The following is a 51,586-nucleotide window of genomic DNA, read 5'->3' on the forward strand; positions in this document are numbered from 1 at the left end:
CTAGATACTTAAGAACTGCCTAGGAGAAACTGAGGCACCCCCACAATATTCAGAGGAAACATTAAGAACAGTCCAGCGTCGTCACATCGGGTAAGGGGTTCCTCAGAGAAAGCCTCCCATGAGGACTTGCTTTTAGTGCTCCAGCATCAGCCAGCCAGTAGCGCGCAGCCACTGGGCTGAGCAGCGAAGATGCGTGCTGGGTTCTGCCACATCCCCTGGGGCAGAGTTGGTTGGGAAAGTGGGGGAGGCCCTATCTTAGCTCTGCATTTCCTGTGTTTCCAGTTCTTGTGTTGAAGGTGTCCGTTTTCAAGGTTCAGGCAGGACAAGTGGCACCATGAGTAGCCTTCCCCCTTCTTCAAAAAGGGCCTTTGATAGGGCACATGGCTGGGGTTGGGGCATGCATGGGGCATTTCCCCTCCAGGACATAGAGCCTACAATCTGACCACAGAGCTGGGGGACTGGCTCAGTGGGGTGGAGAATGAGAAATGGTTGTCTTGCCTCCAATCCACCCTGTCAGGACACCCTCAGTTACTGCAGTGAGTATGTCAGTTCTCAGCTCCCTGCTGGGTGGGGGATTCATGGCCTCTGATAATAAACAAATAAATGACTAAATAGATTCATAGATTCATAGATACTAAGGTCAGAAGGGACCATTCTGATCATCTAGTCTGACCTCCTGCACAGCGCAGGCCACAGAATCCCTCCCACCCACCCACTCCTATGAAAAACCTCATCCATGTCTGAGCTATTGAAGTCCTTAAATCATGGTTTAAAGACTTCAAGGAGCAGAGAAGCCTCCCTCAAGTCAACCATGCCCCATGCTACAGAGGAAGGCAAAAAACCTCCAGGGCCTCTCCAATCTGCCCTGGAGGAAAATTCCTTCCCGACCCCAAATATGGCGATCAGCTAAACCCTGAGCATATGGGCAAGATTCACCAGACAGATACCCAGGAAAGAATTTTCTATAGTAACTCAGATCCCATCCATCTAATATCCCATCTCAGGGGATTTGGCCTATTTACCCTGAATATTTAAAGATCAATTACTTAACAAAATCCCATTATCCCATCATACCATCTCCTCCATAAACTTATCGAGTAGTATCTTAAAGCCAGATAGATCTTTTGCCCCCACTGCTTCCCTTGGAAGTTTATTCCAAAACTTCACTCCTCTGATGGTTAAAAACCTTCGTCTGATTTCAAGTCTAAACTTCCTGGTGGCCAGTTTATACCCATTTGTTCTTGTGTCCACATTGGTGCTGAGCTGAAATAATTCCTCTCCCTCTCCTGTATTTATCCCTCTGATATATTTATAGAGAGCAATCATATCTCCCCTCAACCTTCTTTTAGTTAGGCTAAACAAGCCAAGCTCTTTAAGTCTCCTTTCATAAGACAAGTTTTCCATTCCTCGGATCATTCTAGTAGCCCTTCTCTGTACCTGCTCCAGTTTGAATTCATCCTTTTTAAACATGGGAGACCAGAACTGCACTCAGTATTCTAGGTGAGGTCTCACCAGTGCCTTGTATAACGGTACTAAAACCTCCTTATCCCTACTGGAAATGCCTCTCCTGATGCATCCCAAAACCGCATTAGCTTTTTTCACAGCCATATCACATTGGCAGCTCATAGTCATCCTATGATCAACCAATACTCCAAGGTCCTTCTCCTCTTCCGTTACTTCTAATTGATGCGTCCCCAACTTATAACTAAAGTTCTTGTTATTAATCCCTAAATGCATAACCTTACACTTCTCACTATTAAATTTCATCCTATTACTATTACTCCAGTTTACAAGGTCATCCAGATCCTCCTGTATAATATCCCGATCCTTCTCTGAATTGGCAATACCTCCCAGCTTTGTATCATCTGCAAACTTTATTAGCACACTCCCACTTTTTATGCCAAGGTCAGTAATAAAAAGATTAAATAAGATTGGTCCCAAAACCGATCCCTGAGGAACTCCACTGGTAACCTCCCTCCTACCTGACAGTTTGCCTTTCAGTAGGACCCGTTGCAGTCTCCCCTTTAACCAATTCCTTATCCACCTTTTGATGTTCATATTGATCCCCATCTTCTCCAATTTAACTAATAATTCCCCATGTGGCACGGTATCGAATGCCTTACTGAAATCTAGGTAAATTAGATCCACTGCATTTCCTTTATCTAAAAAATCTGTTACTTTTTCAAAAAAGGAGATTAGGTTGGTTTGGCATGATCTACCTTTTGTAAAACCATGTTGTATTTTGTCCCATTTACCATTGACTTCAATGTCCTTAACTAATTTCTCCTTCAAAATTTTTTCCAGGACCTTGCATACTACAGATGTCAAACTAACTGGCCTGTAGTTACCCGGATCACTTTTTTTTCCTTTCTTAAAAATAGGAACTATATTAGCAATTCTCCAATCATTAGTCATTACATTAGTCATAATCATTACTATTCCTGAGTTTACAGATTAATTAAAAATTCTTGCTAATGGGCTTGCAATTTCAGGTGCCAATTCCTTTAATATTCTTGGATGAAGATTATCTGGGCCCCCCGATTTAGTCCCATTAAGCTGTTTCAGTTTCGCTTCTACCTCAGATATGGTAATATCTACCTCTATATCCTCCTTCCCATTTGTCATGCTACCATTATCCCCAAGATCCTCTTTAGCCTTATTAAAGACTGAGGCAAAGTATTTGTTTAGATATTGGGCCATGTTTAGATTATCTTTAACCTCCACTCCATCCTCAGTCTTAAGCGGCCCCACTTCTTCCTTCTTAGTTTTCTTCTTATTTATATGGCTATAGAACCTTTTACTATTGGTTTTAATTCCCTTTGCAAGGTCCAACTCTACTCGACTTTTAGCCTGTCTCACTTTATCCCTACATGTTCTGACCTCAATTAGGTAGCTTTCCTTGCTGATCCCTCCCATCTTCCACTCCCTGTATGCTTTCTGCTTCTTCTTAATCACCTCTCTAAGATGCTTGCTCATCCAGCTTGGTCTACAACTCCTTCCTATGAATTTTTTCCCCTTTCTTGGGATACAGGCTTCCGATAGCTTCTGCAGTTTTGATTTAAAGTAATCCCAGGCCTCCTCTACCTTTAGATCCATAAGTTCTTCAGTCCAATCCACTTCCCTAACTAATTTCCTTAATTTTTGAAAGTCAGCCCTTTTGAAATCAAAAACCCTAGTTGCAGATTTATTTTTGTTAATCCTTCCATTTAGTTTGAACTGAATTAGCTCATGATCACTTGAACCAAGATTGTCCCCTACAACCATTTCTTCTATGAGGTCCTCGCTACTCACCAAAATTAAATCTAAAATGGCATCCCCTCTAGTCGGTTCAGCAACTACTTGATGAAGGAATCCAACAGCTATCGCATCTAGGAAAATCTGAGCCCTATTATTATTACTAGCACTGGTCCTCCAGTCTATATCTGGGAAGTTAAAGTCTCCCATGATCACGCAGTTTCCATTAGTATTTACTTGATTAAAGACATTAAAAAGGGCTCTATCCATATGCAAATTAGATCCCGGAGGTCTATAGCACACCCCAAGCACTATCGTAGGCGAGGCTTTACTAGTTTTCTTCCCCAATGTAATTTTTGCCCAGACAGACTCTGTCTTATCCATTGCATCGCTTCTTATTTCTTTACATTCTACCTCATCATTGATATACAATGCTACTCCACCCCCTTTACCTTTGTTTCTGTCTTTCCTAAAGAGCACATACCCTTCAATACCTGTAGTCCAGTCATGACTACTATTCCACCATGTTTCTGTTATCCCTATAATATCTGGTTTCACTTCCTGCACCAGTAGCTCTAGTTCTTCCATTTTGTTACCTAGACTCCTCGCATTGGTGTACAAACATCTTAATTTTTGCTGTTTGGACTCGCTCACATTTTGTACCCTATTAGGCACAGTCATTCTACAGCCAGTATAACCTATTAGACTAGTATCCACACCGCCCTCGCTCCTTATATACATTCTCCTACCCACGGCTGTATCCTTTCTTACTTCATCTTCTTCCCTCTCAATGCTAAAATCTGGCGTGGAGATTTTCTGGACATCTCCCATCCATCTCCCCCCAGTTCCTAGTTTAAAGCTCTCTTTATCAGTTGTGCCAGCCTCGATCCTAGAAGTCTATTTCCTTCCCTACTCAGATGAAGTCCATCCCGAGAGAACTGACCTCTGTCCGTGAATGCCTCCCAGTGCCAATACATCCCAAAGCCCTCCTTATAGCACCACTGCCTAAGCCATTTGTTGACAGTCATAATCTTGTCAGACCTTTGTTGCCCTTCTCTAGGAACAGGAAGGATCCCGCTAAAGATCACCTGAGCCTCAATTTCCTTAAGCGTCTTCCCCAGCCTAGCATAGTCTCCCTTAATACTTTCCAGCGAGAATCTAGCTGTATTATTTGTTCCCACATGAAGGATAATAGGGGATTCTTTCCCGCTCCCTTTAGGATCCTTTTCAACCTCAGGTCTACATCCCGTATCTTAGCACCTGGAAGACAGCACACCCTTCTATTCTCAGGATCAGCTCTAGTTACAGGCCTGTCTATTCTTCTCAATAAAGAGTCCCCGATCACATAGACCTGCCTTTTCCTGGTGACAGTGCTATTCTCCAGTCTCTCCCCTGTTCCCTCTGGCTGCAAGTTCTTTCCATTCCTGTTTTCCCTTACAATCTTCTTCAACCCATCCTGCATCCTCCTGGGGCTCATATTTGGTGTAGTCTCCCTTGACTCTTCCCCTTTTTCTATAGGACTAGCCTCTCTTCTCTTCTTCCTTACCCTTCGACCTTCAGCGACTACCTGCTGAGCCCCTTCTTCATTTTCCAACTCTGCAAACCTGTTCCTAAGCTCTATTTCTCCTTCACTAGCCCGTCTTTTCCTCTGCCTGGTTCTTTGAGTCACATGCTTCCACTGACCACTTTCCTCACCCAGTCTCCCCTCAAAATTCCCCAGCCTTGCTTCCATCTGTGAGTCTGAGCTTTTCCCTTCAGATACCTCATGTCTTTGCTCCATCATCTGCTCAAACCCCTTCCTAAACTCAACCAGACTTTCCACCTGCATCTCCAAACCTCGGATCTTTTCCTCCATCAGCTCTATCAGACGACATTTCATGCAGAAAAAACTCTTACCGGTTCCCCCCTCCAGGATCATGTACATACCACAGCTTCCACATCCAGTCATCCTCAATGTGTCTTAAATGCGGGAACCATCCCCATCACAGACACACAGAGCCCCTTACTGTGCTCAGAAACTACCTCCGCCCCTGCAGCTCCTTGTCCGACGTGAGCTGCTGGGGGCTTCGCTGGGGTTTGGCGAGATATGCTGCTAACTGTGGCTTGATGCTGCTTTTTGCGGAGGCATGATCAGGATGGGGTAGCTGGAGGGAAGGGGCTGGAGAGAACTGATGGCAAAAAGTCGAGTTGGGGGCAGTGGTGAAGGGGACAAGGCAAAGTGAGCGAGCCAGGGGGATTAGCCAGGCGAGGGCGGTGCTGTGGGGCGTGTGCTGCGAGCTGGGGAGGCTGCACGGATCACATGTATCGGCATGGAGCTCAGTGATTATGAGTGTGAGTAATGCGCAGCGATTAATGGTGCTGGGGATTGGGGACGAGCGCGGATTGCCCCAAGTCTCCGACATGGCTGGGCAGAGGGACCCATATTTAGTTGGGCCCGTATGCTAAGTGGGTTGGCTGTGGCCCACCCAGGGCTACCCCACATTGGCCGGAGTGGCCCACATGCTCCCAGTTCCTCCCCCAGCCACACGCCTCTCTGCCCAATTCTCTCTAGTCCTTGTCTCTGCTCAGAGACCCGCCCCTAGAGCCACCAGTCAGGGTAATCCCTGGCTGCAAGATCGGAACCAGACTCTGTCCCAGGGTCAGTGTGTGGGAGAGACCCCCTCGATTTCCTCCAGCCTGGGGTACTGCTGCTCCCACACAGTCCCTAGTGTCGCACAGGGGCAGGGGGCCAGCTCTGACTGCCAGGAGACAGCGGCCACTGCTGAGCCCACTGCATGCACCATCTGCCCCTTAGCGGGTGACTTCTCCATCACAACACCCCACTGGGTTATGTGACGGAGGGAAGGAAGCTCAGAGGTTGCAGCCACGGACATATCCCACATGTCCTGCTGGAAGATGTCATGTGCCATCACTGTATCTGCCATGGAGCATGGGCAGCAGGTCCCTGCACAGTGAGACACACTGGGGAGCAGCCTCTAAGAACCCTGGGAGCACAACAAGGTGAGTGCAGTGGCATTCACAGCGTTTTGCCAGTGGTTATTCTACCGTGTGTCTACTCTGCAGTGCTGATGCTGGGGGTTGCTTTTGCAGCAGGGGGCTGTGTTGTTTTCTACATTTTAGGGTTTGAGCCCTGAGGCAGCAGACAAATGACTCTCCTGTGGCACACCAGCGTGTTCAATCTCTGGGCTGTTAGTGACAATACGACAACACACGCTGGTTTACTTCGGCAAAGTCACTTGTTAGCACCAGGGCTGTGCAGATTGTGGTTTCTCTCCATTTCCTTACGTGGTTTCAGGTTTGCTCTGACAGTTAACACACCAGCCAAGCAGGGAAATACCATTAACCCCATTCCAGAGAGAAGGAAACGGAGCAATGATGTGACCTGCCCAAGGTCACACAGTGAAACAACAAGATAATGATGGTCTGACAATGATATACATATTTAGAGAGAACGGTGACATTCAGCAGACCGTAACCTAGCCATGGATCCCTCACATGGCCTGCTTTATATGTAATATCACAATTATATAGAAATGAGGAATATGGGGATTACAGAACGCTCTCCTAGATATAGAATGTCACCGTTAGCATCCTAGTTTAGTCTGGCATCTCTTTGGAAAGAAAACAATTCCCTAAAGTCATTACAAAAAGTCCACGTTCAGGGACAAGGGTCTGAAATATTGAATGGACAATAGCGGTCCCCCCGCCCGCCCCCCACCGCGTGAAGCCAACCCCCGATCCGTGCCAGCCCCTGCTCTGCCCTCGGTTCTGCCCATCCTGCTTCCTCTCCATGGGTAAGGCTGTCCGGGGCACCAACCTCTTCCTCGCCAGTGGACACAGAGGCTTTGGTGCATCCCCAGCAACTGCTTGGGGACACACCTACAGTCCAGCAGGTTTGACAAGCCAGCAGGGTTTTTTCGACATCCAATCCTAATTCCTGGTCCACGGGGCACCGGACTGGGACATGCCTGCCCCTCAGGCAACTCTGGGAGATGTGACAGGGCAAGGGGCAGCAGCTCCCTTTGTAAGTTGGGGAGCAGGAGGGGCGCTGGAATAATTTGTATAGTGGGGGTGCTGTGAGCTATTCGACCGCATTGCAAAACCTGTATATCAGGGGTGGCCAACCTGTGTCTCCAGAGCCGCATGTGGCTCTTCAAAGATAATATGTGTGTCCTGCTAGGAGCCAACTCTGGGGAAAAAACGATGGGTGCTCAGCACCCCCTGGCAGCCCTATCAGTGCCTCTCTCTCCCCCGTGCCTCCTGCCCACTGCAATCAGCTGTTTTGTGATGTGCAAGAGGCTCAGGTGGGAGAAGAGGTGGGGCAGAAGTAAGGGTGGGGACTTAGGAAAAGGGTTTGAGTGGGGGTCGGGGCCTGGGACAGAGCCGGGGTCCAGCACCCCCTGGCCAGCACCAGTGTCTCCTTGAATAACGCACATGTTGCCTATAAAAATGTGCTGCACTGATGTGATTTCAACCTTGTCATCAGAGAACGAGAATCTACAGAAGAAAATTTCTGGCCTGCAGCTTTCACGCCACACAATAGAACGCAGAATCTCTGACCTGAACAGTGACATCGAATCGCAACTGCACTCACAACTTCAGCAGTGTGAGTATATGAGCATCACTTTGGTTGCATAGGATAAACCTTATTATCTTTATTTGTCCACACTGTGTCTGACAACTGTGTTGTAAGGGAAGAACTCCTTGATATCGTGTCACTAGAGGACAGAACTCGTGGACGAGATCTAAAGGAGGTGTTGATGTTGGTAGTTGCGAAAGCCACTTGCCTTTACACAAGCTCACTGCCATTGCAATGGATGGGTTTCGTCCTTGTGGGGATCTGCAAATGGATTAGTAGGGTTTGTAAGTCTGATGAGAGCTTTCCTGAATTTTGGACATTTTGCTGTATTATTCATCGGGAGCAACTGGTATCTAAAAATCTCAAATTTGATCACGTCTTGACATTGTGAAATTCATTCTCTCAAATGCACTCAATCACAGAGAATTTCAAAATCTAATTGAAGAACTGGATGAAGATGACCCGCTGACGATTTGCCATTTCACTGTGTAATTCGATGGCTCTCAAGAGGTAAAGTTATTTCTCATTTTTTTTGAGCTCCTGGAATCGATAAAATTGTTTATGGAGGAGAAGCACAGGATACACCCCAAGCTTACAGATCCTGGATGGGTTCTAGACTTGGCACTTCTTTCAGACATGCTGCTGCATTTGAATAAACTAAACGTGGACTTACAAGGAAAATTCCAGTTGCTGTCTGATCTAGTGCAAGGCGTATTTGCGTTCATGAACCATCTGCAGTTGTTTCACAGACAAATTCTTGAGGGAGAGCTAACACACTTTCCCTCAAAATCACAACTTCAAGCCAGAACAAAAGAAGATGCAGCAGAACCTCTAAAACAGAGCACAACTAGGTATGTAAGCGTGATTAAAGATCTTAAGGACAGTTTTGAGGAAAGATTCCAAGATTTGCAGCAGAAAAGACCTCAAATCAGATTTCTGATTGACCCTTTTAGTGCTGAAACTGATTGTCTGAAATCTCCTTTAGTCACTGATGAAGCAACATCCCAGATGGAAATAACAGAACTTTTGGAAGATGACAGATTGGAATCTGTTCAGAAGACACAGGGGACCCTTACTTTCTGAAAATCTGTACCAAAGGATAAATACCCCAACATCAGAGGTGCAGCCCTAAAATTAATCTCGATATTTGCCTCAATCTATCTTTGTGAGTCTGTTTTCTAGACACTCAAACATGTGAAATCCAAGCACCAATCCATTTTGACAGACAGCCACCTAAGAGAACTGCTGCATGAGCACAATTGAACACAAAGCAAACTTCAAGGGAATTGTTCAAAGCAAAGATTGCCAGAAATCCCATTAAGTAAAAGATTAATTTGTTATTATCATTAAGTATACATTATAAATGTATAATAAATCTACATTGTCACCTTATATAATGATCGTGTATATATATATATATTGTGACAAAGCTCTGTCCTTGTCTCCATGGGTCCCGCGTTTCCTGGCAGATTTCGCTAGCCTCAGAGGCTCACTGTGACCCTCCACGTAACCCTTCTTTCTCTAGAGACAAGGGTCACAGTCTATTGAGCCATTTTCTTCATAAGCCAGCGAGGGAGGTGAGGAGAAGTTATCCTTCCTTGCACAGTCTCTGTTGTCTCCCAGTCTCAGTGATTAATCAGGGGGCAAAGGTGGGCCCGGGTTCCCCCCCCCCCACTCGTGCTAGGATCTCTGCCTTCAGATGGGTATAGTCAGTGTCATCCGTGGCAGGCAAGTCAAAGTAGGCCTTCTGGGCCTCTCCACACAAAAAAGGGGCGAGAATGCTGGCCCACTGCTCTTGGGGGCCACGCTGAGCAGTCCTTTCGAATGAGAGGAGATATGCCTCTATGTCATCTCCTGATGTCATCTTTGGCAGACAACCAGTGGCCCTCAGGGTTCGCGTCCCGTCGGACCCCTGGGCCTGGGTGGTGAGAATCTTCAGCTGATCCACATCTCTCTCAAGAGGGCAGGATCTTGGGTCACCTGGCTCATCAATAATTGATTGGCTTCCTGCTGTAGCCGCATAGACTCCTGTTGTGCCATTGCCTGTACCCGGGTGGCCTCCAGCTGGGCTGCCGTGGCTTGTACCAAAGCTCTGACCACCTCCTCCATTGTGGTACAAAGCAAACAAACAAAAAATCCAAAACCCCAGTGCACTTTTTTTTTAAAAAAACCTCTTTCTTCCTCCACGCTGTGAACGAAATCCCACTGCTGACACCAGTTGTGATAAAGCTCTGTCCTTGCCTCTGTTTCCTGGCGGATTTCGCTAACCTCAGAGGCTCACTGTGACCCTCCACGTAACCCTTCTTTCTCTAGAGACAAGGGTCACAGTCTATTGAGCCATTTTCATCATAAGCCAGCGAGGGAGGTGAGGAGAAGTTATCCTTCCTTGCACAGTCTCTGTTGTCTCCCAGTCTCAGTGATTAACAGAGGGCAAAGATGGAGGGGGGAGCCTGGGCCCACCCTCTACTCTGGGCTCCAGCCCAGGGACCCTAATAGTATCAGCTATGGTAGCTGCCCTTTTAGTAACATTACATGTACAATTCCCTGGGCTACTTCCTCACAGCAGCTCTCACTTCCTCAAGCTCCACTTCACCCTTACCTCAGGGCCTCCTTCCTTGTGACTGATATGGTGTGTACTACTCAGCCTCTCCAACCGCGCAACTTCTTCGCACAGCTCCTGACATGCCCTCCCACCTGACTAACTTGGAGGCTTTTAACTAGTTTCAGCCAGCCCCGATTGGCTTCAGGTGTCCCAATCAACCTAGCCTTCTTCCTGCCTTCTGGAAAGTTCTTAATTGGCCCCAGGTGTCTTAATTGACCTGGAGCAGCTGCCATTTCACTTATCCTAGTACCAGGGATTTGTTTAGCCTGGAGCTCATATATCTATCTCCCACTACTCTTCCATAGGGGGTGTGGCGTGGAGCTGCCCCCGATCTATCTGTGTGTCCCCCCCAACCCCCACCACTATTACCACCACCGCTGCCCCCTCCACCACCCCCACTGGCTGTATACCATCTGCCTCAGCTCAAAAAAAAACAACTACTCTTCCATAGCCATCTGGCCTTGCCCCGTCACAATACATATATATATAAATATAATCATCACATATTACTGTGGCTTTTTGGCAATGTACATTGGTAAATTCTGGCTCCTTCTCAGGTTCAGGTTGGCCAACCCTGGCATAAAGGGTGCACGGGGAAGTGTGTGGGGGGGGGGGTTGTGTGTCTGTTGAGGGGTGTGGGGTGTTGGTATGTAACAAACAAATCTCATCCGATGAAGTGAGTTGTAGCTCATGAAAGCTTATGCTCAAATAAATTTGTTAGTCTCTAAGGTGTCACAAGTACTCCTTTTCTTTTTATCATAAGGTGGGAATCTTATCATAGCCTCTTAGACTACACAGGTCTGTTCCAGGAGAATAATTTCATGCTCAGCTTTAATAATCCTTGCAGGTCCCTGTTACATGGCTACTCCAACCTGGCCTGCCCTCTGAGATTTGTGGGACTCAACAAAGGTGTTATTCCCTTGGCCCATTCCTAGCCAGGACATTTCTGTGTGGAGTCTGCGATGTGTAATAAGGATTGAGCTTGCACTGAAGCCTCTCCCACATTCAGCTCACTTATAGCATTTCTTTTTGTGTGAGTTTGCTGGTGCTTAATAAGGGTTGATTCCAACTGAAGCTTTTCCCACTATTGGGGCCATTATAGGGTCTCTCTTCTGTCTGGATTCTCTGATGCTGAATAAGGTTGGAGCTTTGATTGAAACTTTTCCTGCACTCATTGCATTTGTAGGGTCTCTCCTCAAGGTGGGTTCTCTGATGATTGCAAAGGGCTGAGCTGCTACAGAAACGTTTCCCACAGTCAAGACACTTATAAGGTTACTCTCCACTGTTCATCCTCTGATGTTTCTTAAGGGATGTGATGAAATTGAAGCTTTTCCCACATTCAGGGCATTTAAACCATTTCCCAGCCATGTGGATTCTCTTGTGAGTAACAAGGGTTGACTTCAGTCTGAAACTTTTCCTGGACTCAGGGCAGTTATAGAGTCTCTCTCCCATGTGAATTCTCTGATGCATATAAAGGTTTGAACTCTGACTAAAGCTTTTCCCACACTCACTGCATTTGTAGAGTTTCTCCCCCATGTGCGTTCTCTGGTGACTAGTGAGATATGTAGTGTGACCGAAGCTTTTCCCGCACTCAGGGCAGATATAGGGTTTCTCTTGTGTGTGCATTCTCTGATGTGATAGAAAGGTCGATCTCAGACTGAAGCTTTTCCCACACTTGGGACACTTATAGGGTTTCTCTCCCGTGTGGATTCTCTGCTGTTGAATAAGGTTGGAGCTCACACTGAAACATTTCCCACACATGGGGCACTCATGGGGTCTCTCTCCTGTGTGGGTTCTTTGATGTAATAGAAACTTTGGGCTCACACTGAAGCTTTTCCCACACTTGTTGCATTTGTAGGGTTTCTCTCTCATGTTGTTTCTCTGATGGTGAATAAGAGTTGAACTCTGACTGAAGCCTTTCCCACAGTCACCGCACAAGTAGGGTCCCTTTCCAGTGGGGATTCTCTGTTCAATAATTTATTTAATTTTCTTGACTCCTCTGCTCCTGTGGGTGGATTTACCCTGTCTCTCCTCTGAGTGGTTTCCCTGCTGCCTCTTTGGCCTGCTCTGGCTCTCACGGGCTTCTCCCTCCTCAGGACTCTGGGAAACGTCCCCTTCACCTCTTCCCAATACCATCCCCTGTGGTTCCACTTGCTCAGGATCTTCCTGCTGAAGATTCTCCTCCTCGTTCCCACTCACCATCCCATCACCTGCTGGGACAGAGAGAGGATCCGGTCAGGAGTCAGTCCCTGTGCTGGGGGATGGGGAATCTCAGAAAGGGAACAGGAAAGAGGGGAACAAACCCAAATAACTGCTGAGAAGATTGAAGTATCAGGAACTGAATCCTATCCTCCCTCACAGGCCCACCCCAGAGGAGAGAGGATAGGACCCATCCTTCCTTCACATCCTTCGAATACAGCTGTAGGCAGGGGCTGAAGAGTCAGACAGGCTGGGTGTAAAATGAATAAATGACATCTGCCAGGAGGATAGAATAACTGGTTTTGGAATCACTTTAATTGATCCCTTACTCATGAGGGTGTCTCTCGGGTTCTTCCTTTCTTCGCAGCCCTGGAGATCAGGGATCCACGGCTCCTTCCCTCGTTCCAGCCTGGAGATCACATCCAGTTTGGAAATTGGGAGACCTGCTTGGGGGGGCAAGGAAACAAGTGTTGATCCTATTCATTAAGGTCAGGACTCTTACTCCTTGCAGACCTAATGTCTGAGTAGCCCATGCAGAGACTCCTTCCTCTCCCCATCCCCAACACTATGGCGACTAGGCTATAAATCATACAAAATCCCTTGACGCACTGGTCTGGAGCAAGGGTTTATCCACCTGGCCTAGGGAAGGCCCCAACTTATTCCCCTGGGGAGCTGAGCAGAGCTGTGACATGCTGGAGGTATCTGGAGTTGTAATCACTGCCAGTCCCACCTCCCCCTTTCACATACCCATATCCCTTCCCAAACAAAGTCAGGACAGGAAGCTGTTACCCAGACTGTGAACAGTTTGGCGTGGGGAATCTCCTAGTACTTGTCCATGCAACACCTGGCTTAACAGGGCTGTGATCCCTGATTCAGCAACCTAGGTGCTTCCCCAATTTGAATAGGAAATAGCCGGGAAATAGGGCCAGGAAATAAAGATCCTGACACCTAGACACCTGCCCCCGTCCAATGCAGAGAGCAAAGAGCCTCCTCTCCTGAGTCATGATAGACTAGGCACTAGGGTCCCCATATGAGGCCATTCAGCCCTTCCCCACCATGCATGAGGCATGCTGTGCCCCCACCAGTGTCTGGTGCCCACACCTCAGGTCTGGTTCTGGCTCTCCTCACACCCTCTGCCTGCTCCATACACCTCAGGACAGCTCTGCAGGTGGAGTCAACATTCTCCTCCTATGTCAGCTCATATCTTGGAATCATAGAAATGGATTGCTGGAAAGAGGTCACCTCTCCCAGACCCCGGCATTGAGTCAGAACCAAATACCCTAGCAACCCTAACCAGTGATTGTCTATCCCGTCCTTAAAAACTTCTAGTGAATGGGATTTCACAACATACCTTGGTGACCTATTCCACTACTGAACTGTCCTTACAGGTAGAAAGTTTTTCCTAACCTACATCTCCCTTGCTGCAGATTAAGCCCATCACTTCATGTCCTACCTTCTGTGGACATAAAGAACAATTGATCACCATCCTCTTTATAACACTTTAACATCTTTAAAGACTGGTATCAGGTCTCCCACTCCGTCTTCTTTTCTCAAGACTAAACATGGACACTTCTTTTTGCCCTTTCTCATAGGATAGTGTTTCTATCACTTTCATTTTCGTTGCTCTCCTCTGGACACTCTTCAATTGTGCACATCTTTCCTAAAGCATGGCACCCAGAAACAGCCACAACTTCCCAACTGAAGTCTCAGCAGTGCTAAGTAGAAAGGACCAATTACTTCCTGTGTCTTACACACAACACTCCTGTTAATACACCCTTGAAATAAAAAAGTATCCAGTTTTGCAACTACATCACATCGTTGGCTCACATTCATTTTGTGATCCACTATAACCCCCAGATCCTTTCCCACAGTACTACTGGTTAGCCAGTCATTCCCCATTGTGGATTTGTGCGTTTAATTTGTCCTTTCTCAGTATAGCACTTTGGACTTGACTTTATTTATTTTTGACAAATCCATGTTGGCTATTACTTATCCTCTAGATGTTTACAAATTGATTATTTAATAATTTGCTTCAGTGTCTACGTCGGTATCAAAGTTAGACTAATTGGCCTATAATTCCCAAGTCATCTTTGCTCCCCCTTTTAACAATAAGTACTAGGTTTGCCCTTTTCCAGTCTCTGGGACCTCAAGTACCCTAGTTCCTTCAGTACCCTAGGGTGAATTTTGTCAGTCCCTGATGACTTAAAGAATATTTAAATAAGTTTGATGTATTCAATCTGTTCTTTCTCTAGTCTGTTTTGTTCCTTCCCCCTTGTTTTTGACATAAGTTGTGTTAAGTATCTGGATAACATTAACTTTTTAAATAAAGACTGACAGAAAAAAGGCCTTTACACACCAACCTTCTTGTCATATGTTAGCTCTCCTTCCCCTCCAAGTAGTGGGCCTACATTGTCCTCTGTCTTTCTCTTGCTCCTTATCTATTTACAGAATCTCTTCTCATTGCCTTTTATGTCCTTTGCTATTTGTAACTCATTTTGCACCTCACGCTTTTTGGTTTTCTTCCCACATGCTTCTGCTGTTCTTTCATCCTCACCCTTCGCAATCTGTCCATGTGCCCCTATTTTGTAGGGTTCTTTTTCAATGTTCATGTCATTCAAGACCTCCTGATGCAGCCATATTGGCCCTTTGCTATTCTTCCTATCTTTCCCTATCATCAGGAGAGTTTGCTGTCGTGTCATAAATACTTTCTGAAAAACCACCAGCTCTCCTGAATGCCTTTTTCCCTTAGATTTTCTTGCCATGGGACCACATGTACTAGTTCTCGGAGACTGTGAAAGTAAGTGCATTGTCCTCTGCCACTTTCCTTTCCTTAAATGAAGGAGATATTCCATACAAACAGATCCCACTGAACACCCCCCCATAATCTCTCAGGCTGCCTTGTGGAGCACATCACTGAAACTCAGTGCTTGAGTCCCATTGACTTTAATGGAGGAAATCATGTGTTTACGTGCTTGATAAATAGGGATGTTTGTTTGTGGCTTGAATCAACGGACAAGGCTAGCCAGATTTTTGACTAATCTGCATAACTGCAAACATACATTCCCAGATGATAAAGTCAGAAGGGAATATTATGGTCCTCTATACTACACAGGCCAGAGAACCTCACCCTTGAGATTCCTTGCATCAAGCCCATATCTTGTGGTTGAGATAGACTACATTTATTAGAAAGAGACATCCAGGTTTCTTTAAAAGACTCCTAATGATGAAGAAGCCACCACATCCCTGGGTAAAATACTCCAGTGGTTCACTCACCTCACTCTTAAACATTTTCACTTTATGACTAGCCAAGTTATCTAACTTCAGCTTCCAGTCACTGGATCTTCTTCTGAATTTGTCTGGTAGATTAAGGAGCTCTCCCCTGTCAGAAATATACTCCCCATGTAGGTACTTAGGACCTCTGTTCAAAATATGGCTTAACCATCTCCTGGATAAACTAACTAGACAAAGCTCCTTTAGTCACTCACTCTAAGGCACATTTTCCAGACCTCAAATCACTCTTGTGGCACTTGGATAGCCCCGTTCCAAAGTGTTCCAGACATTCCTCTTCAAGTGTAGACACCAGACCGGGACACAGTATCCAGTAATAGTCTCCTAATGCCTCAAACACAAGCTAAGCCAGGTTGGCTGGCTCATGGGGGGGGAGGGCAGAGGCTAATCCAAGGTGCTGCTTTCACTCAGGCCGGTAACCAGTTCACGTTGCAGTGAGGATGCAGGTTATATTACTTGAGTGCTAATAATCACTCAAATCCTTCCCCCAATTCCCACCATGTGCCTACAATGACACACAAGTTCTCCCATAATTCATAGAGCGGCTCAGCTGCCTGCAGTGCTAAGATCCCTGGGACGAGCTCCCAGAAGTTACAGGGACACACACAAGGTGATTGCAGCACCAGGGAGGACAGTCACTTGGGCAGGGCTTTGCAGCAGGGCTGCTTACAGCCCGGCTAGACTAACCGCAGTGCTCACCCCCTGATGTCGGTTAAATCTGCAGTGAAAATACATCCAGCGTTTCTCACAAACAACGTCCAGTCTCACACACACAGCCAGCCACCCCCTGGGCTGGAAACAGGTGCCAAACACCAGACCTGCCTCCATCCCCAGCCATGTCGGGCTGCTCCCGACTTCAGACACAAACCAGAATTCTTCCGTTAGCAAGGATTGCTGAGCTCATCCTCTCCAGCTCCCCTGCGCACCACAGACCTAGAGGGGCAGAGGAGCCGCTCTAGTCCCACCTGGGCTCAACCTGCAGGCACAGAGTCCCGCTAATCCATGAAGCAGCAGCAGTAACAGCAGCAACTATCATGCCCCATCTCCAGGAACTCATGAAGACACTACCCAGCCAAGAGGCCCAGGAGCACAAAGATCTGTTAGCGAAGCACCACAGGGGTTTCCTTAAGTCTCTGCTGCTATTGTCAGAGTTCTCGTGCGACGTTTCCTGGGGGTTCCTGGCATCGTCAGGCACCTCGCTACACCTGCCCTTGGCGTGGGGGAGCTTTGTCTGTGCCCACTGGGCCTCAGCTCCCCACCTCCACCAGCCACTGTCACCACGAGCTCTCCCCGGAGCCTGCTGTCACTCTGCAGGGACGTTCCAACCCTCCAGCCCTCCCAGTGTGTCCCTGGAGTGCCCCGCCCCTGGGCTGCTGAACTCTCATGGGATTCTTCTAGAGCTGGGACTGAATGAAACAAGAATCTCTCCTGTCTAATACAGTGGGGCCCACCCTAAGTCCTTGCAGTATTTTACAGCCGGGAGGCTGGGACCCTTTTTCATGAGAGAAGTGGGCTGTCAGTTTGCCACCTAGGTGACTCCCAGACATACCAGATCGCTACATTGTCTTTAGTCATCCAAAGAACACGCCACTGCTGCTTCTGTCTTCCTGTAGCTTTCCTCTCCTGTAGACTTCACACTCTCGCCAGGTGAGACCCGGCTCAATCTGCAAACGGCCGCACGGTGTGAGGCATTCGGAACAGAGACAGCCAGGCAGGGAGATGGCTGACACTTACCTGCTGCCTGAGTTTTTCAATAAAGTGTGACAAAGTTTCTGCTCTACCTTGGTTTCAGAGTAGCAGCCGTGTTAGTCTGTATTCGCAAAAAGAAAAGGAGGACTTGTGGCACCTTAGAGACTAACAAATTTATTAGAGCATAAGCTTTCGTGAGCTACAGCTCACTTGAAGTGAGCTGTAGCTCACGAAAGCTTATGCTCTAATAAATTTGTTAGTCTCTAAGGTGCCACAAGTCCTCCTTTTCTTTTTGCAGTGAGCTGTAGCTCACGAAAGCTTATGCTCTAATAAATTTGTTAGTCTCTAAGGTGCCACAAGTACTCCTTTTCTTTTTGCAGTGAGCTGTAGCTCACGAAAGCTTATGCTCTAATAAATTTGTTAGTCTCTAAGGTGCCACAAGTACTCCTTTTCTTTTTGCTCTACCTTGGTGGGTCTTGCGCTTATTGGTGGATTTGCTCACCTTGGAGCTTCACGGCAGCCCTCAGCTTGGCCGTTTTTCTGAACCCACAGTCCAGGTCGACTCGTCCTGTGTCTGGCCAACAGTTGGGAGGTTTGGGGGGAACCCGGGCCTGCCCTCTACTCTGGGTTCCAGCCCAGGGCCCTGTGGATTGCAGCTGTCTGCTGTGGCTCCTATAAGAGCTACGTGACAGCTACAACTCCCTGGGCTACTTCCTCATGGCCTCCTCCCAACACCTTCTTTATCCTCACCGCAGGACCTTCCTCCTGGTGTCTGATGATGCTTGTACACCTCAGTCCTCCAACAGTCCGCGTTCTCACTCTCAGCTCCTAGCGCCTCTTGCTCCCAGCTCCTCACACACCACAAACTGAAGTGAGCTCTTTTTTAAAACGCAGGTGCCCTGATTAGCCTGCCTTAATTGATTCTAGCAGCTTCTTGATTGGCTGCAGGTGTTCTAATCAGCCTGTCTAATATCTCCAGAAGGTTCCTGATTGTTCTGGAACCTTCCCTGTTACCTTCCCAGGGAAAAGGGACCTACTTAGCCTGGGGTTAACATATCTGCCTTCTATTACTCTCCTATAGCCATCTGGCCCGACCCTGTCACAAGAGATACATAATTCCTCAAATATTATCCACCCACACATTTCACAGTGGTGACAACCAGTGGGCTACTGGCCCTTGGATGAGCCCTCCTATGCCACCCTTCAGTGAACTATTATGCAGGTCTCTGACCCAGGGGATTCCTGAAAAACATTATGCCCCCACAGGTGTCCAGTGCCAGTTGGCACCAGGGGATGCCTGGGTCCCACCCTCCCCATTCTCCATGGTCCTGGGCTAAGTTCCCTCTAAGCTGTGCGGCAGGCTATCAAGGTCGCACAGGCAGGGAGAGGTGCCTCTCCCCCAGTCCCAGCTCCGGAGCTGCTGCAGCCAGGAGAGGCTCCTCAGCCACAGCCAGGGAGCTGCCGCGGACTGGGACAGTTGCCTCTCCCGCAGCCCCAACCCTGGTGGGAAAGGTGCTCTACCCTGGCCCTGGGCTGCTGCACTGACAGAGGGCTGAGGGGAGTCCTCTCTCCTCACCACAACCCCGGGGCAGCCTGCACCCCAAACCCCTCATCCCCAGCCCCACCCCAGAGCCCTAACCCTCCCATCCTCTGCCCCAGACGTGAGCTCCCTCCCATCCCTAGCCCCATCCCAGAGCCCACACCCCCATCCAGAGCCCTCATCCCCCCTGCATCCCAACCCGCTGCCCTAGCCCTGAGCCCCCCCACACCTCAAATCCATCATCCCCAGCCCCACCCCAGAGCCTGCACCTCCAGTCAGAGCTCTCACCCCGCCCCCCATATCACCACCCTCTGCCCCAGCCCTGAGCCCCCTCCCACACTTTGAACCCCTCGGCCCCACCCTGCCACCCATCACCTCCATATCATTGCACAGAACAAAATTGACTCCACACTTGCACAGGGAAAATTAGAGGGAACATTGGCTGGGGCACCTGCAGGAGCTAAAGTGGGAACAGAAAGGCTGGTGATGGCTTACACACAAGCAGAGAAAGAGACTTCAGGACAAGGGATTCTTGTAACTCTTACACCACAGCTGCCGTTGCGGGAAGCCAAATTATTAATTACAGCAGCACCTGGACTCCCCAGTGGAAATCAGTACCCCATTGGGCTACAATGGTATTTATAGGCCCCCCCTTTACCCTATAACTGGGCTCCTCGCAGTACTAAACATAATGATCCTTCCACTCCTGTGAAACAAGAAAGCAATGACCGCTGCTGGGCAGGTCGGGGACCGAAGCGCACACAGTCTATATGACTTGCAAAAGGCCACAGGGTAGGGAACTGAGCCAGGTCTCTGAAGACTGAGTCCAGCTGCGGCAGAATATGGGCAAGATGGAGGTGAAGCACATTTGAAAATCTGATCCTGGGGACTTAGGCAGAGTTGAGACATGAGATGCTGAGTCCATTTCTGAGAACCCAGAGAATGGAACTTGACCTGGGATGGGGAAATAGAGAGTGTTCGTCTCACATGAAAAACTTGGTTCAGGACAGAGCAGCACCATCGTGTCCCTGAATCACCTGTCCTGTGGGAATTGATGCGGCAGGAAAAGTCTCACGCTATCTGGGGACAATTGGGACAGATCCCCCTGAAATCTGGGGGACCAGTGAAGAATTCTGCACAGACCCCCTCCCCTCAGTGTCTAATACCTGAGAGAAGAGGGATTCTTACCCAGCGAGGTCACAGTCTCATAATTCTCCTGTATGACATCCCTGTAGAGAGCTCTCTGACCCGGGTCCAGCAGATCCCATTCCCCCTTGGTAAAATACACAGCCACCTCCTCGAAAGCCACCCACTCCACTGCAGCCATTTCCCTTCCTTATCTCTCCATGGATCAGACAAACTGGAGCAAACTAGGATTTTATTCTGCAGCCTGTCAGGGCGAGAAGGGCATTTGAGGATGTTCTAGAAGGGGTTGAGCGCATTTCACACCCCGATTCTTTCCTTGTTGACATTCTACTCTGCCATGCTGGGAAAACGCTTGAGTCATGATATTAAAAATTCACCACCGAAAGTTTGGTCCCCAAACCATATTCAGTTCTCTCAATAAATGGCTGGAGTAAGTTTCAAAAATGTCGAGCCTGCAATATTGGGATACAGTTCTGTGTCCAGCTTTGTTGATAATCGGGCCAATTATTCAGCTGCCTGAACACAGCTGCAGGCATCTGCGTTAGCTTCCTGCTTCTAAAAATCCTGGCCTTACAGTGTGTATGATAAAACCCATTGTTTCATGTTCTCTGTGTGTGTATATAAATCTCCCCTCTGTATTTTCCACCAAATGCATCCGATGAAGTGAGCTGTAGCTCACAAAAGCTTATGCTCAAATAAATTTGTTAGTCTCTAAGGTGCCACAAGTCCTCCTTTTCTTTTTTTGAATACAGACTAACACGGCTGCTACTCTGAAACCTACTTTATTTATGACACAGATCCATCCCCGCACACAAGGACTAAACCCATGCAGGCTTTTTAAAGCTCTATCAGTGACCGAGATGAAATGAAGTCAATGAGACCACGCAGATGCTAAATATTAAACATATATGTGAGTTGTGTGAGATGAGAGCCTAAGATTTATAGAATCTGAACCCAAAAGGGACAAGTAGCTCATCTACTCTGACTTCCTGTAGGCACAGCCCATTTAGGGTTGCCAACTTTCTGACTGAAAAAACCCAAACACCCTTGCCCTGGCCCTCCTCCGAGGCCCAACCCTGCTCAATCCATCCCCCCTCCCTCTGTCACTCGCTGTCACCCACCCTCACTCACTCGCTCATTTTCACCCGGCTGGTGTGGGTCCCTTTTCGACCAGAAAGTCATCCAGTGTTGATCTGAAGACATCAAGAGATGGAGAATTCACCACTGCCTTTGGTCCAGGGATTAATCATCTTCATTACTGAAAACATATGCCTAATTTCTAATCCGCATTCGTTGGCTTCAGCTTCCAGCTATGGGTTCATGTGAGGCCTTTAACCGCGAGACTAAAGAGTGCTTTGGTAACCAGTATTTCCCATCTGTGAAGGTACCTGTACTTAAAATGATGTCACCTCTTAGTTTTCAACATATTTATATTTTGATAAATTCAACATATGGAGCTTTTAAGTCTCTCAATGTAACAATTCCCCCCTCCCCCCATATGTATGACTCTTTTCTGCCCTCTCCCCCAACCTACATCACAACAGAGTTTTCCCAGCCTCTTTTCACAGGCTCCTTCTCAAAAACAAGCTAAGTGGTTTTCCATCAAACTTGCAAACCAAATTCACCTAGGAGAGAGACTCTCTACTGGAAAGAGGAACACAGGAGTTGTCAGACTATAGCAGACTCCAGGTCCGTCTAGTCATTTGGGTCTGTTAGAAGCACTTGAAAAGGTCCCTGAGACTGAAATGAGGCAGCTGACACTGTCAGTGTCACTGTGCTCCAGGGCCCCCAGCTGCAGTGAAAGAGCAGAGTCAAAGGACCTGCTTTGGGGGATCCCCCGGACATGGCCCCAGCAGCGCGGGCACTAGGCCAGTGGTTTTCAACAGGGACTAGGCCAGTGGCTTTTTTCCATTTGTGGACCCCTAAAACATTTCGAATGGAGGTGCAGACCCCTTTGGTAATCCTAGGGACAGTCTGCAGCCCCCCGGGGAGCCATGGGTCATAGGATGAAAAGCAGCCACTGCACCAGGCAGAACAGGACCTGGCTTTTTCTCTTCCTGCCCCTCCCCTTGTCCCCAGGCCAGTCACTGGCCTGGGGCGGGGGGCTGCAGGGAATTGGGTGGGGGCCGGGGCCGGGACCACAATTGCTCCTGCTGCCCCCACCCCGCACCTGTGGGCTCCGGGTGGGGGCTGGGGTGGGCAGAGCCCAGGGGTCTGTGTCCCCGGGACTCCAGCCCCCCACCCCCGGGCAGCAGCATGAAACGGAGCAACATCCCCTCCCTCCGCACTGAGCAGAGTCTGGAGCTACAGTGTAAAGCTCTCCGCTGCTGGACGCTAGCCACAATCCTTCTCCCCTTCCCGAACCAAGAGAAACCCGGCCCAGCGTGTCTAAGCAGAGACAGAGGCCTGCAGAAAGGTGCCCCCCGGGGCCATCCCGGGCTGGGCAGCCCACTGGGGTCTGGGGCACACCTTGTCTCACCATTAAAGGGCTTGTCTATAAAAGTTAGTACAAAGTCACTGACACATGCTTCCCCGTTCAGCCCCAGCTGGTATCCTGATGCATTATCTACATGCACAGCAGCAGGACATCCGGAGGTCGGGGCATGTAGTCCTGTTGCTTGCATGCATGCCAAGTCAGAGCAGACCGAATATCCCCTGTGTAACGCTGGGGGCCCTCTGTGCTGTGTCAGTCTCCTCATAACGGGGGAGGGGGGGGCAGCTCTTCTTGCTTTTACACCGCGGTTGTAACAGCGTAGGAACCACACCTCGTGCACACCCAGGGCCGGATTATCCTTTTGTGGGCCCAGCGTCAAACATGTTTGCGGGCCCCCATGCGGTTGTGATGGGCCCCTTCCAAGAGTGGGCCCGGCCTGACAGCACCACTGATGCCATAGTAAAGGTGGTATTGCCAGGATGGGGATGAACACATTTATTCAGAAACAAAGTCAGGTATTTGAAGCCACACTGAGACCTCCACTCAGTCCATAGAGAACAAACTGGGCTAACATCAATGTACCCAGAATACCATTGAAGCTGGTTTGTGTGGAAGGGGGTTGTTTGTTAGTTTTTGTCTTTTTTGTTTAAACACTCAGGGCCTGCTTGGGGGCCTTGAACAGAAGTGCTTAATTCTCACCCTTATGAGCTATATTAAGCCCGTATGTAGCAGCCAGGGGTGCTGCACCTGCATAGGGTGACCAGTTGTCCCGATTTTATAGGGACAGTCCCGATTTTTCTTGGGGGCTTTTTTTATATAGGCACCTTTTACCGCCCACCCCGATTGTTTACACTTGCTATCTGGTCACCCTACACCTGCATTTCCCCACCCCCATCTCCTCCACCCAAAGTTACGTTTCCCACATACATTTTTTGAAAGCTGCATCTTGTACTTTGGTACAATAATGTCTCGAAAACATTGGGGCGGAGTGTGGGGAGGAAAATTGCTGGTGCCCATCTTTTGCAGGGAGCAAAGGCCACTGAGAGACAACACACACTTTACACAAAGGCAACCACAATCCCGCCTCAAGCTCCTGCCCCAATCTTCACACCTGAGCTCTCCCGTGTCCTGTGTCCCCAGCCCCGACAACTCAGCCCCTAACAAAGGCTCTCCTCAAACTCCCCGCCCCGGCCCCCCCAGGGCTGTGCCCTCCCGCTACCCCGCCACTGAGCCAACCCCCCTCCAGCCCAGACTGCCCCCGCGCCTCCTCCGCCGCCGCAGCCCCGCAACCGCGCTTTCCCCCAGCACTGCGGGCTGCGGGGGCGTCCCCGGGGGAGGGGCGCCCCGCTCTGCCCACCCGCAGCGACCCCGCAGGGCCGGGGGGCGGGGGCGGGGGCGGGGGCGCCGCGGGATGCGCGCCGGGAACCGCCCCCTGCCCCAGGCCATCGCCTTGCGGCGGGCGGTTCTTTCCGGTGCGCTCCGCCCATTTCAGCTGGGGCGGTGCGTAGCGCGGCGCGGGGCATGCTGGGACTCGTAGTGCAGCTGGCCGCGCGGGTCCCGGCGCCCCTGCGGAACACAGCGGCGTGCAAACTACAACTCCCTGCCCACCCAGTCCCTGCTGCGCCTGCGCACTGCGCTCCCCAGGCGGCGGAGGCGCCGGGCAGTGGCCCAGGCTGCATTAACCCTTTGTGGGCCCCTTCCCAGCGTGAGCCTGGTGCCCGCTGCAGCGCGCCCCTCCCGCCGTGTTCCTGGGAGAGCTTTGGGGGTGCCCCCCTTAGCTTTCATGCCCCTGCGTGTAACGTAGCTTGTATTAAATAAACACATTTTGGGTTCTTTTAATTTGCTTTTTTGTCTCTGGGCTTTTATCATCCACTAACTTCATGCTTCAGCTATTCACTCTTGCAAAGAATGGATATACCTAACATGGTGGTGCAGTGCTGTAACATTTAAAACGATTTTGAACTTCCAGTAACATTCCTCTAAGCCGCCCCTCCTGGTTTCAGAGTAGCAGCCGGGTTAGTCTGGATTCGCAAAAAGAACAGGAGGACTTGTGGCACCTTAGAGACTAACACATTTATCAGAGCATGAGCTTCCGTGAGCTACAGCCCGCTGCGTCGGAAATTTATTAATCCTGATTTCTATAAATAATTCACCAACTTGCAAAGGCTGAGGTGTACACTCTCTTCTTCCGTTACTTCATTTGTTGCATACGTAGATACAGATTTCCTACTAAATTATGTATATTTCTTATTTTATATGGTAATTTCATAGTTTTTTATTGAGGGTACATATTTTTTTATGATACATTTCAGTGATGTTCTTCATTCTGACAAGCTTACTGCCAAAAGCAAAGGATGGGTCTACACTACAGAGTTAGGTTGATGCAAGAAGGCTTAAATCAACCTAATTATGTCAGAGTCTACACTACAATGCCAAGTCACCCGCTAGTCCGACATAACTCCACCCGAATGAGAGGTAGGGTGACGCTTATGTCATTGTAGCACTGTTAGGTGGATGCGGTGTCAGTGTAGACCCTGTGTTACTTACGTCGATTTTAGTGGCCTCTGGGAGGTGTCCCACACTGACCCACCATGACCACTCTCGTCACCGTTTTGAACTTTGCTTCTTGGTGGCCAGGTACATAAGAACATGCCTCTCCCCTGTTAAAGGCCTGTGAATTTTTGAAATTCCATTTCCTGTTTGCTTGGCTTACCTAGCAACTGCCCAGCTGAGCGTGCTGGCTCCATGCTCGAACTGTGCTCCTAGCTGGAGTACACCACAGGTGGTGGATCTCCCAGCTCTGTCGGGAGAAGAGTCTGTGCAGGCAAAGCTCCCATCTAGCCCTAGCAAAGCAGATATCTATGAGCAGGTCGCTCCTGGCGTGGCCAGGGACTCGCGGCAGTGCCATGTAAAAGTGAGGAACTGCAGCAGACACGCCAGAAGGCAAGGGAGGCAAACAGTCGCTCTGATGTGGCGCCACAGACATGCCCCTTTTACAAGGAACTGCATGCTCTGCTCCCACCTCCACCACCAAGGGCCCCTTGGACACATCACAGTCACGGGCCATGGTCAACTGTGTGGAAGAGGTGTTAGCGGAGGAGGAGAATGGGGGCAGGCGACGAGGGAATCCAGTCATGGTGAGCCTGGAGCTGTTCTTAACCCCGGAGCAGTCCAGGCAGCCCCAACATTCCAGCACAGGCGAGCCAGCGTGATGTCGGGGAAGGCACCTCTGGTAAATGTGCAGTTTGCATTGCTATTGCAGGGAAACATCTTCTCATTTACTATTCTTTATTTGCAAAAAGAAAAGGAGTACTTGTGGCACCTTAGAAACTAACAAATTTATTAGAGCATAAGCTTTCGTGAGCTACAGCTCACTTCCGATGAAGTGAGCTGTAGCTCACGAAAGCTTATGCTCTAATAAATTTGTTAGTCTCTAAGGTGCCACAAGTACTCCTTTTCTTTTTGCGAATACAGACTAACACGGCTGCTACTCTGAAACCTATTCTTTATTTGTGTTACAAGTGATAGTGAAATAACCTCTGTACCTCTACTGGTTATCCACTTCTCATTCCCTGGCACAGGCACAAAAACAGTTTGTTTATGCACATGGGGATGTCCCGTGAATCCTCCAGAGAGCCTGAGGAAACTTTCCTGGAGGTAATCTGTAATCCTCTGCCGAAGGTTTCTGGGGAGGGCTGCCTTATTTCTTCTGCCACAGTAAGACACTTTCCCATCGCTCAGCAATTATTTCAGCAGGCATCATTGCAGGCAGGGGCAGCAAGCTGGAAACCATGGCATCTGCAAGCTCAACTCAGACTGGGAAGAGCACATGGGAGTGGCATTCCAAATTTAAGAAAAAAGCAACGTTTGATCCTTGTTGGCACGGAGTCAAGCATTGAGATGATGCTGTTTCCCCATCGGACCTGCAACAGCAGGGTCCTTATCTGTCATTAACATCTGGCAAACCTCCTGTGGAAGCGAGAGAAAAGGGAGAACATGCACGCTGGTCTTTTAACTGCATCCCACCAGAGGGACAAGGCATCGAGCATGGAGGGCGGTTTCCTTTCAGAAAGCTTGCAAGGGAGCTCACGTACAAAGGACAGGACATGCAGGAAAGGACACTGGACATGAGGCAAAGAGCTCCACTCCTCCTCTGGCTAAAAGAAAAGGAGTACTTGTGGCACCTTAGAGACTAACAAATTTATTAGAGCATAAGCTTTCGTGAGCTACAGCTCACTTCATCGGATGCATTTGGTGGAAAAAACAGAGGAGAGATTTATATACACACACACAGAGAACATGAAACAATGGGTTTATCATACACACTGTAAGGAGAGTGATCACTTAAGATAAGCCATCACCAACAGCAGGGGGGGGAAAGGAGGAAAACCTTTCATGGTGACAAGCAAGGTAGGCTAATTCCAGCAGTTAACAAGAATATCAGAGGAACAGTGGGGGGTGGGGTGGGAGGGAGAAATACCATGGGGAAATAGTTTTACTTTGTGTAATGACCCATCCACTCCCAGTCTCTATTCAAGCCTAGGTTAATCGTATCCAGTTTGCAAATTAATTCCAATTCAGCAGTCTCTCGTTGGAGTCTGTTTTTGAAGCTTTTTTGTTGAAGTATAGCCACTCTTAGGTCTGTGATCGAGTGACCAGAGAGATTGAAGTGTTCTCCAACTGATTTTTGAATGTTATAATTCTTCCTCCTCTGGCTGTATCACTAGCCGGCTGCCATTACATACGGAGCACCTCATTTGAATGAATGGCAGGATAGCGCAGCTCAGTGGTGTTTCCTCCCTGCTGCCTGAGAGAAGTTTGAAAATTGTGCTGATCTGCAAAAATAAAAACAAGTTAAAAAAAACAACAAAAAACCAACAACAGATGAGTTATGGGCTGTCGGGGAAGTAATTGTGGGCATTTGCTAGTTTGACCCCATGCCCCAGAATTCCAAGAGGGAACCCATGATGCACTAGGAGCAAAATCCAGCCAGGCAGAGAGTCCAGCAGCAGAACACCTCCCTGCGGGCGATCCAACCAGAATGCCATGTGGTTATTTTGAAAAAGGGCGGAGCTGTGTGGACGCGCTCTTTCACTGTGGTTATCCTGATCTAGTTACAGAGGGAAACACACACCCAACAAACTTACCTGTGTAGACACCTGACTTCAGGGATTCTATCAGACTCTAATTTGAGTTACACAAACTGGATTCTGTCTTTATCCCAGTAACTGTAAACTTGTTATCTGTCCATGTCACCAGTACATAAAGCAGCAGATTAATTTTTAAATAGAATCTCTTATTATTGTTGCTTTTGTTCCATACTCAGTTGATCAGGTATATCGACATTCCTGGAAATTAGCTTCACTGTATTTACATAGCTAGCTAATTACAACCTTCCGTATCTCGTCAACACAATATAATATCGCAGCACTCAAAGAAACTTTTGGTAGCGTTAAGAAGACTTCAGTGGGGTTGCCTGGGATTATATCTTTATGGTCCTTAAGAGAAAGAAATTCAGCAACCACTTTGTTAATTGAATTAAACTGTTCTACACTAATCCCTCCTACCGGGTGATCACCACTAGCTATATTGCAGAACTGTTCTCATTACTGAAAGGAACAAGTCCAGGCTGCCTGCTATCCCTGCTACAACAAATTCAAATTATTCACTTCCTCGTCTTCGAATTCAGCCTGGATGCACTTGCTCTGTCCAAAGCTCCCAAACATCTTACATTTTGTAGAGTTGTACCATTTCACCAGATGGACAGCGATGACGTTTGAATTCCTAATGAGCCACCAAAAGTTAACATGCAATAAGGCAAAAATGGAATGAAGAATTGCCAAAAAAAAAAAATCTCACTCCCATCATAGAACTGAGCAATACAAAATATGAAAGAAGTGATCCTAAATCTCCAATTCCATGCTATTCAATAAACAAACAAAAAAAATCATCTTTACGTGGAATCGGCCACCACAAAGAATTTCAAAATGAAAGCTATCCCCGATGATCTGTGTTGGAGGTGTGGGGTGCAGGAGCAATGTGTGCACATATTTGTCACGTCCTGTTGTTTCAAGCTTCTGGGATGATATTAAAACCAGAATTAGCAAGATTCTAGAGGCTTCACTCAGCCTTAAAGCAGACACCTGCAGAAGGGATCATATATCCAGCAAATGGAGGCTATACCAAAGGGAATGGCTTTTGAGACATCACATTTTGCAACACTGGAAAAGTAAATTCCCCCTCAGGGCACAGAGGCTAGTATAGCTGCTTGGCGGATCTGATTGCAAAGGAAAGGATGACATACAATACATATCAAACCCCAGGAAAATCTGATTCTCTTTGAGAAAGTTTACTAGAAGTTGTGGACTAATGATCCCTGCAGGAGACCTAGATGAAAGATAGGAAATAAATCACCCTCTTCCTTCCCATCCCTTCTCCTCTTCCTCTCCACAACCCTTTTCCTCTTTGGATTTTCATTTCTTTAATTTTTATTTATTTTTATATGCGCCATAAAAACTAGCATGCTGGGAATACTGTGATTAATACATGGGAGTCCAAACAACGCGTAAACGTCTTGGTCATTTTTCTTTTCTGACATACAATACTTTTAAACTTGTTCTAAATTTTGGCACCTGGAACTCCTTCTGTTTGTTATAAGATAAAAAGATTGAAAATATTTAATAAATTTAAAAAAATGCAGTGACTTATTTAATATAGGTGATGCTATGTATTTGTGTTAGAGAAGGCAGGGTCACAAAAATGTGGCTTGTGATGGGAGAAGAAGGTGGGGAGGTTTGTGATGGTCCTTAGTTCCTGGGGGAGCTCATTCCACAATCTCAGACTGTCCCCTAAGAAAGTTCTGTTTCATGCACACACAAGCTTTACCCTTATCGTAGAAAGTTCCATTATGCATTCATGCCAAGGTATATCACCTTGTTGTAGTCCAGCCACGCAGTGACAAAGGTGTGACTTAAGAAGGCCAGGTCTTCATCCACTAAGACATCTCCTAGCCAACCTGAGATGATAGAAACTGTTACTTGTGGATGTTGGGGATATTAGTGTCAGCAAGGAATCCAAGAACACCCCTAAATTAGAGAATAAATCGACCAGTCGTGGGTAATTAACTTAAATATAGGAACCGAACAGAGGATATCCAGAGCTTCTTGAGAAGTAATCATCAAATCCAGTCACAAGGTGAATATCTTATCTCAACCTCTTGCTCTGCACAGCTCTAGTCCAGGAAGGCAATTTCATTCTCTGCTTTAATAACTATGGCACGTCCTAATTACATCACCACTCCAGCCTGGCCTGACCTCTGAGATTCCTGGGAATTGGCACAGGTGTTATTCACTTGGTCCATCCGGAGACACGGGCATTTCTAGCGTTCCTCTTCCAAGTGGATTCTCTGATGCCTAATAAAAGCCGAGTTGTCCCTGAAGCTTTTCCCACACGCAGGGCATTTGTAGGGCTTCTCGCCCGTGTGGATCCTCTGGTGCGTAGTTAGGGTTGAACTGCGACTGAAGCTTTTCCCACAGGCCAGGCAATTGTAGGGTTTCTCTCCTGTGTGGATTCTCTGGTGCATAATAAGATTTGAGTGCCGATCAAAACTTTTCTCGCACTCAAGGCATTTGTAGGGCTTTTCTTCTGTGTGTTTTTTCCAATGCTTAGTGAGGTCTGATCTGTCACTGAAGCTTTTTCCACACTCGGGGCATACATAAGGTCTCTCCCCTGTGTGGATTCTCTGGTGTACAATAAGGTCAGATCTCTGACCAAAGCTTTTCCCACATTTAGGGCAATTGAACGGCTTCTCTCCTGTGTGTATTCTCTGATGTTTAGTGAGGTCTGATCGGAAACAGTAGCTTTTCCCACACTCGGTGCACTTGAAGGGATTCTCTCCGGTGTGTTTTCTCTGGTGCTTAGTGAGATCTGATCTGTCACTGAAGTTTTTCCCACAATCATTGCATTTATAGGGCTTCTCTCCTGTGTGGATTCGCTGGTGTATAACCAGTTGTGATTGCCGAACAAAGCTTTTCCCACACTCGGGACACTTATGGGGTCGCTCTCCAGTGTGGATTCTCTGATGGTGAATGAGGGTTGAGCTGATGAAGAAGCGTTTCCCACAGTCGGGACAACTATAGGGTCTCTCTCCTGTGTGCATTCTCTGATGTTCAGTAAGGCGGGAGCTCTGAGTGAAGCTTTTACCACAGTCAGGGCATTTACAGGGCTTCTCTCCTGTGTGGATTCTGTAATGTTTAATAAGGTTTGAATACTGTCTGAAACTTTTCTCACAGTCAGGGCAATTGTAAGGTTTTTCTCCCATGTGGATTCTCTGGTGAGTGATATGGGATGATCTCCAGCGGAAGCTTTTCCCACAGTCATCACACGTATAGGGTCTCTCTCCTGTGTGCATTCTCTGGTGAGTAACGAGGGCTGAGTGGTGACTGAAGCTTATCCCACACTCATTGCATTTGTAGGGTCTCTCCCCCGTGTGGGTTCTCTGGTGTTTAGTGAGGGCTGAGCTTTCTCTGAAGCTTTTCCCACAGTCACTGCATTTATAGGGCTTCTCGCCAGTGTAGATTCTCTGGTGAGTAATAAGGACTGATCTCCAGTGGAAGCTTTTCCCACAGGCACTGCACTTATAGGGTCTGTCTCCAGTGGGGATCCGCACCTGAACAGTTTCTTTGATTTTCCTAACCCCTTTGCTCCTGTGAGTGGATTTAACCCTTCTCTCTGCTGACTGGATTCCCTGCTGCCTCTCTGGCCTGCGCTGCCTCTCACGGTTTTCTCCCTCCTCAGGGCTTGGGGAGACACCCCCTTCAGAGGTTCCCCATACTGTCCTGTGTGGTTCCACCGGCTCAGGATCTTCCTGCTGAGGATTCTCCTCCTCATTCTCACTCACCGTCCCATCACCTACTGGGACAGACAGAGAACCCAGACAGGAGTCAGTCCCTGTGCTGGGGGAAAGGGTAAGCAAGGTACAAACTCTAGTAATGATTCCCCCTCAAAACCCCTTCCCCACTGGAAAGAAAGGACGGGATTGATTCTGCCTTCACATCCCATCAAGAGAGAGAAAAAGCGAGCGACTGCCAGGTGACTGGGAAACCATGACTGACATCTCCCGTGAGGATGTGTCACTTGCTGGGGCAAACCTGGCCTGGGTGAGACAAGGCAGAAGAAACCAGAATAACCGCTGGGCAGATAAATAAATTCATAGATCAGACAGGGATAAATCCCTTCCAAACCTTCCCCAGAGGAGGGAGAGGAAGAGAGCGATTCTGCCTCCCCATCTTCTCCGTATATGGATGAGAAGAGGGGTTTTTGCGGTCAGATATCTTTGGTGAAAACCCATTAAGGATGCCTGCCATGAGAATATAAAAGCGGAGCCAGTTTCGCTGATTCCTCACCCATGTGGATGTCTCCTGGGATCCTCCTTTCCTCAGAGCCCTGGAGACCATGGACCCACGGCTCCTCCTCTCATTCCAGCCCGGAGATCACATCTGGTTTGGAAATTGGAAATCCTGCTGGGGGGCAAGAAAACAAGTGTTGATCTTGTTCATTATGATCAGGGTCGTTAGTATTCCAGACCCAGGGTCTGAGCAGCTCACCCAGAGAGGTGCCTTCCTCTCCCCAGCCCCACCCTACAGGGACTGGGCTATAAATGGTACAAGATCCCATGACGTGCTGGTCTGGAGCAAGGCTTCCTCAACTCTGCCTAGGGAGTTGCCCTGACTTACTCCCCTGGGGACCTGAGCTGAGCAGAGCTGCTACGCTCTCCAGGTATCGTGTTTGCATCTAAGCCTCCGTCACTGCCAATTAACTCCTCTCTCCATCCCCCTCCCCCATATCCCTTCAAAACTCAAGCCAGAACTGGAAGCTATTACTTGTGAGTGTGAGCAATTTGGGGTGGAGACAATCCCTATTTCTCCATGCAGCACCCGCCTCAGCGGGGCTGTGATCCTTTACTAGGGCCTCTAGGTGCTTCCTCTGTACAAGTGGTGAAGAAATAAACAGAAGAAATGCCAACCAGGGCCTGAAAAGAACATAATTAAACACCTGTTCTCTGTCCAGCACAGAGAGGGAAGAGCCTAGTTCCGTGGGGTCACAATGGACTAGAGGTAGGGGCTGAAGGGTCAATCGGCCCTTCCCCATCACCCAGGAGACCCACTCTGCTCCCACAGAGGGGCAGACACTGTAGGCATGCTTCTGGGTCTCCTCACTCCCCCAGCCTGCTCCACAAACCACAGACCCAGAGAGGGAAACTACGGAAGGAGCACTTATTCTCCAACCTCAACTCCCCAGGACTCCAACGTGGGAGACACCCCCCCCGCCTGACAAATCTCACCAATCCCATCCGAATTATCTCCAAGGTGCCCCCCTACGCAAAGCACTCTAGCTCAGGGCTTGAGCCCCATTGACATTACTGGGAGGTAAGCCCACACTTCAGTTCTTCACTGAAGAGGGATGCTTGTTGTAACTGGGACCCGAGCCCAAGGAAAAGACTAATTGGGTATCCAGGTAATTACAAACCTGAAGACTTAGAATCAGACATGCAATGGCCCAAAGGACCATTACGGTCATTTAGCCTGACCTCCTGCATCACATAGGCCAGAGAAAATCAACCAGCTATTCCTACATCAAGCACACCCAAAACTCCCCTCCCCTATCAGGCATGGATGGGTCTTGAAGGATGGACTGATCATTCCAGTGACATACCTCACGCTCCTGAATCAATCCTACAGCTAATGGAATGCTCGCGTGCAAAGACCAGATGCTCACCGCCCTGCAGATGTTTGGCCAGCAGCCTGCCTTGCATAGAGACATATGAGTGCAGTGCAGACAGGGATCAGTGTGACCATGTATCTAGAAGTGGCGGCCTAGATGGAAATGACAATGGTGATGACTTTGATGAAAAAGGGTTTTCAGTCCCATATGTCAAAGCTAACTTCCCTAGGATTACCAACGATCAGGGTTTTTTCTATGTAAGTAGTTTGTCCCTGTGTTAAAATATAAATTAAAAAAGTTGATTTTTAAACATTTTTTCTATTAGGTATCAACACGATTGTTCTAGGTTTGTCATGTTTGGTACTATTATGTTCACAGAAGAAAAGGCTTTTGAATGATATCCAACTCAACCCTTTCCCTATGACACTGTATTATCAAGATTTCCACTAACTGGAGGAACCTGGAAGTGGGAGCCTGGAGGGATAGTCAGTTTTCCTCCGAAGCTGCAGAGGGTGACACCATGGAAATTATGGTTCTGTAGATTTTTATGAACCAAATGACACCTCCCTTACCTTTCTATCACGAACATGCCCACGGAATTCAATTGTACTACATTAAGCTCCCAAACTATGTTGTTTCCTAGATTGAAAAGCCCTCTTCTCTTCCCCTTATAGGTATTTTTAGGCTATCAAGTCACCACTCTACTGTCTCTTTGTTTAGGTAAACATATTGAGCTTATTAAGTCTCGCACTATAAACCATCCTCAGAATTTCTAAAGGTTGGAGAGTAAAACGTCCTATATCAAAGTGTGTGGCATCCAACATGGGGGAATTCGAAACCTCATCTTGACAAATAAAGAAGAACTGATTAGAAACATTAGTAAAAATTAGAACAAATTAGTAATAGCTTAAGTGTAAGTCACAGAATCATACAAATGCAGGGCTGGAAGGGACTTCAAGGGTATGTCTACAATGCTGCATTGTAAACACAGGTCTGTGGGACCCATGCTTGAACATCCTCACTGAACTGTAAACCTGGCTTATAAGTACCGGACGTGAGTCTTGTTGCCATGCTAACGCGTCCGTACTGCACTCTGCAGCCTTCTCACTTGGGTCTCCACCTGGAGCTGCACATATGCTGCAAAATGACAGGGCTTTGTCCCACCTTCGTAGCAGGGTCCTAGGCTGTGGGTCCCGAGAGCTTGCTGAACCATGTCAGAGTGAAGTGTGTACAGGGAAGGGGGGCTTAAGCTCAACCATGAGTCAAAGGCCTGTCTTAGTGTAGTCGTACCCAGAGAGATCAACAAGCCCTTCCCCCTGGGCTGAGGCAAGATTAAGTAAACTTAAACCATCCCTGCCAAGAGTTTTTTCAGCCTCTTACAGCCCTCCAATGACAGGGATTCCACAACTTCCCTGCTAGGCTTTCCCAGTGCTGAACTATTCTTAGAGTCTAGATAGTTTTTCCTGATATCTAACTGAAATCTCCCTTGCAGCAAACTAAGTTGATTCCTTCCTGTCCTGCCCTTGGTGGACATGAAAAACAATGGATTACCATCCTCTTTACAACAGCCTTCTAAGTAATTGAAGACTGGTATCATGTGCCCCCGAATCCTTCTCTTCTCTAGACTAAACATGTCCGATTCCTTCAATGTTGCAAAGATTAGCATAATGGGAGGATATAACCCATCACACAGAGAAAAGAAAAGGCAAAAATAGGCCCCATATTTCTGGATCACGGTTTCATTAATGTCTCTGTTTTGGAGTTATGATGAGGCAAATTGTCCACATTGTGCTACACAGACATTACAAAAAAGAACGAGTGAAAGTCCAAGGCCACAAGGAAACATTGTAATCACCTAGTCTGATCACCTGTGTAACACAAGCCATTAAAAGAACTTCCCCCAAACAATTCCTAGAAGAGATCCTTAAGAAAACATCCAATCTTGATTTTAAAACGGGCAGGAATGGAGAACCCACCCCGACCCTTGGTAAATTGTTCCAAAGATTAATTACACACTGTTAAAAATGTATTCCTTATTTCCAGTCTAAATCTTTCTAGCTTCAACTTCCAGGCACTGAAATAATAGAATCATAGGCCTGGAAGGGACCTCGAGAGGTCATCTAGTCCAGTCCCCTGCACTCATGGCAGGACTAAGTATTTTCTACAGTCTAGATTCTAGATCATCCCTTGTCTGACCTGCTCTTAAAAACCTCCAATGATGGAGAATCCACAACCTCCCTGTGCAATTTGTTCCAGGGCTTAACCACCCTGACGGTTAGGAAGTTTTTCCTAATGTTCAACCTAAACCTCCCTTGCTGCAATTTAAGACCATTGCTTCTTGTTATTCCTTTCTCTGGTAGATTGAAGAGCCCATTGCTAAATATTTGTTCCCCACGTAGGTATTTATTAGACTGTGATCAAGTCACCCCTTAACCTTCTCTTTGTTATGCTAAATAGATTGTGCTCCTGGAGTCATTTACTATAAGGCAGGTTTTCTAATCCTTTAATAATTCTTGTGGCTTGTCTCTGAACCCTCTCCTGCTTATCAGCTTCCTTCTTGAATTATGGGCACTAGAACAGGACACAGTATTTCACCAGCACCAAAACCAGAGGTAAAATAACCCTCTCTGCTCCTACTTGAGAGTCCCGTTTATGCATCCAAGGATTGCATTAGCAATTGGACACCAAAATTACAGTGGAGCTCATGTTCAGCTGATTACCCACAACAACTCCCCATTTTTTTTTTTTTCTCCAGAGTCACTGCTTCCCAGGACAGAGTCCTGCTCCCTACTTGTGAAAGTATGGTCGACATTCTTTGTTCCTAGATGTTTTCATTTATATTTAGCCATATTAAAACATATATTATTTGCTTGCCCCCAGCTTAGAAAAATAAAAACTGGCTAACTGATAAATCTCAAAACAAAGCTGTAAATGGAATCATTGTCAAGCATGTTTGTTCCTAGTGGGGTCCAGTCTTGGCCCTAAGCTATTTAACGTTTTTATCAGTGCTGTGGAAGAAAGCACAAAATCATCACTGATAAGATTACAGATGACACAAAGACGGGGGGAATGGTAATTAAAGAAGTGGACAAATCATTGATACAGAGCCCTTTGGATTGCCTGGTGAGATGGGTACAAGAAAACTGTGGGCTTCAATATGGCCAAATATAAAATTATACATCTAGGAACAAAGAATGCAGGCCATCCTTATAGGATGGGAGACTATCTTTGGAAGCAATATCTCTGAAAAAAAAGCGTCAGGGTTATGGTGGATAATCAGCTGAACATGAGCTTCTGGTGTGACACTGAGGCCAAAGTAGCTATTGCAGACCTTGGAGGCATAAACAGGGGACTCTCGAGTATCAGTAAAGAGGTTATATTACCTCTGTGTTTTAGAATCATACGACCACTGCTGGAATACAATGTCCATTTCTGGTGCCAGCAATTAAATAAGGCTGTTGAAAAATTCAGGGGGGGGAAGGGGGGAGGTTTCAGGGAAGAACCATGAGTGTGATAAAAGGATTGAAAACAGGCCTTATAATGAAAGCCTGTAGGAGCTCAATCTCTCCTTCAAAGAAAAGGTGAAGGGGAGACATGACCGCAATCTATGAATGCCTACATGGGGAACAGAAATTTAACAAAAATGGGCTCTCCGGTCTAGCAGAAAAAAGTATAACAAGATCCAATGGCTGAAAGTTGAAGCTAGAAAAATTTAGACTTGACATAAGTTGCAAAGTTAGAACAGTGAGGGCAACTGACCATTGGGAAAGACTTACTAAGGGTTATGGCGGATTCTCCATCACTGGGAATTCTTAAAATCAAGACTTGGGTTGTTGTTTTTGTTTGGTTTTTTTTGCTAAAAGATGTGCTCCATTTTAAACAGGGTAATTCAGGGGAGCTCCTATGGCCTGTGTTACACAGGAGGTCAGATTAGATGATCCCAACGGTCCATTCAGCTCTTATAAACTATGAATCTCTAAAGCAGATTTTCCAGTCGACAAATTATTCTTATAGCTCTTTTCTAAATCTGCGCTAATTTGACAACATCCTTTTTTCAGTGTGAACACCAGAACTAGACACAGCACCTATCAATGGTCTAACCAATCCCATTTAAAGAGGTAATATTGCCTCGTTATTGCTATTTCCTATTCCCCTGCTAATCTATCCCAGAATCATTACTAGCCGTCTTTGCTATAGCATTGCACTGGAAGCTATGTTTCCACCACGACCTTTTGATTCTTTTCAGAGTCACTGCTTCTGCAAAGGGTCCCAGAGCCATGGACAGAGATGCTGTCTGACATGGTGATGAACCAGGCTCATGGTGTTCGGGGCCTTGGACATCCACACAAATAATTTCTCAGACACAGCAGCAAAAAAACCTTCCGTTAGATTTTCCATCTCTTATTCTCACAGGATGCCTCCAGTCCCACACGTGCAGCCAGGTACACCCTGGACTGGACATGGATCTCAGAAACACCAGAACTGCCCCTCTGCATCCATTTGAGCTACACTGTGCAACACAGAACCAGCGAGCTGGGGTAACTTGCTTCTTCCCATCTGGACTCAAATGCAGACATAAAATCCTGCTAATCTGTGAAGTTACCTGCCGGAAATGAATGAACCGCCCCAAATCCCAGCACTCGCTGAATGAAAACTCTACCCCGCCAAGAGGCCAAGGAGCAGAAAGATTAGCCAAGCATGACACTCGCTTCTTGACTGCTGCTATCAACATCTGGCACTGCAGAGCCCCTTGCCATCCTCCACACAGACCTCCACGGTCCTGGGCACCTGCAACAGCTCAGGCAGGGATGGGGCAAACTGCAGCATTGACAATGGGGAGCCCCAGCAGAGATGGAGACTTTGGCACAAGGAATTCTTGTAACCCTTTGCCACGGCTGCTGCCAGAGGAGAGAAAGAGACTATTCATTACACCAACACTTAGAGTCTCCAATTGAAATAAGGGCCCTGTTCTGCGGCCACTGGTTCTTATATGGTCTCCGCCATTACCATAGTGTCTGAGCAGCTCACAGTCTTTAATGTATTTATCCTTACCCCTCCCTTGTGAAGTAGGGAGGGGCCATTCTACCCATTCTCTAGGCTCCTCTGAGCACACACAGTGCAATCTCTCACCAGGTGTCGAGATGGGCATAGGCACAGGAACTAGGGGCATGGGGTGTGCTGCAGCACCCTCATGTTTTACGCCAGCCTCAGCCCCCTTACCCCATCCACGTTCCCTCCTCCCGGAGCCATGGCCCTGCTCCCAGTCCTAGCTTTAGGGGTGGGTGGGTAGTGCAGATGGGGTAAGGGAGGGCACAGCACCTCCACTCTAGAAAGTGTTCCAGCACCACTAAAGATGGGGAAGACAGGCGTACCTCTGCCTAACTTTCCTGTGGAACCCAATTTGGTAAGTGTCCCCAGAGCTCGCCTACCAGAGATGGCATCACTATAGACAAACTTCCATACAAGAAGGGAGAACTCCCTCCCAACTTTTAGCCCCATGGTTAGGATATTCCCCTGGATGGTGGGTAGCCTGCCGCTCTGTCTATGGGATAATCTGATGCGAGTTTCCTTCAGTCTCTCCTGTTGAAGCGTTTCTGCTCTCAAACTCTCCTGGGAGGATGGGCCAGGATGGGATGAGCTATAGATAATTGAAGAGGTGCCTGAAACTGTAGCTGTGCTAAACAGATGGCAAGGGCTGCATTTGATCCCCCTTTCCTTGCCTTCCATTTTTGCATTTCACCCCACAATGGACAGAATTCTGGCCACGGCTGCCTAGAATGTTGCCTGGAATTTTGGAACTGATTAGATGCAGCATTCAATAACTATTGTGTTACAGGCAGACAGAGAAAAGTCTTCCAGTTGCACGTAAGGCCTTTGTTGTCTCAGCAGGCTACTTCATGAACCCTCACTCAGCACGGAACCGAGCCCCTCTCCCTGCGAGGAACCCTTTCGCAGAGATCAGTCACGGCCAGGCAAGGACACCAGGAAGACCACCTTCCTTCCAAGAATTCAGCACATGGCCACAAGAGGTGTCCCTGGAGACACTAATGGTAACTGGATCCTGTCCTGTGACTATGGTCCATGCCCATCTGGGCTGGTGAAAGAGAACTGAGAACATCTGGGGTTTCCCACTAACACAGCTGGCAGACACAGAAGATGTGCAAATGGAGATGAAGCACATTTGAAAATCTGGCCAGTGAGGACTTAGGTAGAGCTAAGTCACAAGACATTGGTCCAATCTCTGAGATGGCTGAGGGGCCGGAAGACCCACAGAATGGTGGAACCAGCCTCGGTTTTTATGTGCCTGAATTGCCCATCACATGGGAGGGGATGTGGAGGGGACAATCTCTTGCACACAAAATCTGATCCCCCTGAAATCTGAGGGACTAGTTAAGAAAACTGCACAGAATCTGACCCCTTTGCTTCAAAGGCCACCCAACTTCTAATACCTGAGGGGACAGGAATCCTTACCCAGCCAGGTCACAATCTCATAACTCTCCTGCATGATGTCCTTGTAGAGGGCTCTCTGAGTGGGGTCCAGCAGGGCCCATTCCTCGTTGGAGAAATACACAGCCACCTCCTCAAACGTCACGGGCTCCAGTGAAGCCATTTCTCTTCCCCGTCCCTTGGAAGGATGGGCAGATCCGTAGCACAACGTGGATGTTATTTTGCAGCCTGGCAGGATGAGAAGGTAATTGAGGATGTTTCAGAAGAGCTTTTAGTCCATTTTATATCCCAGTTCTTCCTGGATTTGTCCCCTACAGACAGACGTTCTAGACTCTGCCATACTGGTGAAAGGCTTGACCCAAGTTTTCAAAAACAGCAACCTAATGTTCGGTTCTTAGAGCCATGCTCAGTTCTCTCAATAAGTGGCCTGAGTTTGAAACGTGCTGAGCCTGAGACACGAGGGTTACCTTCAGATGCCAAGCACTGCTGGCAATCAGAGCATTTATTCAGCTACCTGAATACGGATTGAGAACATTAGCTATAGGCTTAGGGTGACCAGATAGAAAGTGTGAAAATTGGGACGGGGGTAGGGGGTAATAGGTGCCCATATAAGAAAAAAGCCCCAAATAGCGGGACTCTCCCTATCAAATCGGGACATCTGGTCACCCTATATAGGCTCCGGTATGTAAGGACACGGTCCTATAACATAGCACAAGACACAGCCCCTCCCAGCACCCCAAAATCAACTAAGGCTGTTTTAAATCCTCACCGTTATCTACAGGGAGCGAAGGGCAGGGGGCCACTCATGCTCACACACACCGTATGTGTCAATATTTGCAGGGCTGGCACTTAAGTCAGTAAATAAGTGTGATTGACTGGCAAACAACCAGGCTGGGTACCGTGGGAAACAGAGATTGACCGGACTACGGAGAGGAGAGGGGCTCCCTGGGATCTCTCCGTCACACCTGCAGCCCAAGGAGGCTGGAGCTCTTCAAATCTGGATCATTTCCGAAGTATTAAAGGGTCATTCCCCTCCCTTCCTCCTGGGACGCCTTCCAAACAGGGGCAAGCTGCGTGTCCCCCCAACCTCCGAGACCAGCCGCCGGGAGCAGCCCCCAGTGACCCGGGCAGGGCCATATCGGCTCCGAGCCCTGGGCCCCGCAGACGGACGCTCCGCAGCCACCTGCCCGGAGCGGACGGCGGGGCAGGGCCAAGAACGTGTGGCGGGGACCCCTGGACCCCCGCTTGACTTCTGGGGAGTCCCAGACCCCCCAACCCCTAGCGGACCCCCCGGACTCTCCCAAGGTCCCTAGCGGACCCCCCGGACCCCCCCGGACAACTTAGCGGACCCCGCGGACCCCCCAAACCCTAGCGGACACCCGAACCGCCCCCATCACCTGCGGGCTCGGGGGCGGGCCAGGCTCTCACACGACGCAGCAGCGCCCTGTGCCGGTCTCACGCCCCGAAAGTTCAGCCCCGGCGCCGCGGGCCGCAAAAGGGGGGGGGGAGGGTTCAATGGGGGGGTGTTTGCGGCGGGCGGGGAGGGGAGGAGGCGTAGCTGGTGTGGGCAGGGCGGGGGCTGTGGAGCGTGGGGCAGACGGGGAGGGGTGGAGGCGTAGCTGGTGTGGGGAGGGCGGGGGCTGTGGAGCATGGGGCGGGCGGGGAGGGGAGGTGGCGTAGCTGGTGTGGGCAGGGCGGGGGGCTGTGGAGCGTGGGGCGGGCGGGGAGGGGAGGTGGCGTAGCTGGTGTGGGCAGGGCGGGGGCTGTGGAGCGTGGGGCGGGCGGGGAGGGTTGAGGCGTAGCTGGTGTGGGCAGGGCGGGGGCTGTGGAGCGTGGGGCAGATGGGGAGGGGTGGAGGCGTAGCTGGTGTGGCATGGCGGGGGTTGTGGAGCGTGGGGCGGGCGGGGAGGGGAGGAGGCGTCCCTGGTGTGGGCAGGGCGGGGGCTGTGGAGCGTGGGGCGGGCGGGGAGGGGAGGAGGCGTAGCTGGTGTGGGCAGGGCGGGGGCTGTGGAGCGTGGGGCAGACGGGGAGGGGTGGAGGCGTAGCTGGTGTGGCATGGCGGGGGTTGTGGAGCGTGGGGCGGGCGGGGAGGGGAAGAGGCGTAGCTGGTGTGGGCAGGGCGGGGGCTGTGGAGGGTGGGTCGGGCGGGGAGGGGTGGAGGCGTAGCTGGTGTGGGCAGGGCGGGGGCTCTGGAGCGTGGGGCGGGCGGGGAGGGGAGGTGGCGAAGCTGGTGTGGGCAGGGCGGGGGCTGTGGAGCGTGGGGCGGGCGGGGAGGGGAGGAGGCATAGCTGGTGTGGGCAGGGCGGGGGCTGTGGAGCGTGGGGCGGGCAGGGAGGGGAGGAGGCGTAGCTGGTGTGGGCAGGGCGGGGGCTGTGGAGCGTGGGGCAGGCAGGGAGGGGAGGAGGCGTAGCTGGTGTCGGCAGGGCGGGGGCTGTGGAGCGTGGGGCGGGCGGGGAGGGGTGGAGGCGTAGCTGGTGTGGGCAGGGCGGGGGCTGTGCAGCATGGGGCGGGCGGGGGAGGGGAGGAGGCGTAGCTGGTGTGGGCAGGGCGGGGGGCTGTGGAGCATGGGGCGGGCGGGCGGAGAGGGGAGGAGGCGTAGCTGGTGTGGGCAGGCCGGGGACTGTGGAGCATGGGGCGGGCGGGGAGGGGAGGAGGCGTAGCTGGTGTGGGCAGGGCAGGGGCTGTGGAGCGTGGGGCGGCGGGGAGGGGAAGAGGCGTAGCTGGTGTGGGCAGGGGCGGGGGCTGTGGAGCGGGCGGGGAGGGGTGGAGGCGTAGCTGGTGTGGGCAGGGCGGGGGCTGTGGAGCATGGGCGGGCGGGAGGGGAGGAGGCGTAGCTGGTGTGGGCAGGGCAGGGGCTGTGGAGCGTGGGGCGGGCGGGGAGGGGAAGAGGCGTAGCTGGTGTGGGCAGGGCGGGGGCTGTGGAGCGGGCGGGGAGGGGTGGAGGCGTAGCTGGTGTGGGCAGGGCGGGGGCTGTGGAGCATGGGGCGGGCAGGGAGGGGAGGAGGCGTAGCTGGTGTGGGCAGGGCGGGGGCTGTGGAGCGTGGGGCAGACGAGGAGGGGAGGAGGCGTAGCTGGTGTAGGCAGGGCGGGGGCTGTGGAGCGTGGGGCAGGGCGGGGGCTGTGGAGCATGGGGCGGGCAGGGAGGGGAGGAGGCGTAGCTGGTGTGGGCAGGGCGGTGGCTGTGGAGCGTGGAGCGGGCGGGGAGAGGAGGAGGCGAAGCTGGTGTGGGCAGGGCGGGGGCTGTGGAGCGTGGGGCAGACGGGGAGGGGTGGAGGCGTAGCTAGTGTGGGCAGGGCGGGGGCTGTGGAGCGTGGGGCGGGCGGGGAGGGGAGGAGGCGTATCTGGTGTGGGCAGGGCGGGGGCTGTGGAGGGTGGGTCGGGCGGGGAGGGGTGGAGGCGTAGCTGGTGTGGGCAGGGCGGGGGCTGTGGAGCGTGGGGCGGGCGGGGAGGGGAGGAGGCGTAGATGGTGTGGGCAGGGCGGGGGCTGTGGAGCATGGGGCGGGCAGGGAGGGGAGGAGGCGTAGCTGGTGTGGGCAGGGCGGGGGCTGTGGAGCGTGGGGCAGACGAGGAGGGGAGGAGGCGTAGCTGGTGTAGGCAGGGCGGGGGCTGTGGAGCGTGGGGCAGGGCGGGGGCTGTGGAGCATGGGGCGGGCAGGGAGGGGAGGAGGCGTAGCTGGTGTGGGCAGGGCGGTGGCTGTGGAGCTTGGAGCGGGCGGGGAGAGGAGGAGACGAAGCTGGTGTGGGCAGGGCGGGGGCTGTGGAGCGTGGGGCAGACGGGGAGGGGTGGAGGCGTAGCTGGTGTGGGCAGGGCGGGGGCTGTGGAGCGTGGGTCGGGCGGGGAGGGGTGGAGGCGTAGCTGGTGTGGGCAGGGCGGGGGCTGTGGAGCGTGGGGCAGGGCGGGGGCTGTGGAGCATGGGGCGGGCAGGGAGGGGAGGAGGCGTAGCTGGTGTGGGCAGGGCGGTGGCTGTGGAGCATGGGGCAGGCGGGCGGAGAGGGGAGGAGGCGTAGCTGGTGTGGGCAGGCCGGGGACTGTGGAGCATGGGGCGGGCGGGGAGGGGAGGAGGCGTAGCTGGTGTGGGCAGGGCCGGGGCTGTGGAGCGTGGGGCGGGCGGGGAGGGGAAGAGGCGTAGCTGGTGTGGGCAGGGCGGGGGCTGTGGAGCGGGCGGGGAGGGGAGGAGGCGTAGCTGGTGTGGCAGGGCGGGGGCTGTGGAGCGTGGGGCGGGCGGGGAGGGGTGGAGGCGTAGCTGGTGTGGCATGGCGGGGGTTGTGGAGCGTGGGGCGGGGCGGGAGGGGAAGAGGCGTAGCTGGTGTGGGGCAGGGCGGGGGCTGTGGAGGGTGGGTCGGGCGGGGAGGGGTGGAGGCGTAGCTGGTGTGGGCAGGGCGGGGGCTCTGGAGCGTGGGGCGGGCGGGAGGGGAGGTGGCGTAGCTGGTGTGGGCAGGGCGGGGGCTGTGGAGCGTGGGGCGGGCGGGGAGGGGAGGAGGCGTAGCTGGTGTGGGCAGGGCGGGGGCTGTGGAGCGTGGGGCGGGCAGGGAGGGGAGGAGGCGTAGCTGGTGTGGGCAGGGCGGGGGCTGTGGAGCGTGGGGCGGGCAGGGAGGGGAGGAGGCGTAGCTGGTGTCGGCAGGGCGGGGGCTGTGGAGCGTGGGGCGGGGCGGGAGGGGTGGAGGCGTAGCTGGTGTGGGCAGGGCGGGGGCTGTGCAGCATGGGGCGGGCGGGGAGGGGAGGAGGCGTAGCTGGTGTGGGCAGGGCGGGGGCTGTGGAGCATGGGGCGGGCGGGCGGAGAGGGGAGGAGGCGTAGCTGGTGTGGCAGGCCGGGGACTGTGGAGCATGGGGCGGGGCGGGGAGGGGAGGAGGCGTAGCTGGTGTGGGCAGGGCAGGGGCTGTGGAGCGTGGGGCGGGCGGGGAGGGGAAGAGGCGTAGCTGGTGTGGCAGGGCGGGGGCTGTGGAGCGGGCGGGGAGGGGTGGAGGCGTAGCTGGTGTGGGCAGGGCGGGGGCTGTGGAGCATGGGGCGGGCGGGGAGGGGAGGAGGCGTAGCTGGTGTGGGCAGGGCGGGGGCTGTGGAGCGTGGGGCAGGGCGGGGAGGGGAAGAGGCGTAGCTGGTGTGGGCAGGGCGGGGGCTGTGGAGCATGGGGTGGGCGGGCGGGGAGGGGTGGAGGCGTAGCTGGTGTGGGCAGGGCGGGGGCTGTGGAGCATGGGGCGGGCAGGGAGGGGAGGAGGCGTAGCTGGTGTGGGCAGGGCGGGGGCTGTGGAGCGTGGGGCAGACGAGGAGGGGAGGAGGCGTAGCTGGTGTAGGCAGGGCGGGGGCTGTGGAGCGTGGGGCAGGGCGGGGGCTGTGGAGCATGGGGCGGGCAGGGAGGGGAGGTGGCGTAGCTGGTGTGGGCAGGGCGGTGGCTGTGGAGCGTGGAGCGGGCGGGGAGAGGAGGAGGCGAAGCTGGTGTGGGCAGGGCGGGGGCTGTGGAGCGTGGGGCAGACGGGGAGGGGTGGAGGCGTAGCTGGTGTGGGCAGGGTGGGGGCTGTGGAGCGTGGGGCGGGCGGGGAGGGGAGGAGGCGTATCTGGTGTGGGCAGGGCGGGGGCTGTGGAGGGTGGGTCGGGCGGGGAGGGGTGGAGGCGTAGCTGGTGTGGGCAGGGCGGGGGCTGTGGAGCGTGGGGCGGGCGGGGAGGGGAGGAGGCGTAGATGGTGTGGGCAGGGCGGGGCTGTGGAGCATGGGGCGGGCAGGGAGGGGAGGAGGCGTAGCTGGTGTGGGCAGGGCGGGGGCTGTGGAGCGTGGGGCAGACGAGGAGGGGAGGAGGCGTAGCTGGTGTGGGCAGGGCGGGGGCTGTGGAGCGTGGGGCAGGGCGGGGGCTGTGGAGCATGGGGCGGGCAGGGAGGGGAGGAGGCGTAGCTGGTGTGGGCAGGGCGGTGGCTGTGGAGCTTGGAGCGGGCGGGGAGAGGAGGAGACGAAGCTGGTGTGGGCAGGGCGGGGGCTGTGGAGCGTGGGGCAGACGGGGAGGGGTGGAGGCGTAGCTGGTGTGGGCAGGGCGGGGGCTGTGGAGCGTGGGTCGGGCGGGGAGGGGTGGAGGCGTAGCTGGTGTGGGCAGGGCGGGGGCTGTGGAGCGTGGGGCAGGGCGGGGGCTGTGGAGCATGGGGCGGGCAGGGAGGGGAGGAGGCGTAGCTGGTGTGGGCAGGGCGGTGGCTGTGGAGCGTGGGGCGGGCGGGGAGAGGAGGAGGCGAAGCTGGTGTGGGCATGGCGGGGGCTGTGGAGCGTGGGGCGGGCGGGGAGGGGAGGAGGCGTAGCTGGTGTGGGCAGGGTGGGGGCTGTGGAGCGTGGGGCGGGCAGGGGAGGGGAGGAGGCACAGCTGGTGTGGGCAGGGCGGGGGCTGTGGAGCGTGGGGCGGGCGGGGAGGGTTGAGGCGTAGCTGGTGTGGGCAGGGCGGGGGCTGTGGAGCGTGGGGCAGACGGGGAGGGGTGGAGGCGTAGCTGGTGTGGGGAGGGCGGGGGCTGTGGAGCGTGGGGCGGGCGGGGAGGGTTGAGGCGTAGCTGGTGTGGGCAGGGCGGGGGCTGTGGAGCGTGGGGCAGACGGGGAGGGGTGGAGGCGTAGCTGGTGTGGGCAGGACGGGGGCTGTGGAGCGTGGGGCGGGCGGGGAGGGGTGGAGGCGTAGCTGGTGTGGCATGGCGGGGGTTGTGGAGCGTGGGGCAGGCGGGGAGGGGAGGAGGCGTCCCTGGTGTGGGCAGGGCGGGGGCTGTGGAGCGTGGGGCGGGCGGGGAGGGAAGAGGCGTAGCTGGTGTGGGCAGGGCGGGGGCTGTGGAGGGTGGGTCGGGCGGGGAGGGGTGGAGGCGTAGCTGGTGTGGTCAGGGCGGGGGCTCTGGAGCGTGGGGCGGGCGGGGAGGGGAGGTGGCGTAGCTGGTGTGGGCAGGGCGGGGGCTGTGGAGCGTGGGGCGGGCGGGGAGGGGAGGAGGCGTAGCTGGTGTGGGCAGGGCGGGGGCTGTGGAGCGTGGGGCGGGCGGGGAGGGGGAGGAGGCGTAGCTGGTGTCGGCAGGGCGGGGGCTGTGGAGCGTGGGGCGGGCGGGGAGGGGTGGAGGCGTAGCTGGTGTGGCAGGGCGGGGGCTGTGGATCATGGGGCGGGCGGTGAGGGGAGGAGGCGTAGCTGGTGTGGGCAGGGCGGGGGCTGTGGAGCATGGGGCAGGCGGGCGGAGAGGGGAGGAGGCGTAGCTGGTGTGGGCAGGCCGGGGACTGTGGAGCATGGGGCGGGCGGGGAGGGGAGGAGGCGTAGCTGGTGTGGGCAGGGCAGGGGCTGTGGAGCGTGGGGCGGGCGGGGAGGGGAAGAGGCGTAGCTGGTGTGGGCAGGGCGGGGGGCTGTGGAGGGTGGGTCGGGCGGGGAGGGGTGGAGGCGTAGCTGGTGTGGGCAGGGCGGGGGCTGTGGAGCGGGCGGGGAGGGGTTGGAGGCGTAGCTGGTGTGGGCAGGGCGGGGGCTGTGGAGCATGGGGCGGGCGGGGAGTGGAGGAGGCGTAGCTGGTGTGGGCAGGGCGGGGGCTGTGGAGCGTGGGGCAGACGAGGAGGGGAGGAGGCGTAGCTGGTGTAGGCAGGGCGGGGGCTGTGGAGCGTGGAGCGGGCGGGGAGAGGAGGAGGCGAAGCTGGTGTGGGCAGGGCGGGGGCTGTGGAGCGTGGGTCGGGCGGGGAGGGGAGGAGGCGTAGCTGGTGTGGGCAGGGCGGGGGCTGTGGAGCGTGGGGCGGGCAGGGAGGGGAGGAGGCGGAGCTGGTGTGGGCAGGGCGGTGGCTGTGGAGCGTGGAGCGGGCGGGGAGAGGAGGAGGCGAAGCTGGTGTGGGCAGGGCGGAGGCTGTGGAGCGTGGGGCAGGGCGGGGGCTGTGGAGCATGGGGCGGGCAGGGAGGGGAGGAGTCGTAGCTGGTGTGGGCAGGGCGGTGGCTGTGGAGCGTGGAGTGGGCGGGGAGAGGAGGAGTCGAAGCTGGTGTGGGCAGGGCGGGGGCTGTGGAGCGTGGGGCAGACGGGGAGGGGTGGAGGCGTAGCTGGTGTGGGCAGGGCGGGGGCTGTGGAGCGTGGAGCGGGCGGGGAGGGGACGAGGCGTAGCTGGGGTGGGCAGGGCCGGGGCTGTGGAGCATGGGGCGGGCGCAGAGGGGTGGAGGCGTAGCTGGTGGGGGCAGGGCGGGGGCTGTGGAGTGTGGGTCGGGCGGGGAGGGGAGGAGGCGTAGCTGGTGTGGGCAGGGCGGGGGCTGTGGAGCGTGGGGCGGGCGGGGAGGGGAGGAGGCGTAGCTGGTGTGGGGAGGGCGGGGGCTGTGGAGCGTGGGGCGGGCGGGGAGGGTTGAGGCGTAGCTGGTGTGGCAGGGCGGGGGCTGTGGAGCGTGGGGCGGGCGGGGAGGGGTGGAGGCGTAGCTGGTGTGGGGAGGGCGGGGGCTGTGGAGCGTGGGGCGGGCGGGGAGGGTTGAGGCGTAGCTGGTGTGGGCAGGGCGGGGGCTGTGGAGCGTGGGGCAGACGGGGAGGGGTGGAGGCGTAGGTGGTGTGGGCAGGGCGGGGGCTGTGGAGCGTGGGGCGGGCGGGGAGGGGTGGAGGCGTAGCTGGTGTGGCATGGCGGGGGTTGTGGAGCGTGGGGCGGGCGGGGAGGGGAGGAGGCGTCCCTGGTGTGGGCAGGGCGGGGGCTGTGGAGCGTGGGGCGGGCGGGGAGGGGAAGAGGCGTAGCTGGTGTGGGCAGGGCGGGGGCTGTGGAGGGTGGGTCGGGCGGGGAGGGGTGGAGGCGTAGCTGGTGTGGGCAGGGCGGGGGCTCTGGAGCGTGGGGCGGGCGGGGAGGGGGGAGGTGGCGTAGCTGGTGTGGGCAGGGCGGGGGCTGTGGAGCGTGGGGCGGGCGGGGAGGGGAGGAGGCGTAGCTGGTGTGGGCAGGGCGGGGGCTGTGAGCGTGGGGCGGGCAGGGAGGGGAGGAGGCGTAGCTGGTGTCGGCAGGGCGGGAGCTGTGGAGCGTGGGGCGGGCGGGGAGGGGTGGAGGCGTAGCTGGTGTGGGCAGGGCGGGGGCTGTGCAGCATGGGGCGGGCGGGGAGGGGAGGAGGCGTAGCTGGTGTGGGCAGGGCGGGGGCTGTGGAGCATGGGGCGGGCGGGCGGAGAGGGGAGGAGGCGTAGCTGGTGTGGGCAGGCCGGGGACTGTGGAGCATGGGGCGGGCGGGGAGGGGAGGAGGCGTAGCTGGTGTGGGCAGGGCAGGGGCTGTGGAGCGTGGGCGGGCGGGGAGGGGAAGAGGCGTAGCTGGTGTGGGCAGGGCGGGGGCTGTGGAGGGTGGGTGGGGCGGGGAGGGGTGGAGGCGTAGCTGGTGTGGGCAGGGCGGGGGCTGTGGAGCGGGCGGGGAGGGGGTGGAGGCGTAGCTGGTGTGGGCAGGGCGGGGGCTGTGGAGCGGGCGGGGAGGGGAGGAGGCGTAGCTGGTGTGGGCAGGGCGGGGGCTGTGGAGCGTGGGGCGGGTGGGGAGGGGTGGAGGCGTAGCTGGTGTGGGCAGGGCGGGGGCTGTGGAGCGTGGGGCGGGTGGGGAGGGGTGGAGGCGTAGCTGGTGTGGCAGGGCGGGGGCTGTGGAGCGTGGGGCAGACGAGGAGGGGAGGAGGCGTAGCTTGTGTGGGCAGGGCGGGGGCTGTGGAGCTTGGAGCGGGCGGGGAGAGGAGGAGGCGTAGCTGGTGTGGGCAGGGCGGGGGCTGTGGAGCGTGGGGCAGATGGGGAGGGGAGGAGGCGTAGCTGGTATGGGCAGGGCGGGGTCTGTGGAGCGTGGGGCGGGCGGGGAGGGGAAGAGGCGTAGCTGGTGTGGGCAGGGCGGGGGCTGTGGAGGGTGGGTCGGGCGGGGAGGGGTGGAGGCGTAGCTGGTGTGGGCAGGCGGGGGCTGTGGAGCGTGGGGCGGGCGGGGAGGGGAGGAGGCGTAGATGGTGTGGGCAGGGCGGGTGTCTGTGGAGTATGGGGCGGGCAGGGAGGGGAGGAGGCGTAGCTGGTGTGGGCAGGGCGGGGGCTGTGGAGCGTGGGGCAGGGCGGGGGCTGTGGAGCATGGGGCGGGCAGGGAGGGGAGGAGGCGTAGCTGGTGTGGGCAGGGCGGTGGCTGTGGAGCGTGGAGCGGGCGGGGAGAGGAGGAGGCGAAGCTGGTGTGGGCAGGGCGGGGGCTGTGGATCGTTTGGCGGGCTGGGAGGGGTGGAGGCGTAGCTGGTGTGGGGAGGGCGGGGGCTGTGGAGCGTGGGGCGGGCGGGGAGGGTTGAGGCGTAGCTGGTGTGGGCAGGGCGGGGGGCTGTGGAGGGTGGGTCGGGCGGGGAGGGGAGGAGGCGTAGCTGGTGTGGGCAGGGTGGGGGCTGTGGAGCGTGGGGCGGGCGGGGAGGGGAGGAGGCGTAGCTGGTGTGGGCAGGGCGGGGGCTGTGGATCGTTTGGCGGGCTGGGAGGGGTGGAGGCGTAGCTGGTGTGGGGAGGGCGGGGGCTGTGGAGCGTGGGGCGGGCGGGGAGGGTTGAGGCGTAGCTGGTGTGGGCAGGGCGGGGGCTGTGGAGCGTGGGGCGGGCGGGGAGGGGAGGAGGTGTAGCTGGTGTGGGCAGGGCGGGGGCTGTGGAGCGTGGGCAGGGCGGGGGCTGTGGAGCGTGGGGCGGGCGGGGAGGGGGGAGGCATTGCTGGTGTGGGCTGGGCGGGGGCTGTGTAGCGTTGGGTGGGCGGGGAGGGGTGGAGGCGTAGCTGATGTGGGCAGGGCTGTGGTTGTGGAGCGTGGGGCGGGTGGGGAGGGGAGGAGGCGTAGCTGGTGTGGGCAGGGCGGGGGCTGTGTAGCGTTGGGTGGGTGGGGAGGGGAGGAGGCGTAGCTGGTGTGGGCAGGGCGGGGGCTGTGGAGCGTGGGGCGGGCAGGGGGGGTGGAGGCGTAGCTCGTGTGGGCAGGGCGGGGGCTGTGGAGCGCGGGGCAGGGCGGGGAGGGGAAGAGGCGTAGCTGATGTGGGCAGGGCGGGGGTTGTGGAGCGTGGGGCGGGCGGGGAGGGGAAGAGGCGTAGCTGGTGTGGGCAGGGCGGGGGCTGTGGAGGGTGGGTCGGGCGGGGACGGGAGGAGGCGTAGCTGGTGTGGGCAGGGCGGGGGCTGTGGAGCGTGGGGCGGGCGGGGGGGGGAGGAGGCGTAGCTGGTGTGGGCAGGGCGGGGGCTGTGGAGAGTGGGGCGGGCGGGGAGGGGTGGAGGCGTAGCTGGTGTGGGCAGGGCGGGGGCTGTGGAGCATGGGGCGGGCGGGGAGGGGAGGAGGCTTAGCTGGTGTGGGCAGGGCGGGGGCTGTGGAGCATGGGCGGGCCGGGCGGAGAGGGGAGAGGCGTAGCTGGTGTGGGCAGGCCGGGGACTGTGGAGCATGGGGGCGGCGGGGGGAGGAGGCGTAGCTGGTGTGGGTCATGCAGGGCTGTGGAGCGTGGGGCAGGCGGGGAGGGGAAGAGGCGTAGCTAGTGTGGGCAGGGCGGGGCTGTGGGAGGGTGTGGTCAGCGGGGAGGGGTGGAGGCGTAGCTGTTTGTGGGCAGGGCGGGGCTGTGGAGGCGGGCGGGGAGGGGTGAGGCGTAGCTGTGTGGGCAGGGCGGGGGCTGTGGAGCGGGGGCGGGGAGGGAGGCGTAGCTGGTGTGGGCAGGGAGGGGGCTGTGGAGCATGGGGCGGGCGGGGCGGGGAGGAGGCGTAGATGGTGTGGGCAGGGCGGGGGCTGTGGAGCGTGGGGCAGGGCGGGGGCTGTGGTGCATGGGGCGGGCGGGGAGGGGAGGTGGCGTAGC

At 53.6% G+C, this 51,586-nt stretch overlaps 2 protein-coding genes across 3 annotated transcripts; both read right to left on the reverse strand.

Annotated features, from left to right (window-relative positions):
* Positions 1-11,180: 11,180 nt before the first annotated feature.
* LOC119863253 (zinc finger protein 271-like) lies at positions 11,181-41,368 on the reverse strand. 2 transcript variants are annotated; one of them, XM_043505860.1, is made up of 5 exons: positions 41,278-41,368; positions 39,883-40,108; positions 32,116-32,232; positions 30,109-31,624; positions 11,181-12,372 (listed from the first exon to the last, which is right to left on the reverse strand). In XM_043505860.1, exons 3-5 carry the CDS (start codon positions 32,117-32,119, stop codon positions 11,688-11,690), a joined length of 2,205 nt encoding a protein of 734 aa, XP_043361795.1. In that variant the 5' UTR covers positions 32,120-32,232; positions 39,883-40,108; positions 41,278-41,368; the 3' UTR covers positions 11,181-11,687. The 2 variants fall into 2 exon arrangements, 1 of the variants encoding a protein (XP_043361795.1); XR_006278161.1 differs by lacking the exons at positions 11,181-12,372; positions 30,109-31,624 and adding an exon at positions 27,328-27,546 and having other exon boundaries at positions 39,905-40,108.
* LOC119863171 (zinc finger protein 7-like) lies at positions 12,258-21,916 on the reverse strand. Its single transcript, XM_043505859.1, has 5 exons — positions 21,812-21,916; positions 21,409-21,670; positions 20,320-20,521; positions 12,944-13,060; positions 12,258-12,625 (listed from the first exon to the last, which is right to left on the reverse strand). Exons 3-5 carry the CDS (start codon positions 20,456-20,458, stop codon positions 12,393-12,395), a joined length of 489 nt encoding a protein of 162 aa, XP_043361794.1. The 5' UTR covers positions 20,459-20,521; positions 21,409-21,670; positions 21,812-21,916; the 3' UTR covers positions 12,258-12,392.
* Positions 41,369-51,586: the final 10,218 nt, after the last annotated feature.

The sequence above is a fragment of the Dermochelys coriacea genome, chromosome 11 (assembly GCF_009764565.3).
Source record: "Dermochelys coriacea isolate rDerCor1 chromosome 11, rDerCor1.pri.v4, whole genome shotgun sequence".
NCBI lineage: Eukaryota > Metazoa > Chordata > Testudines > Dermochelyidae > Dermochelys > Dermochelys coriacea.

Excerpts from the sequence above, each read along its gene's own strand:
- LOC119863171 (XM_043505859.1), bottom strand. The coding sequence starts at position 20,458 with ATGGCTGCAGTGGAGTGGGTGGCTTTCGAGGAGGTGGCTGTGTATTTT. Across the intron at positions 13,061-20,319 it reads TGAGACTGTGACCTCGCTGG|CAGGTCTCCCAATTTCCAAA; the intron begins GTAAGAATCCCT and ends TGCCCCCCCAAG. Across the intron at positions 12,626-12,943 it reads CCCGAGAGACACCCTCATGA|GTGATGGGATGGTGAGTGGG; the intron begins GTAAGGGATCAA and ends CTGTCCCAGCAG.
- LOC119863253 (XM_043505860.1), bottom strand. Across the intron at positions 12,373-30,108 it reads ATTAGGCATCAGAGAATCCA|CACTGGAAAGGGACCCTACT; the intron begins CTTGGAAGAGGA and ends ACAGAGAATCCC.